Raw genomic sequence first — 70,902 nt, 5'->3', positions numbered from 1 at the left:
TTAACCAAACCATACCCTGATCCTAACCCTGACCCTGACCCTAACCCTAACCCTAACCCTAAACCCCCTTAACTAACCCTAACTCTAACCCAAACCCCTAAATTCCATTGTCTAAACTAATGGTAAAAAAAAAAACGCATGTGCAAAAAAACGCATACATAAGCATGCCAATGCGCACATATGCTCACCATAGACTTATAATGGGTGTCTTGCTGTAAAAAAATGCATTGCGCGTGCATGCATTGTTTTGAGGCAAGTCGGACGCTCAAAAAATGCAACAGGTTGCATTTTGCGCACCCGAGCGCATACCGCAAAAAACCGCATGCGCGGTAAAAAGCGTACACATAAGCGCATCCCATGCAAAGTATAGGAGAAAAAAAATGCATGCGCTATTTAGCGCGAAAAAAAATGTAAATGTGAAACCAGCCTATCAGCGTGTTTCTGCCCAGTTTCGAACTGGGGACCTTTCGCGTGTTAGGCAAACGTGATAACCACTACACTACAGAATCCAGAAGCAAGCGCTTACTGTGGTGACAACAAGCAATCGAGATCAAGAACTGAAAGTCAAAAGCTTGGATACCATAGGGTAACATCGTGTTTCTGCCCAGTTTCAAACTAGGGACCTTTCTCGTGTTAGGCAAACGTGATAATCACTACACTACAGAAACCGGCTGCGGCAGGTTACTGTGGTCATGACGAGCCATTGAGAACAAAGACTCAACGTCAAAAGCTTTAATATCAATGCATAATGTCATGCTTCTACCCAGTTTCGAACTGGGGACAGTTCGCGTGTGAGGTGAACGTGACAACCACTACACTTCAGAAACTCCATGCAAAGCTAAAGATGTTTAAACATGCTGAAATGAACTTGAAAAAGAAAAAAACATCCAGCCAAAGTCAAGAGGTCTTCCTCTATGTCTGAAGACAGGACAAAGTGCAGTTTGCAACACAGGAACCTTTCATTTGTCAGGCTATTGGAGAAAAAGAACAAACAGGGAAACAAAACCATGCTCCACAAAACATTCTCATGCCTTTGTCCAAAAGCCAAAAAGAAAAAGCACCTAGATGCCTGCTTTCGCACCTTGATCCTATCAGGTGTTACTTGAATTAGGAACACTTAGACACTGTCAAAAACACACATGCTTGCCAAAAGCAAAAACGGGTAGAAATAATCACATTGGTAAAAGTAATGCTCATTAAACCAGCAATAGAATATGCTAACTAATGCTAATTAAGCCAACAATATACATTTGTGATCAAAATAAAGAAAAGCCACATGTTTCTGCCCGGGATCAAAACAGGGAACTTTCAGGAGGATGGCAAACAGGACAATCACTACACTACAGTAACCAGACAAGAGCGTTTACTGTGGTCATGGCAAGCATTAAAGATCAAGCACTCATTGTCAAAAGCGCTAGTTTGCAAGAGAAACGCTGTGTTTCTGCCCAGTTTCGAACTGAGGACTAGAGTTGAGCGACTTTTGGTTTTTTAGGGTCGCGTTTCGTTTCGTGAAACCCGACTTTTCCAAAAGTCGGGTCGAGCAAGATCGTCCGATTATAGGGAAAAGTCGGGGTCGTCCCCAAACACGAAACCCAATGTAAGTCAATGGGGAATAAAAGTCGGCAGTGAGAGGAGGACAGGAAACACACCAACAGTGCCCATTTGAATGCCAAAAGCATCAATTCTTCTTACTTAAGCTTGTCAACCTTAATTAACTTCATAATATAAGTTACGCACTGAAAAATGGGTGTTATTTGGCTAAAGTTGTGGGGGGGAGGGCTGGTTGCAGGTTTTCATGTGCCCTGGGCGAAAGAGCGCCCCTTTAACACATACCACAACTCATCATGCGCCGATACGGCAGATAAATAGCGGTATAGTACAATGAAAAATACCTCACTTTTTACATCTCATGACGAGGCCCATCTATTTCTCCATACAGAATCATTGGTCCCATATAATGTTTGAAACAGTATATGATGAGCTCCACATAATGCTACAGTATATGTTGGTCCTCATGGATGAAGCTCCACTGTCTTATGGGCCCAAATAATGCTCCAAACATAATGGGCCCCATTTCTAATGCTCTAGTGTATAATGGGCCCTGTAAATGCTGCTCCAGTGTCTGATGTCCACCTTTGGAATGTTCCAGTGTATGGTGGGCCCCATCTATCATTCTCCAGAGTATAGTGCTCCCCAAAAATTGCTGTCCCAACATTGAAAACAATCAAATAAGTCTCCTCGCTAGGGAATCCCTGTACTTGTCTGGACAGGTGCTGTAGCTTGCTTAAAAGCTCGCCAGCCGTTCTCACGCCCAGTATGGATTGCACGTGATTGCACAAAGGTTAGAAAGGGTACCGTATCCCTGGATAACATGTATGGATAGCGTACACATTCAAAATATATGTCTATACAGCATGAGGCAGGCTCAGACGGTGTTAGGCCCAGTATGGATTGCACGTCATTGCACAAAGGTTAGAAAGGGTACCGTATCCTTGGATAACATGTATGGATAGCGTACACATTCAAAATATATGTCTATACAGCATGAGGCAGGCTCAGACGGTGTTAGGCCCAGTATGGATTGCACGTCATTGCACAAAGGTTAGAAAGGGTACCGTATCCCTGGATAACATGTATGGATAGCGTACACATTCAAAATATATGTCTATACAGCATGAGGCAGGCTCAGACGGTGTTAGGCCCAGTATGGATTGCACGTGATTGCACAAAGGTTAGAAAGGGTACCGTATCCCCGGATAACATGTATGGATAGCGTACACATTCAAAATATATGTCTATACAGCATGAGGCAGGCTCAGGCGGTGTTAGGCCCAGTATGGATTGCACGTCATTGCACAAAGGTTAGAAAGGGTACCGTATCCCCGGATAACATGTATGGATAGCGTACACATTCAAAATATATGTCTATACAGCATGAGGCAGGCTCAGACGGTGTTAGGCCCAGTATGGATTGCACGTCATTGCACAAAGGTTAGAAAGGGTACCGTATCCCCGGATAACATGTATGGATAGCGTACACATTCAAAATATATGTCTATACAGCATGAGGCAGGCTCAGACGGTGTTAGGCCCAGTATGGATTGCACATCATTGCACAAAGGTTAGAAAGGGTACCGTATCCCTGGATAACATGTATGGATAGCGTACACATTCAAAATATATGTCTCAGGAGGCAGGCTCAGATGGTGTCAGGCACAGTATGGATTTGACGGCCCATATTACACAGCGGAGGAGCAGGGAGAGGTAAAGATTGCAAATGCTGGGGCCCTGCCCAAGCAAGGGTGGCCCACTCTTGGGCGTCGGTACTGGCACTGGGCCCCTCATAGTACAGCCGTGTGTCTGACGGTGGGTGTGCACCACCACCGTCAGAGACACTTGATTGCACTATGAGGGACCCTGTGCCAGTGCCCGCGCCCAAGAGTCGGCCTACCCACCTGTCCAGGGCAACGGCACTCGCACGGTGTCATGCGCTAGGTGGTTACCCCGGCCATGGGGGGGAGGCAGCACAGTTAGGGAGTTTTAGAAAGTGGCATATGTTGATGTTGGACATTCAGCTGATGCAAAAGGCGAAATAGGTGAAGTAGCAGGAAGAGGTGGACCAAAGCAAGCCATTTTTCTGTCACCCTATGTGTCATCAGGGGAAGGTGGGACAAAATCCTTGGAAACCCATGCGTGGTTTATTTTAATGAAGGTTAGATCATCCACATTTTGGGTTGACAGACGGGTCCTTTTTTCTGTCAGGATTGATCCAGCTGCACTGAAGACTCTTTCCGATAGCACACTTGCAGCTGGGCAAGCGAGCTCCTGTAAGGCATATTGGGCCAATTCAGGCCAGGTGTCCAGTTTAGCGGCCCAATAGTCAAAGGGGAATGACCTGTGTGGGAGAACATCGATATGGGAGGAAAAGTAGTTTGTAACCATAGTTGACAACTGCTGTCTCCTGTCACTTTCCATCGATGCAGTATTACCAGTTGTGTGAACGGTATTTGAAAAATCAGTCCACAACATTGTCATGAAACCCCTGTCTCCAACGCCACTTTTGCTGTGTGCACCACGAACACCTCTGCCAAGCTGCCCCCGGCCCGTACGGCTCGTGTGAGAACCATCACCGCTGCTGTGTGCTGGGAATGCCTCAAGCAACCGATTTACCAGAGTTGCTTGTTTATTAGCCAATATTAGGTCAAGGTTCTCCTGTGGCATGATGTTTTGTAATTTGCCTTTATAGCGTGGATCCAGGATGCTGGCCAACCAGTAGTCGTCATCGTTCATCATTTTGGCAATGCGGGGGGTCCCTTTTTAGGATCCGCAAGGCATAATCTGACATGTGGGCCAATGTTCCCGGTGTCAATGATGCACTGCGAGTGCTGGGTGGAGGAGCACTTTCTGGCAAATCCACATCCCTCCAGTCACGCACAAACCCTGTACCAGACCTTGCCATGCCAACATTTTCACTTGCCCCACGAGATGCATCCTCCTCCCCTAAGTAATCATCCCCATCATCCTCCTCCTCCTCCTCCTCTTCTTCCTCCACCTCGTCCAGGAGATGTCCCTGAGCAGACAATGGCTGAATGTCATCAAGGATTCCCTCCTCCTCTTCCTCCTCATCAACATTGGCTGCAGACGCCTGCTCCTTAAGGTGCATCAAAGTTTGCATGAGCAGACGCATAAGTGGGATGCTCATGCTTAGGATGGCGTCGTCTGCGCTTACCAGCCATGTGCATTCCTCAAAACACTGAAGGACTTTACAAAGGTCTTTCAGCTTCGACCACTGCACGCCTGTCAACTCCATGTCTGCTCTCAAAGTGCCTGGCCGTGTATCCTCCCACAAATGCATTATGGCCTGCCTCTGCTCGCACAGCCGCTCCACCATGTGCAGGGTGGAGTTCCACCTTGTTGCAATGTCGATAATGAGGCGGTGGTTGGGAAGGTGGAGCAATCGCTGCAGCTTCTGCATACGAACGGAGTGTACAGGCGACCGGCGGATGTGCGCGCACAGTCTTCGCACCTTCTGGAGCAGGGCTGTTAACTCCGGATAATTTTTGAGGAAGCACTGCACCACCAGGTTCAAGGTGTGAGCCAAGCAAGGTATGTGGCTGAGTTTTGAAAGGGCTATGGCTGCCACAAAATTACGGCCGTTATCAATAACTACCTTGCCTGCCTCAAGATGTACACTGCCCAGCCATGACTCAGTTTGTCGCTTCAAGTACTCGGCCAGCACCTCGGCGGTGTGTCTGTCGCCCAAACACATCATCTGCAACACAGCCTGCTGACGCTTTCCACTAGCTGCTCGATAGGGGGACACATCGTGTGCAACAGTGGCAGCTGCAGATGGAGTGCTCGTACGACTGCGCTCTGTGGACGAGCTTTCGCTTCTGGAGGAGGAGGAGGAGGAGGGTCGAACGCCTACAGCCAACTGTTTCCTATACTGTGGGCTAGGCAGCACTGTCCCACCACCGCTGTCCCCTGTGGACCCTGCATCCACCACATTAACCCAGTGCACAGTGATGGACACGTAACGGCCCTGGCCATGCCGACTGGACCATGCATCAGTTGTGAGGTGCACCTTTCCGCTCACTGACTGCTTGAGTGCATGGACAATGCGGTCTTTCACATGATGGTGGAGGGCTGGGATGGCTTTGCGAGAGAAGAAGTGGCGACTGGGTAGGTCATAGCGTGGTACTGCATAGGCCATGAGTTCGCGGAAAGCTGTGCTTTCCACCAACCGAAAGGGCATCATCTCAAACGAGATTAGTTTGGCAATGTGGGCGTTCAAACCCAGTGTACGCGGATGAGAGACTGAGTACTTTCTTGACCTACTCATAGTGTCTGGGAGGGTGAGCTGGACTTGAGAGCTGCATATGGTGGAAGTAGCGGTGGACAGGGCGGACTGAGAGAGGGTTGATGATGGTGATGGAGTTGGTGTTCTTTCTGATGGCCTAGAATCAGTCTTTCGTTGATATAACAGTGGGATTCCCTGACTGCTGTGGCCTTGCAACGACACCTCAACATTTGCTGCTGTGCTAACCGGTGGGCTTACAGTGGGGGAAACAATGTAGCGTTGCTGACTACCTTCGTTGTGATCAGTTGCACATGTGGCACTTGAGGTTTGGTGTTGTGTCCACACTTGCAAGTGCATGCTGGTTAAATGTCTAAGCATGCAACTGGTATTCAAATTTTTCAGATTTTTCCCTCAGCTAAAGGTCTTTGTGCACTTCTTACAGATAACCTTGGCCTGATCATGAGGATTTTGTTCAAAAAAGTGCCACACTGCACTCTTCCTACTTTGGCAGACATTTTGCGGCCTAGCACGCTGTGATCTTTTGACCCTCTGGACAAGCTGTCCAGCAACTCTTTTGATGTTTGGAACCTGTCTTTGGAGTGCTCCGGGCATGCCAGATAACAGCTGTTGCGATGTCGATGTCTGCTGTGGATGCTCCTCATCTGAGCTATTGGAAGCAGCACCCTCTTCCCCCAATGGATGCCAATCTGGGTCAACAACTGGGTCATCCATCACCTCCTCTTCTATGTCATGTGCACCTTTCTCTGTGTCACCGTGTATGGTGGTATAGTGTGCGGGAAGGGGCACCTGAGTCTCATCAGCGTCAAAATCTGGCTCTGTACACTGCGAGGACAATGTAGTGCTCTGAGTGAATGTACCAGCAGAATTATCCATCAGCGGCTGTGCATCAGTGCACTCCATGTCAGATTCATCTTGGCCTGGGTAATTCACCATTTGACTTGATAATCCAGGCATGGTATGTGAAAACAGCTCCATGGAGTAATCAGTAGTATGGCCTGCGTCATCCTTCAATCTTGGTTGGGGTGAAGGACACAAGGAAAGGTGTGGTTCATGAACATGAGCCTCCAATGACGACTCAGTGCTTTTACTTTTTACAACTGAAGAAGAGGAGGCGATAGAGCTGGAGGCTGAGTCAGCAATGTAAGACAAAACTTTTTCCTGATGCTCTGCCTTTAAAAGCGGTATGCCAACTCCTAGAAAACTAAGCGTTCGAGGCCTTATGTAGCCAGACGATGACGCAGGGTCAGCACCTCCTGCATTTGGTCCTATTTTGCTCTTGCCACTACCATCAGATCCATCACCAACACCATCATTACCAGCTGCCAACCCCCGCCCAATTCCACGGCCTCTTCCACCAGCCTTCCTCATTTTTGGTAGAAATGTAGACAAAGTCCAACAAACTATATAGTAATGTAAAACAAGGTACAAGGTGTCTATAGGACAGGGGAGATTTAGAATTTCTGCACACACTTGTGGACAGTGGACACTTGTGGATTGTGTGCGGCCCACTGATATCTGAGCGCTATGTCACAGGCTCGATGGCACAGCTGTGACCAAAGTGACAAGAGGATAATGGAGATTTTGAATCTCTATGTACACTTTTGGACACTGGACACTTGTGGATTGTGTGCGGCCCACTGATATCTGAGCGCTATGTGACACGCTCGATGGCACAGCTGCCTGTGACCAAGGTGACGAGAGGATAATGGAGATTTTGAATCTCTGCGTACACTTTTGGACACTGGACACTTGTGGATTGTGTTAGGCCCACTGTTATCTGAGCGCTATGTGACATGCTCGATGGTACAGCTGCCTGTGACCAAAGTGACGAGAGGATAATGGAGATTTTGAATCTCTGCGTACACTTTTGGACACTGGATACTTGTTGATTGTGTGAGGCCCACTGATATCTGAGCGCTATGTGACACGCTCGATGGCACAGCTGCCTGTGACCAAAGTGACGAGAGGATAATGGAGATTTTGAATCTCTGCGTACACTTTTGGACACTGGACACTTGTGGATTGTGTGCGGCCCACTGATATCTGAGCGCTATGTGACACGCTCGATGGCACAGCTGCCTGTGACCAAAGTGACGAGAGGATAATGGAGATTTTGAATCTCTGCGTACACTTTTGGACACTGGACACTTGTGGATTGTGTGCGGCCCACTGATATCTGAGCGCTATGTGACACGCTCGATGGCACAGCTGCCTGTGACCAAAGTGACGAGAGGATAATGGAGATTTTGAATCTCTGCGTACACTTTTGGACACTGGACACTTGTGGATTGTGTGAGGCCCACTGATATCTGAGCGCTATGTGACACGCTCGATGGCACAGCTGCCTGTGACCAAAGTGACGAGAGGATAATGGAGATTTTGAATCTCTGCGTACACTTTTGGACACTGGACACTTGTGGATTGTGTGAGGCCCACTGATATCTGAGCGCTATGTGACACGCTCGATGGCACAGCTGCCTGTGACCAAAGTGACGAGAGGATAATGGAGATTTTGAATCTCTGCGTACACTTTTGGACACTGGACACTTGTGGATTGTGTGAGGCCCACTGATATCTGAGCGCTATGTGACACACTCGATGGCACAGCTGCCTGTGACCAAAGTGACGAGAGGATAATGGAGATTTTGAATCTCTGCGTACACTTTTGGACACTGGACACTTGTGGATTGTGTTAGGCCCACTGTTATCTGAGCGCTATGTGACACGCTCGATGGCACAGCTGCCTGTGACCAAAGTGACGAGAGGATAATGGAGATTTTGAATCTCTGCGTACACTTTTGGACACTGGACACTTGTGGATTGTGTGAGGCCCACTGATATCTGAGCGCTATGTGACACACTCGATGGCACAGCTGCCTGTGACCAAAGTGACGAGAGGATAATGGAGATTTTGAATCTCTGCGTACACTTTTGGACACTGGACACTTGTGGATTGTGTTAGGCCCACTGTTATCTGAGCGCTATGTGACACGCTCAATGGCACAGCTGCCTGTGACCAAAGTGACGAGAGGATAATGGAGATTTTGAATCTCTGCGTACACTTTTGGACACTGGACACTTGTGGATTGTGTGCGGCCCACTGATATCTGAGCGCTATGTGACACGCTCGATGGCACAGCTGCCTGTGACCAAAGTGACGAGAGGATAATGGAGATTTTGAATCTCTGCGTACACTTTTGGACACTGGACACTTGTGGATTGTGTGCGGCCCACTGATATCTGAGCGCTATGTGACACGCTCGATGGCACAGCTGCCTGTGACCAAAGTGACGAGAGGATAATGGAGATTTTGAATCTCTGCGTACACTTTTGGACACTGGACACTTGTGGATTGTGTGAGGCCCACTGATATCTGAGCGCTATGTGACACGCTCGATGGCACAGCTGCCTGTGACCAAAGTGACGAGAGGATAATGGAGATTTTGAATCTCTGCGTACACTTTTGGACACTGGACACTTGTGGATTGTGTGAGGCCCACTGATATCTGAGCGCTATGTGACACGCTCGATGGCACAGCTGCCTGTGACCAAAGTGACGAGAGGATAATGGAGATTTTGAATCTCTGCGTACACTTTTGGACACTGGACACTTGTGGATTGTGTGAGGCCCACTGATATCTGAGCGCTATGTGACACGCTCGATGGCACAGCTGCCTGTGACCAAAGTGACGAGAGGATAATGGAGATTTTGAATCTCTGCGTACACTTTTGGACACTGGACACTTGTGGATTGTGTGAGGACCACTGATATCTGAGCGCTATGTGACACACTCGATGGCACAGCTGCCTGTGACCAAAGTGACGAGAGGATAATGGAGATTTTGAATCTCTGCGTACACTTTTGGACACTGGACACTTGTGGATTGTGTTAGGCCCACTGTTATCTGAGCGCTATGTGACACGCTCGATGGCACAGCTGCCTGTGACCAAAGTGACGAGAGGATAATGGAGATTTTGAATCTCTGCGTACACTTTTGGACACTGGACACTTGTGGATTGTGTGAGGCCCACTGATATCTGAGCGCTATGTGACACACTCGATGGCACAGCTGCCTGTGACCAAAGTGACGAGAGGATAATGGAGATTTTGAATCTCTGCGTACACTTTTGGACACTGGACACTTGTGGATTGTGTTAGGCCCACTGTTATCTGAGCGCTATGTGACACGCTCGATGGCACAGCTGCCTGTGACCAAAGTGACGAGAGGATAATGGAGATTTTGAATCTCTGCGTACACTTTTGGACACTGGACACTTGTGGATTGTGTGAGGCCCACTGATATCTGAGCGCTATGTGACACGCTCGATGGCACAGCTGCCTGTGACCAAAGTGACGAGAGGATAATGGAGATTTTGAATCTCTGCGTACACTTTTGGACACTGGACACTTGTGGATTGTGTTAGGCCCACTGTTATCTGAGCGCTATGTGACATGCTCGATGGCACAGCTGCCTGTGACCAAAGTGACGAGAGGATAATGGAGATTTTGAATCTCTACGTACACTTTTGGACACTGGACACTTGTGGATTGTGTGAGGCCCACTGATATCTGAGCGCCATGTGACACGCTCGATGGCACAGCTGCCTGTGACCAAAGTGACGAGAGGATAATGGAGATTTTGAATCTCTGCGTACACTTTTGGACACTGGACACTTGTGGATTGTGTGAGGCCCACTGATATCTGAGCGCTATGTGACACGCTCGATGGCACAGCTGCCTGTGACCAAAGTGACGAGAGGATAATGGAGATTTTGAATCTCTGCGTACACTTTTGGACACTGGACACTTGTGGATTGTGTTAGGCCCACTGAAATCTGAGCGCTACGTGACATGCTCGATGGCACAGCTGCCTGTGACCAAAGTGACGAGAGGATAATGGAGATTTTGAATCTCTGCGTACACTTTTGGACACTGGACACTTGTGGATTGTGTGAGGCCCACTGATATCTGAGCGCTATGTGACACGCTCGATGGCACAGCTGCCTGTGACCAAAGTGACGAGAGGATAATGGAGATTTTGAATCTCTGCGTACACTTTTGGACACTGGACACTTGTGGATTGTGTGAGGCCCACTGATATCTGAGCGCTATGTGACACGCTCGATGGCACAGCTGCCTGTGACCAAAGTGACGAGAGGATAATGGAGATTTTGAATCTCTGCGTACACTTTTGGACACTGGACACTTGTGGATTGTGTGAGGCCCACTGATATCTGAGCGCTATGTGACACGCTCGATGGCACAGCTGCCTGTGACCAAAGTGACGAGAGGATAATGGAGATTTTGAATCTCTGCGTACACTTTTGGACACTGGACACTTGTGGATTGTGTGAGGCCCACTGATATCTGAGCGCTATGTGACACGCTCGATGGCACAGCTGCCTGTGACCAAAGTGACGAGAGGATAATGGAGATTTTGAATCTCTGCGTACACTTTTGGACACTGGACACTTGTGGATTGTGTGAGGCCCACTGATATCTGAGCGCTATGTGACACACTCGATGGCACAGCTGCCTGTGACCAAAGTGACGAGAGGATAATGGAGATTTTGAATCTCTGCGTACACTTTTGGACACTGGACACTTGTGGATTGTGTTAGGCCCACTGTTATCTGAGCGCTATGTGACACGCTCGATGGCACAGCTGCCTGTGACCAAAGTGACGAGAGGATAATGGAGATTTTGAATCTCTACGTACACTTTTGGACACTGGACACTTGTGGATTGTGTGAGGCCCACTGATATCTGAGCGCTATGTGACACGCTCGATGGCACAGCTGCCTGTGACCAAAGTGACGAGAGGATAATGGAGATTTTGAATCTCTGCGTACACTTTTGGACACTGGACACTTGTGGATTGTGTGAGGCCCACTGATATCTGAGCGCTATGTGACACGCTCGATGGCACAGCTGCATGTGACCAAAGTGACGAGAGGATAATGGAGATTTTTAATCTCTGCGTACACTTTTGGACACTGGACACTTGTGGATTGTGTTAGGCCCACTGATTTCTGAGCGCTACGTGACACGCTCGATGGCACAGCTGCCTGTGACCAAAGTGACGAGAGGATAATGGAGATTTTGAATCTCTGCGTACACTTTTGGACACTGGACACTTGTGGATTGTGTGCGGCCCACTGATATCTGAGCGCTATGTGACACGCTCGATGGCACAGCTGCCTGTGACCAAAGTGACGAGAGGATAATGGAGATTTTGAATCTCTGCGTACACTTTTGGACACTGGACACTTGTGGATTGTGTGAGGCCCACTGATATCTGAGCGCTATGTGACACGCTCGATGGCACAGCTGCCTGTGACCAAAGTGACGAGAGGATAATGGAGATTTTGAATCTCTGCGTACACTTTTGGACACTGGACACTTGTGGATTGTGTGAGGCCCACTGATATCTGAGCGCTATGTGACACGCTCGATGGCACAGCTGCCTGTGACCAAAGTGACGAGAGGATAATGGAGATTTTGAATCTCTGCGTACACTTTTGGACACTGGACACTTGTGGATTGTGTGAGTCCCACTGATATCTGAGCGCTATGTGACACGCTCGATGGCACAGCTGCCTGTGACCAAAGTGACGAGAGGATAATGGAGATTTTGAATCTCTGCGTGCACTTTTGGACACTGGACACTTGTGGATTGTGTTAGGCCCACTGATATCTGAGCGCTATGTGACACGCTCGATGGCACAGCTGCCTGTTACCAAAGTGACGAGAGGATAATGGAGATTTTGAATCTCTGCGTACACTTTTGGACACTGGACACTTGTGGATTGTGTGAGGCCCACTGATATCTGAGCGCTATGTGACACGCTCGATGGCACAGCTGCCTGTGACCAAAGTGACGAGAGGATAATGGAGATTTTGAATCTCTGAGTACACTTTTGGACACTGGACACTTGTGGATTGTGTGAGGCCCACTGATATCTGAGCGCTATGTGACACGCTCGATGGCACAGCTGTGACAAAAGTGACTAGAGGATAAGGGAGATTGGATTGCTTTTAAAAAAGCAGTTTGCGGAGCAGTGGGTAAACAGCAATGTCAGCGTGTCAGGAAGCCTTAAAAGGCAGCCCAACAACCAACACCACTGATGCACCACAATATAGCCTCCCCTTGCACTGCACACACAGTGACTTGTGTGTTGTGCAGGCCAAATCGCTAGCAGCAGAAGCAGTTTTTTTGTCTTCTTCCCTGCCTAACGCGCTCCCTACAGAATCAGCAGCAACCTCTCCATATACTAAGATCGGCAGAAGTAAGATGATGGTCGGCGTGCACGCCCTTTTATACCCCCTGTGACGCCCACCAAAGCAAGCCAATCACTTGCATGCCCTTCTGAAAGATGGTGGTGACCCGTGCCTAGGTCATCACGTTGCCCACAGTGTCCGTGGATCCTGATTGGCTGAAAAAGAGCGCAAAACAAACTTTTGAAACGCGACTTTGGCGCGTAAGTCGCCGACCTCGCGGCCGACCTCATCCTAGGGTCGGGTTTCGTTTCATGAAACCCGACTTTGCCAAAAGTCGGCGACTTTTGAATTTTTTCGACCCGTTTCGCTCAACTCTAGTGATAACGGCTACACTACAGAAACCGGATGCAAGGGCTTACTGTGGTGACAACAAGCAATCGAGATCAAGAACTGAAAGTCAAAAGCTTGGATACCAAAGAGTAACAGCGTGTTTCTGCCCAGTTTCAAACTGGGGACCTTTCGCGTGTTAGGCGAACGTGATAACCACTACACTACAGAAACCGGCTGCGGAAGGTTACTGTGGTCATGACGAGCCATCGAGAACAAAGACTCAACGTCAAAAGCTTTAATATCAACGCCTAATGTCATGCTTCTATCCAGTTTCGAACTGGGGACCGTTCGCGTGTGAGGTGAACGTGACAACAACTACACTTCAGAAACTCCATGCAAAGCTAAAGATGTTTAAACATGCTGAAATGAACTTGAAAAAGAAAAAAACAGCCAGCCAAAGTCAAGAGGTCTTCCTCTATGTCTGAAGACAGGACAAAGTGCATTTTGCAACACAGGAACCTTTCATTTGTCAGGCTATTGGAGAAAAAGAACAAACAGGGAAACAAAACCATGCTCCACAAAACATTCTCATGCCTTTGTCCAAAAGCCAAAAAGAAAAAGCACCTAGATGCCTGCTTTCGCACCTTGATCCTATCAGGTGTTACTTGAATTAGGAACACTTAGACACTGTCAAAAACACACATGCTTGCCAAAAGCAAAAACGGGTAGAAATAATCACATTGGTAAAAGTAATGCTCATTAAACCAGCAATAGAATATGCTAACTAAGGCTAATTAAGCCAACAATATACGTTTGTGATCAAAATAAAGAAAAGCCACATGTTTCTGCCCGGGATCAAAACAGGGAACTTTCAGGAGGATGGCAAACAGGACAATCACTACACTACAGTAACCAGACAAGAGCGTTTACTGTGGTCATGGCAAGCATTAAAGATCAAGCACTCATTGTCAAAAGCGCTAGTTTGCAAGAGGAACGCTGTTTTTCTGCCCAGTTTCGAACTGAGGACCTTTCGCTTGTAAAAAGAACGTGATAACCGCTACACTACAGAAACAAAACGATTCAAACAAACAAAAAATGCTGTGGTCATGGCAAGCAATAAAGAACAAGCACTGAAAGTCAAAAAGATAGTTTTCCAAGAGAAAAAGCTGTGTATCTGCCCAGTTTCGAACTGGGGACCTTTCGCGTGTGAGTCAAACGTGATAACCGCTACACTACAGAAACCAGCTGCAAGCGCTTACTGTGGTGACAGCAAGCAATCGAGATCAAGAACTGAAAGTCAAAAGCTTGGACACCAAAGGGTAAGAGCGTGTTTCTGCCCAGTTTCGAACTGGGGACCTTTCGCGTGTTAGGCGAACGTGATAACCACTACACTACAGAAACCTGCTGCAGAAGGTTACTGTGGTCATGACGAGCCATCGAGAACAAAGACTCAACGTCAAAAGCTTTAATATCAACGCCTAATGTCATGCTTCTATCCAGTTTGGAACTAGGGACCGTTCGCGTGTGAGGTGAACGTGACAACCACTACACTTCAGAGGATGGCAAACAGGACAATCACTACACTACAGTAATCAGACAAGAGCGTTTACTGTGGTCATGGCAAGCATTAAAGATCAAGCACTCATTGTCAAAAGCGCTAGTTTGCAAGAGGAACGCTGTGTTTCTGCCCAGTTTCGAACTGAGGACCTTTCGCGTGTAAAGCAAACGTGATAACCGCTACACTACAGAAACCAACCAATTCAAACAAACAAAAGATGCAGTGGTCATGGCAAGCAATAAAGAACAAGCACTGAAAGTCAAAAAGATCGTTTTCCAAGAGAAAAAGCTGTGTTTCTGCCCAGTTTCGAACTGGGGACCTTTCGCGTGTGAGACGAACGTGATAACGGCTACACTACAGAAAGCGGATGCAAGCGCTTACTGTGGTGACAACAAGCAATCGAGATCAAGAACTGAAAGACAAAAGCTTGGATACCAAAGGGTAAGGCTGGTTTCACATTTGCGTTTTTTTGCGCTGGAAAAAAACGCATACCTGCGCATGCGTTTTTTCCCCTATATTTAACATGGGTGCGCATACCTGCGCGCTGGTAAGCGCTCGTATGCGATTTTCATGCGCTGCGTTTTTTTGGGGTGTGCGTTTGTATTTTCCAGACGCAGCATGTTGCATTTTTTGGCCCTGCAAAAAAGCGCATGCGCACGTATGCGCACGTTTTGCGCTAAAAATGGCCATTATAGCCTATGGATGCGCATACGTGCGCACTGGCATGCGCATGTAAGCGTTTTTTTAGCGCTGCGTTTTTTTGGTAGTGTCCACTTGTTGTACTAGTTATAATCTTCTAAAGTCAAAAAAAAAAAGTCTATATAAAGGAGGTGCCTGCCAAAACTCTGCCACTACTACACTGACAGATTGGAGAGCAGACAGTCAACAAGGAACCCATCTGATCAGCGAAGAATGTGAGTATATTACATTATATGCCTGTCCTTTTAAATTATGTATGTACTAATGATTTTTATTATTTTTACATGCAGTATGTCTTCAGAATCCGAGTATTCCCCATCGCGGCAGGAATTGGCGCAAGCAGACCGTGAGGTGATTATTTTCGTGCATCTGGTAAGTATATCTGCTGCTTCTCCAAATCTCTTACGTTTTTTTCTACTTTTCTAAGACATCGTCATCATCATCATCTTCTGCGGAATGGACTAGTGAGGGCGAAGAGCAGGAGCAGCGAAGCCAAGTCCCGGTGGTGATACGGAATGTATGTATCAAATGATTTGTAATGTTCTTTATTTTTTATCTTCTATTTTTACTCTTTTTTATGTTTCTTTTTTTGTAACTTTTTATTCAATTTAAATTTGATTATTCTAATGAATGTGTTTTGTCTTGGTTCCACAACGGGATGAAGACATCTACCTGGATAATGAGCAGCTCATCAGCCTGGTCCAGGAGCGTTCGCCGTTGTGGGACAGCCGTGACCGGCTGCACAAGGACATTGTGGTGACCCGGCGGCTATGGAATGAGGTGGCCGCAGCGTTGATGGATGGCTGGGACAGCGCCACAGCATCCTCCAAAAAGGCGTTTAGTGAGTATTTCCCTGCTCTGTATTGTGCCGCAGTGACTGTTGTCCTTGACGGCACTGTTGGGTTTCGTGCTAGGTGTATTCTAGCAGGAAACCCAACAGTGTCATTGGGGTCTACAGTGACTGCTTTGAGTATTGTATTGCTACATTGTGCCGCAGTGACTGTTGTCCTTGACGGCACTGTTGGGTTTCGTGCTAGGTGTATTCTAGCAGGAAACCCAACAGTGTCATCGGGGTCTACAGTGACTGCTTTGAGTATTGTATTGCTACATTGTGCCGCAGTGACTGTTGTCCTTGACGGCACTGTTGGGTTTCGTGCTAGGTGTATTCTAGCAGGAAACCCAACAGTGTCATCGGGGTCTACAGTGACTGCTTTGAGTATTGTATTGCTACATTGTGCCGCAGTGACTGTTGTCCTTGACGGCACTGTTGGGTTTCGTGCTAGGTGTATTCTAGCAGGAAACCCAACAGTGTCATCGGGGTCTACAGTGACCGCTTTGAGTATTGTATTGCTACATTGTGCCGCAGTGACTGTTGTCCTTGACGGCACTGTTGGGTTTCGTGCTAGGTGTATTCTAGCAGGAAACCCAACAGTGTCATCGGGGTCTACAGTGACTGCTTTGAGTATTGTATTGCTATATTGTGCCGCAGTGACTGTTGTCCTTGACGGCACTGTTTTTTTTTTAACAACAGTGGACAAAGTACGAACACGTTGGCGTTCGATCAAGGACCGCTTCAACAGTGATGTTCGTGCTGAGGGCCAGGTTCGCAGTGGAGCTGCGTCAAGGACCAGAACTAGATACCGTCACTATCACGCGTTGCAGTTCCTAAGACCGGTCCTTGCCACGAGATCGTAAGTATTATAAATTTTGGGTTTTTATTTTTATTAATCTGTGTTTTTCTAATCCACAGCTGATGCTTCTTGTAAAGGCATGGTAGTAATGATTTTCCTTTATTCCACAGCACCTGGAGCAGCACCCTGCAACCTGGCCCTGGAGCGGTCCTTCCTCGGACGTCCTCTGACCCGTCCCAGCCATCCGACAGCCAGGAAGCACCTTGCAGGTCAGCCACACACACAGCTGGTGACCAGGAAGCTGGGCCATCAGGTGTTCCCCTGTCCCAGGTCTCTGCCACTGGTTATGCGGGCACTACCTGCCAGCAGCAGAGGGCCTTGGACAGGAATGTCTTGCCCGAGTTTATGCATTTGAGCGAGGCCTTTAATTCCAGCCTCAAGTCACTGTCCGACAGAGTTGAAAGCGGTTTTGCACTCATGGAACGTGGTTTTAACCACTTTGAACACCGCTTCAATTCTGTAGAACAGCGCCTTGACCGTCTGGAGGCCGACCTCAACAGACCAGCACACCATTTTTTTAGTAAGATTGAAAAGGGCATGGCGGAACACCTTAGTCCTGAGCAACAGCTGAATGTGCTGCAGGCCTGCAACAATGCTTTCTTGCAGGCTATGCAGCATAATCGGTACGGTCAGCAGTCAGTGGTGTCATTTCCACCTGTGCCACCATTGACTCGCTTCACCTCACTACCGACTTGTGCTGCATACCACTGCACGGACACCTCTATTCAAAGCCAGGACACCCACCGTTACACCACCACAAGTCTGAGTGCAGCTGGTCACTTCACCGACACCACCATGGCAAGCGCTGCTCCTGTCTGGAGCACCACCGCCACTCCCATGCATGCGTGGAGCTCAGCCACCACTAGGCAAACATGGAACAGCCCTGCCGCTACAACAACATGTACTAGCCCTGCCACCACCACTCTGCAAACCTGGACCATCACTGCCGCCACCAGTCCTCCTGCAAGGACGAGCACTGCCAACGAAGAGCAGCAGCAGCAGCCACCTCAGCAGCAGCAGCCACCTCAGCAGCAGCAGCAACCACCTCAGCAGCAGCCACCACAGCAGCAGCAGCAGCCACCACCGCAGCAGCCGCCACCTCAGCAGCAGCAGCCACCTCAGCAGCAGCAGCCACACCAGCAGCAGCAGCCACCTCAGCAGCAGCAGCCACACCAGCAGCAGCAGCCACCTCAGCAGCAGCCGCCACCTCAGCAGCAGCCGCCACCTCAGCAGCAGCAGCAGCCACACCAGCAGACGGGGGACCTACACTCAATATTTGCCCCTAGTTCAAGGCGAAATCTATCAAGGCGGGCATTGGGCCAAAGTCGGTCCAGGCACACAAGCCTACGGCGACATGCCATTACAACTAATGTACCTGAACAGATTTCCTCTCCTCCAAGTGTTCCTAGTTTAATTCCCTTAACTGGACTACCTTCCCCCACAAGTTTTGTTGCCCCTTCCCCTCAAACACCGTCTTCAACTTCAAGTGTTGCATATTCCCTGCACACCCCCAAATTGAAACCATCTGCCCCCAAACGCCGTAAAAAATAATTTTTTGGTTTACTTTTTTTGATTAAAAATAAATTTACATTTGTGGTTCACCATTAAAAAGTTTCATTAATGTTGTTTGCGCCGCTCACACACACTGATGGGTAAATACATGTTAAAAACCAACCCAAGGCCTAGTATAGTCATATGTGAAATACCACGGCCTAGTATAGTCATACCAAGGCCTAGTGTAATAACTCTAGTTTTACCAACTTGGATCTGGTTTCATGAAAAACAAACTGTTGAAACTTGTCTAAAAAATAAGTTTCTTTCTAGTTTCAACAGTTTGTTTTTTGTGAAACAAGATGCTAGTTGTTAAAAATGGAGTTATTACAGTAGGCCTTGGTATGACTATACTAGGCCGTGGTATTTCACATATTACTATACTACTAGCCCCAAGGCCTACTATACTCATATTTGAAATACCACGGCCTAGTGTAGTCATTCCAAGGCCTAGTGTAATAACTCTAGTTTTACCAACTAGAATCTGGTTTCATGAAAAACAAACTGTTGAAACTTGTCAAGTTTCACCAGTTTGTTTTTCGTGAAACAAGATCCTAGTTGGTAAAAATCGAGTAGGCCTTGGTATGACTATACTAGGCCGTGGTATTTCACATATGACTATACTAGTAGGCCCAAGGCCTACTATACTCATATTTGAAATACCACGGCCTAGTATAGTTATTCCAAGGCCTAGTGTAATAACTTGTAAGTTGGAATGGAGCAGATTACATTCATCCACTCAATGCTGACTTGTATTCACCATTGACTTTCATTGGGGTTGGGTTTTGAGGGTTGTGTTTTGAGAAAATCACATACTTTTTTTTCAACTAGTTGCACAATTTTCTCTTGAAAAAATTTGGTTTCCTGATTCATGGCCTGCAGCTTTGCTCGTTCCAATATATTTCACGCAGACTAGCAATGCTGCATTTTAACTCGTATGTGTATTTACCTGCCCAGGTGTGTGAACATCAAAAAATTCAGTTATACATGGGAAGTTTTTTATTTAATTGGAGTTTAAAAAATGTAGTGCACTCAGTAATGGTATCAAATAAGGTTTTTTATTACCATAAACAAACAAAAACATTACACCATTTCATCTTGCCAGTGCACCCGTCCTACATCAGAAATAAAGTAGGCCGCAAATTGGTCCCTCATTTGGCCAACTTCAACGGATGACCTGAGAGTGTGCTGAGTGAATTCAGGCAATGGGTTAGGAGCATCATCGTCCAGTTCAAAGGTCGGGTGCTCTTTAGCCATCACAAAGTTATGTAGAACCACACAGGCCTTCACCACCTCATCGACTGTTTCAAGTTTAAGATTAATGGCCGTGCCCAGAATTCGCCATCTGGAGACAAGAATCCCAAAAGCACACTCGACAGTTCTTCTGGCCCTGGTCAGCCTGTAATTAAATATTTTTTTGGTGTGGTCCAAGTCACGGCTGGAGTAGGGTTTCAGTAAGTTTCCGCACATTTGAAAAGCCTCATCGCCAACCATTACAAAGGGCAGTGGCGGAGCTTCGGTGTGAGGAAGAGGCCGTGGCATAGGGAAATTAAATTGGTTGCCATACAACCTCCGGCCCATGTCTGAGTTTTTAAAAGCCTGTGAGTCATTACCACGGCCAAATGCTCCAATGTCCACTGCTACAAACATACATCCGGCATCCGCAATCGCCATGAGTACTATTGAAAAGTACTTTTTGTAATTATAGTACTCAGATCCCGTTCTTTGGGGTTTGATGATCCGTATGTGTTTACCATCAACAGCTCCCAAACAGTTGGGAAAATTGCATACTGTCCAGAATTTGTCAGCAATTTCCATCCACTTTTCAGCGGTGGGCAGGGGCATAAATTCTGAACAAAGAACATTCCAGAGAGCCCGGCAGGTGTCAGCAACAATTCCAGACAAGGTAGAAATTCCAATACGGTACTGGAAGTGTAGTAAAGATAGGGTTTCTCCAGTCGCCAGGAATCTGTGAACAGACAAAGAAGTAAAATTAATATTTATGTATATTATTTTAAAAAACTATAAAATAAAATATTAGTACATTCACGAAAACTAATTACCCAAGGTTTTGAATACTAAATTTAAAAAAAACTTCAGACCGCACCACTTGGTTTTTAAAACATACCGTAATGTCACCAGTAGCCGTTCCTCAGGAGGAATCGCACGACGGAGCTGTGTGTCCTGTCTCCGGATGGATTGTTGGACACGAGCAAGCAAATCCATGAAACTTTCGTGGGACATCCGGATATAATCTGTAAATTTCTCCGGGTTTGACTGGAGCTCGCTGTAGAGGGTGTGGTATGCCCCACGGCTCTCCCGGAGTTCAACAATCGGATGTATCCACATACGCCGCCGTCTTCGCTGCCTCTCTCTCTTCCTTTGTTCATGGCAAGCAACTGCATACGCCTGAGCCATCGCGATGTCCAAATCCAAGTTGAAGTGAAAACTCTTCCAGCGCAGATCCATGGTCACGAGAAGAATCAAGCAAATGTGAAGAATACTGTAGACAGGGTCTATATATTAACATACCACACCCACAATGCAGTCCCATTGGTCTTGTGTGTTGTTGATTGGTTGTTTTTTCTTTTTTGTGGGGTTTTTCCAAAATCTGTAAAAAAACGCAAACGCACAAAAAACGCATACAAACGCGCAAAAACGCTGCGTTTTTTTCCTGCATGCGCATAAAAATGCTTGAAAAAAACGCAGCGTTTGTATGCATTTGTATGCGTTATTTTAATGCGTTTTTTTTGCAGGAAAAACGCGCTGCAAGAAGAAGCAAGTGTGAAACTAGCCTAACGGCGTGTTTCTGCCCAGTTTCGAACTGGGGATCTTTCGTGTGTTAGGCGAACGTGATAACCACTACACTACAGAAACCGGCTGCGGAAGGTTACTGTGGTCATGACGAGCCATCGAGAACAAAGACTCAACGTCAAAAGCTTTAATATCAACGCCTAATGTCATGCTTCTATCCAGTTTCGAACTGGTGACCGTTCGCGTGTGAGGTAAACGTGACAACCATAATACTTCAGAAACTCCATGCAAAGATAAAGATGTTTAAACATGCTGAAATGAACTTGAAAAAGAAAAAAACAGCCAGCCAAAGTCAAGAGGTCTTCCTCTATGTCTGAAGACAGGACAAAGTGCAGTTTGCTACACAGGAACCTTTCATTTGTCAGGCTATTGGAGAAAAAGAACAAACAGGGAAACAAAACCATGCTCCACAAAACATTCTCATGCCTTTGTCCAAAAGCCAAAAAGAAAAAGCACCTAGATGCCTGCTTTCGCACCTTGATCCTATCAGGTGTTACTTGAATTAGGAACACTTAGACACTGTCAAAAACACACATGCTTGCCAAAAGCAAAAACGGGTAGAAATAATCACATTGGTAAAAGTAATGCTCATTAAACCAGCAATAGAATATGCTAACTAAGGCTAATTAAGCCAACAATATACGTTTGTGATCAAAATAAAGAAAAGCCACATGTTTCTGCCCAGGATCAAAACAGGGAACTTTCAGGAGGATGGCAAACATGACAATCACTACACTACAGTAACCAGACAAGAGCGTTTACTGTGGTCATGGAAAGCATTAAAGATAAAGCACTCATTGTCAAAAGCATTAGTTTCCAAGAGGAACGCTGTGTTTCTGCCCAGTTTCGAACTGAGGACCTTTCGCGTGTAAAGCGAACGTGATAACCGCTACACTACAGAAACCAACCGATTCAAACAAACAAAAAATGCTGTGGTCATGGCAAGCAATAAAGAACAATCACTGAAAGTCAAAAAGATCGTTTTCCAAGAGAAAAAGTTGTGTTTCTGCCCAGTTTCGAACTGGGGACCTTTCGCGTGTGAGGCGAATGTGATAACCGCTACACTACAGAAACCGGCTGAGGAAGGTTACTGTGGTCATGACGAGCCATCGAGAACAAAGACTCAACGTCAAAAGCTTTAATATCAACGCCTAATGTCATGCTTCTATCCAGTTTCGAACTGGGGACCGTTCGCGTGTGAGGTGAACGTGACAACCACTACACTTCAGAAACTCCATGCAAAGCTAAAGATGTTTAAACATGCTGAAATGAACTTGAAAAAGAAAAAAACAGCCAGCCAAAGTCAAGAGGTCTTCCTCTATGTCTGAAGACAGGACAAAGTGCATTTTGCAATACAGGAACCTTTCATTTGTCAGGCTATTGGAGAAAAAGAACAAACAGGGAAACAAAACCATGTGTAAAGCAAACGTGATAACCGCTACACTACAGAAACCAACCGATTCAAACAAACAAAAAATGCTGTGGTCATGGCAAGCAATAAAGAACAAGCACTGAAAGTCAAAAAGATTGTTTTCCAAGAGAAAAAGCTGTGTTTCTGCCCAGTTTCGAACTGGGGACCTTTCGCGTGTGAGGCGAACGTGATTACCACTACACTACAGAAACCGGATGCAAGCGTTTACTGTGGTGACAACAAGCAATCGAGATCAAGAACTGAAAGTCAAAAGCTTGGATACCAAAGGGTAACAGCGTGTTTCTGCCCATAGAATCATAGAATCATAGAATCGTAGAGTTGGAAGGGACCTCCTGGGCCATCTGGTCCAACCCCCTGCTCAAAGCAGGATTCGCTAAATCATCCCAGTCAGATGTCTGTCCAGCCTCTGTTTGAAGACTTCCATTGAAGGAGAACTCACCACTTCTCGTGGCAGCCTGTTCCACTCATTGATCACTCTAACTGTCAAAAAGTTTTTTCTAATATCTAATCTGTGTCTCTTCCCATTCAGTTTCATCCCATTGCTTCTAGTCTTTCCTTGTGCAAATGAGAATAAAGTTGATCCTTCTACAATGTGACAGCCCTTTAGATATTTGTAGACAGCTATTAAGTCTCCTCTCAGTCTTCTCTTTTGCAAACTAAACATTCCCAAATCCTGCAACCTTTCCTCATAAGACAGGGTTTGCAGACCGGTCACCATTCTGGTCGCTCTATTCTGAACTTGCTCCAGTTTGTTGATGTCTTTTTTAAAATGTGGTGCCCAAAACTGGACACAATATTCCAGATGAGGTCTGACCAAAGAGGAGTAGAGGTAAATAATGACTTCACGTGATCTAGACTGTATGCTTCTGTTAATACATCCTAGAATTGCATTTGCCTTTTTTGCTGCTGCATCACACTGTTGACTCATATTCAGTCTGTGATCTATTAGTATACCCAAGTCTTTTTCACATGTGCTGTCACTTAGCCCTATTCCTCCCATTCTATATATGCTTTTTCCATTTTTATTGCCCAGATGTAGTACTTTGCATTTCTCCCTGTTAAAAACCATTCTGTTAGTTGCTGCCCACTTCTCCAGTTTATTTAAATCTTTTTGAATCCTCTCTCTCTCTTCTCTAGTATTAGCTATCCCTCCTAGCTTTGTGTCATCAGCAAATTTAATCAGTTTACCCTCAATTCCTTCATCTAAATCGTTGATAAAGATGTTGAACAATACAGGGCCCAGGACAGAGCCCTGTGGTACCCCACTTGAGACATTCTTCCAACTGGATGTGCAGCCATTTACGACCACTCTTTGGGTCCGATCACTAAGCCAGTTATGAATCCACCTAACAGTTGCCTTGTCCATTCCATACTTAGTCATTTTTTCAATAAGGATTGTATGAGAGACTTTGTCAAATGCTTTGCTGAAGTCAAGATATACTATATCTACAGCATTTCCTTGATCCACCCAATCAGTGATACCGTCATAGAAGGAAATTAAGTTAGTCTGACATGACTTATTAGTTAGAAACCCATGCTGACTCTGTTTAATCACTTCATTCTTATCCAGGTATTGACATACATGTTGTTTAATAATTTGTTCAAAGATCTTTCCTGGTATAGAAGTCAGACTCACCGGCCTATAGTTGCCTGGGTCCACCTTCTTCCCCTTTTTGAAGATAGGAACAACATTTGCTCTTCTCCAGTCTTCTGGCACTTCTCCTGTTCTCCAAGAATTTTCAAAGATTATGGAGAGGGGTTCAAAAATTTCTTCTGCTATCTCCTTCAGTACTCTGGGGTGTAATTCATCTGGACCTGGAGACTTGAATTCATTTAGGTTAGCTAAGTGTTTCCTCACTATCTTTCTGTTTATAGATATCCTGGATTCTTCTATTCCCTTAATAGGATAGTGAATAACAGTTGATGTTGCATTTCCTTTCTGAGAGAAAACAGATGCAAAATAGGAATTTAAAAGTTCAGCCTTCTCAACATCCTGTCTTACCATTTCATCATTTTCATCCTGTAAAAATCCTATAGCATCTTTGACTTTTGTTTTACTTTTGACATATCCCCAAAATCCTTTATTATTGCTTTTGACATCTCTTGCAAGCCTCAGTTCATTTTCAGCTTTAGCTAATCTGATTTGTGCCCTGCAGGTTCTGCAGACAGCATTATATTCTTCTTTAGATATGCCTCCCTCTTTCCATTTTATAAACATTTTTTTCTTCCTTTTTAGCATGTGCTTAAGTTCTGTGTTCATCCATCCTGGTTTCCTTAAATGCTTCCTATTCTTCCCTCTTTTCGGAATTGTTAACAACTGTGGTTTGAGAATTTCATTTTTCAAGATTTCCCATCCTTCCTGGACATTTTTGTCTTTAAGGATATCCAGCCATTGGATCCCTCCAATTCTCTTTCTGAATCCCTTAAAATCTGCCTTTCTGAAATCTAACCTTGACGTCTGAGTCTTCACAGGTCTTCCACCTCTAGTTATCCAAAATTCTAAAATAGCATGGTCGCTACCTCCTAGGGTCCCAGCCACTTTTACCTCCTCAACCATTTCCTCCCTGTTTATAAGGATTAGATCCAAGGTAGCAGTTCCCCTTGTTTTCTCCCCTACCTTTTGGAAGATAAAGTTGTCAGCAAGAGAGGATAAGAATTTCCTTGACCTGTTAGTTTTGCCTGAGAGAGATTCCCAACAAATGTCTGGATAGTTGAAATCTCCCATGACAACTATGTCATATTTTTTGGAGAACTTGGCCATCTGATGCATAAAGAGTTCATCTATATCTTTGGCTTGCACAGGCGGCCTGTAGTAAATGCCTACAATGGTGTCCTTTCCATTGTTCTGTCCTTGTATTCTTACCCAAACAGTTTCCACAGAACTCCCAGTCTCTGAAGCTTCAATCTCTGTGCAGATATACGCGTTTCGAACGCGTTTCAAACTGGGGACCATTTTCGAACTGGGGGCGGTTAGGCGAACGTGATAACCACTACACTAAAGAAACCGCCTGCGGAAGGTTACTGTGGTCATGACGAGCCATCGAGAACAAAGACTCAACGTCAAAAGCTTTAATATCAACGCCTAATGTCATGCTTCTATTCAGTTTCGAACTGGGGACCTTTCACGTGTGAGGCAAACGTGATAACCGCTACACTACAGAAACCGGATGCAAGCGGTTACTGTGGTGACAACACGCAATCGAGATCAAGAACTGAAAGTCAAAAGCTTGGTTACCAAAGGTTAACAGCGTGTTTCTGCCCAGCTTCGAACTGGGGACCTTTCGCGTGTTAGGCGAACGTGATAACCACTACACTACAGAAATGGGCTGTGGAAGGTTACTGTGGTCATGACGAGCCATCGAGAACAAAGACTCAACGTCAAAAGCTTTAATATCAACGCCTAATGTCATGCTTCTACCCAGTTTCGAACTGGGGACCGTTCGCGTGTGAGGTGAACGTGACAACCACTACACTTCAGAAACTCCATGCAAAGCTAAAGATGTTTAAACATGCTGAAATGAACTTGAAAAAGAAAAAAACAGCCAGCCAAAGTCAAGAGGTCTTCCTCTATGTCTGAAGACAGGACAAAGTGCATTTTGCAACACAGGAACCTTTCATTTGTCAGGCTATTGGAGAAAAAGAACAAACAGGGAAACAAAACCATGCTCCACAAAACATTCTCATGCCTTTGTCCAAAAGCCAAAAAGAAAAAGCACCTAGATGCCTGCTTTCGCACCTTGATCCTATCAGGTGTTACTTGAATTAGGAACACTTAGACACTGTCAAAAACACACATGCTTGCCAAAAGCAAAAACGGGTAGAAATAATCACATTGGTAAAAGAAATGCTCATTAAACCAGCAATAGAATATGCTAACTAAGGCTAATTAAGCCAACAATATACGTTTGTGATCAAATAAAGAAAAGCCACATGTTTCTGCCCGGGATCAAAACAGGGAACTTTCAGGAGGATGGCAAACAGGACAATCACTACACTACAGTAACCAGACAAGAGCGTTTACTGTGGTCATGGCAAGCATTAAAGATCAAGCACTCATTGTCAAAAGCACTAGTTTGCAAGAGGAACGCTTTGTTTCTGCCCAGTTTCGAACTGAGGACCTTTCGCGTGTAAAGCGAACTTGATAACCGCTACACTACAGAAAACAGCCGATTCAAGCAAGCAAAAAATGCTGTGGTCATGGCAAGCAAAAAAGAACAAGCACTGAAAGTCAAAAAGATCGTTTTCCAAGAGAAAAAGCTGTGTTTCTGCCCAGTTTCGAACTGGGGACCTTTCGCGTAAGAGGCGAACGTGATAACCGCTACACTACAGAAAGCGGATGCAAGTGCTTACTGTGGTGACAACAAGCAATCGAGATCAAGAACTGAAAGTCAAAAGCTTGGATACCAACGGGTAACAGCGTGTTTCTGCCCAGTTTCGAACTGGGGACCTTTCGCGTGTTAGGCGAACGTGATAACCACTACACTACAGAAACCGGCTGTGGAAGGTTACTGTGGTCATGACGAGCCATCGAGAACAAAGACTCAACGTCAAAAGCTTCAATATCAACGCCTAATGTCATGCTTCTATCTAGTTTCAAAATGGGGACCGTTCGCTTGTGAGGTGAACGTGACAACCACTACACTTCAGAAACTCCATGCAAAGCTAAAGATGTTTAAACATGCTGAAATGAACTTGAAAAAGAAAAAAACAGCCAGCCAAAGTCAAGAGGTCTTCCTCTATGTCTGAAGACAGGACAAAGTGCATTTTGCAACACAGGAACCTTTCATTTGTCAGGCTATTGGAGAAAAAGAACAAACAGGGAAACAAAACCATGATCCACAAAACATTCTCATGCCTTTGTCCAAAAGCCAAAAAGAAAAAGCACATAGATGCCTGCTTTCGCACCTTGATCCTATCAGGTGTTACTTGAATTAGGAACACTTGGACACTGTCAAAAACACACATGCTTGCCAAAAGCAAAAACGGGTAGAAATAATCACATTGGTAAAAGTAATGCTCATTAAACCAGCAATAGAATATGCTAACTAAGGCTAATTAAGCCAACAATATACGTTTGTGATCAAAATAAAGAAAAGCCACATGTTTCTGCCCGGGATCAAAACAGGGAACTTTCAGGAGGATGGCAAACAGGACAATCACTACACTACAGTAACCAGACAAGAGCATTTACTGTGGTCATGGCAAGCATTAAAGATCAAGCACTCATTGTCAGATGCGCTAGTTTGCAAGAGGAACACTGTGTTTCTGCCCAGTTTCGAACTGAGGCCCTTTCTCGTGTAATGCAAACGTGATAACCGCTACACTACAGAAACCAACAGATTCAAACAAACAAAAAATGCTGTGGTCATGGCAAGCAATAAAGAACAAGCACTGAAAGTCAAAAAGATCGTTTTCCAAGAGAAAAAGCTGTGTTTCTGCCCAGTTTCGAACTGGGGACCTTTCGCGTGTGAGGCGAACGTGATAACAGCTACACTACAGAAACCGGAAGCAAGCGCTTACTGTGGTGACAACAAGCAATCGAGATCAAGAACTGAAAGTCAAAAGCTTGGATACCAAAGGGTAACAGCGTGGTTCTGCCCAGTTTCGAACTGGGGACCTTTCGCGTGTTAGGCGAACGTGATAACCACTATACTACAGAAACAGGCTGCGGTAGGTTACTGTGGTCATGACGAGCCATCGAGAACAAAGACTCAACGTCAAAAGCTTTAATATCAACACATAATGTCATGCTTCTATCCAGTTTCGAACTGGGGACCGTTCGCGTGTGAGGTGAACGTGACAACCACTACACTGGAGAAACTCCATGCAAAGCTAAAGATGTTTAAACGTGCTGAAATGAACTTGAAAAAGAAAAAAACAGCCAGCCAAAGTCAAGAGGTCTTCCTCTATGTCTGAAGACAGGACAAAGTGCATTTTGTAACTCAGGAACCTTTCATTTGTCAGGCTATTGGAGAAAAAGAACAAACAGGGAAACAAAACCATGCTCCACAAAACATTCTCATGCCTTTGTCCAAAAGCCAAAAAGAAAAAGCACCTAGATGCCTGCTTTCGCACCTTGATCCTATCAGGTGTTACTTGAATTAGGAACACTTAGACACTGTCAAAAACACACATGCTTGCCAAAAGCAAAAACGGGTAGAAATAATCACATTGGTAAAAGTAATGCTCATTAAACCAGCAATAGAATATGCTAACTAAGGCTAATTAAGCCAACAATATACGTTTGTGATCAAAATAAAGAAAAGCCACATGTTTCTGCCCGGGATCAAAACAGGGAACTTTCAGGAGGATGGCAAACAGGACAATCACTACACTACAGTAACAAGACAAGAGCGTTTACTGTGGTCATGGCAAGCATTAAAGATCAAGCACTCATTGTCAAAAGCGCTAGTTTGCAAGAGAAACACTGTGTTTCTGCCCAGTTTCGAACTGAGGACCTTTCGCGTGTAAAGCGAACGTAATAACCGCTACACTACAGAAACCAACCGATTCAAACAAACAAAAAATGCTGTGGTCATGGCAAGCAATAAAGAACAAGCACTGAAAGTCAACAAGATCGTTTTCCAAGAGAAAAAGCTGTGTTTCTGCCCAGTTTCGAACTGGGGACCTTTCGCGTGTGAGGCGAACGTGATAACAGCTACACTACAGAAACCGGATGCAAGCGCTTACTGTGGTGACAACAAGCAATCGAGATCAAGAACTGAAAGTCAAAAGCTTGGATACCAAAGGGTAACAGCGTGTTTCTCCCCAGTTTCTAACTGGGGACCTTTCGCGTGTTAGGCGAATGTGATAACCACTACACTACAGAAACCATCTGCAGAAGGTTACTGTGGTCATGATGAGCCATCGAGAACAAAGACTCAACGTCAAAAGCTTTAATATCAACGCCTAATGTCATGCTTCTATCCAGTTTCGAACTGGGGACCGTTCGCGTGTGAGGTGAACATGACAACCACTACACTTCAGAAAATCCATGCAAAGCTAAAGATGTTTAAACATGCTGAAATGAACTTGAAAAAGAAAAAAACAGCCAGCCAAAGTCAAGAGGTCTTCCTCTATGTCTGAAGACAGGACAAAGTGCAGTTTGCAACACAGGAACCTTTCATTTGTCAGGCTATTGGAGAAAAAGAACAAACAGGGAAACAAAACCATGCTCCACAAAACATTCTCATGCCTTTGTCCAAAAGCCAAAAAGAAAAAGCACCTAGATGCCTGCTTTCGCAGCTTGATCCTATTAGGTGTTACTTGAATTAGGAACACTTAGACACTGTCAAAAACACACATGCTTGCCAAAAGCAAAAACGGGTAGAAATAATCACATTGGTAAAAGTAATGCTCTTTAAACCAGCAATAGAATATGCTAACTAAGGCTAATTAAGCCAACAATATACGTTTGTGATCAAAATAAAGAAAAGACACATGTTTCTGCCCGGGATCAAAACAGGGAACTTTCAGGAGGATGGCAAACAGGACAATCACTACACTACAGTAACCAGACAAGAGCGTTTACTGTGGTCATGGCAAGCATTAAAGATCAAGCACTCATTGTCAAAAGTGCTAGTTTGCAAGAGGACCGCTGTGTTTCTGCCCAGTTTCGAACTGAGGACCTTTCACGTGTTAAGCGAACATGATAACCGCTACACTACAGAAACCAACCGAGTGAAACAAACAAAAAATGCTGTGGTCATGGCAAGCAATAAAGAACAAGCACTGAAAGTCAAAAAGATCGTTTTCCAAGAGGAAAAGCTGTGTTTCTGCCCAGTTTCGAACTGGGGACCTTTCGCGTGTGAGGCGAACGTGATAACCGCTACACTACAGAAACCGGATGCAAGTGCTTACTGTGGTGACATCAAGCAATCGAGATCAAGAACTGAAAGTCAAAAGCTTGGATACCAAAGGGTAACAGCGAGTTTCTGCCCAGTTTCGAACTGGTGACCTTTCGCGTGTTAGGCGAACGTGATAACCACTACACTACAGAAACCTGCTGCGGAAGGTTACTGTGGTCATGATGAGCCATCGAGAACAAAGACTCAACGTCAAGAGCTTTAATATCAACACCTAACGTCATGCTTCTATCCAGTTTCGAACTGTGGACCTTTCGCGTGTGAGGTGAACGTGACAACCACTACACTTCAGAAACTCCATGCAAAGATAAAGATGTTTAAACATGCTGAAATGAACTTGAAAAAGAAAAAAACAGCCAGCCAAAGTCAAGAGGTCTTCCACTATGTCTGAAGACAGGACAAAGTGCATTTTGCAACACAGGAACCTTTCATTTGTCAGGCTATTGGAGAAAAAGAACAAACAGGGAAACAAAACCATGCGCCACTAAACATTCTCATGCCTTTGTCCAAAAGCCAAAAAGAAAAGCACCTAGATGCCTGCTTTCGCACCTTGATCCTATCAGGTGTTACTTGAATTAGGAACACTTAGACACTGTCAAAAACACACATGCTTGCCAAAAGCAAAAACGGGTAGAAATAATCACATTGGTAAAAGTAATGCTCATTAAACCAGCAATAGAATATGCTAACTAAGGCTAATTAAGCAAACAATATACGTTTGTGATCAAAATAAAGAACAGCCACATGTTTCTGCCAGGGATCAAAACAGGGAACTTTCAGGAGGATGGCAAACAGGACAATCACTACACTACAGTAACCAGACAAGAGCGTTTACTGTGGTCATGGCAAGCATTAAAGATCAAGCACTCATTGTCAAAAGCGCTAGTTTGCAAGTGGAACGCTGTGCTTCTGCCCAGTTTCGAACAGAGGACCTTTCGCGTGTAAAGCTAACGTGATAACGTCTACACTACAGAAACCAACTGATTTAAAAAAAACAAAAAATGCTGTGGTCATGGCAAGCAATAAAGAACAAGCACTGAAAGTCAAAAAGATTGTTTTCCAAGAGAAAAGCTGAGTTTCTGCCCAGTTTCGACCTGGGGACCTTTCGCGTGTGAGGCAAACGTAATAACCACTACACTACAGAAACCAGATGCAAGCGCTTAATGTGGTGACAACAAGCAAACGAGATCAAGAACTGAAAGTCAAAAGCTTGGATACCAAAGGGTAACAGCGTGTTTCTGCCCAGTTTCGAACTGGGGACTTTTCGCGTGTGAGGCGAATGTAATAACCGCTACACTACAGAAACCGGATGCAAGCGTTTACTGTGGTGACAACAAGCAATCGAGATCAAGAACTGAAAGTCAAAAGCTTGGATACCAAAGGGTAACAGCGTGTTTCTAACTGGGGACCTTTCGCGTGTTAGGCGAACGTGATAACCACTACACTACAGAAACCGGCTGAGGAAGGTTACTGTGGTCATGACGAGCCATCGAGAACAAAGACTCAACGTCAAAAGCTTTAATATCAACACCTAATGTCATGCTTCTATCCAGTTTCGAACTGGGGACCGTTTGCGCGTGAGGTGAACGTGACAACCACTACACTTCAGAAACTCCATGCAAAGCTAAAGATGTTTAAACATGCTGAAATGAACTTGAAAAAGAAAAAAAGAGCCAGCCAAAGTCAAGAGGTCTTCCTCTATGTCTGAAGACAGGACAAAGTGCATTTTGCAACACAGGAACCTTTCATTTGTCAGGCTATTGGAGAAAAAGAACAAACAGGGAAACAAAACCATGCTCCACAAAACATTCTCATGCCTTTGTGCAAAAGCCAAAAAGAAAAAGCACCTAGATGCCTGCTTTCACACCTTGATCCTATCAGGCGTTACTTGAATTAGGAACACTTAGACACTGTCAAAAACACACATGCTTGCCAAAAGCAAAAACGGGTAGAAATAATCACATTGGTAAAAGTAATGCTCATTAAACTAGCAATAGAATATGCTAACTAATGCTAATTAAGCCAACAATATACATTTGTGATCAAAATAAAGAAAAGCCACATGTTTCTGCCCGGGATCAAAACAGGGAACTTTCAGGAGGATGGTGATAGGAACTGAAGGAGTTAAATTGAGTTCTGTCTATGTTGCATTTTCTTGTTTAAAACTTATCTTTTCTGTTCCCTTGTGAACCAAGGTCAAATACTCCTGCTTTTTAGCCTACATGACTTTCTTTGTAGAAAACAAGTTGTGAAATCATTTTTTATACTGCGCATGTCTATAAATGTTTAAATTCTTTGCTATAAAAGATGGAAGCCTAACTGATAAGCCAGAGGCGTCTTGGCAGGCATCCCGAGTGGTATTATACAGCTTGTGTCTGTGTTATCCTTCTCGACGAAGCAATCAATTAGAGACATATGGTGCCTTACACCCAAGAACATCGGTCCTTCAGAAGAAAGAGATATCTGAGGGATCCCAACAGTTTCCTGGTGCCCGAAACAGGGACCTGATATAGGCACCTCTCCAAGACTACCTGATCTACAGACCACTCCAGTTACTGATGAAATTGTGAACAGCAGACCTAAACACCTGGCCAGGTAAGAGATCAATTCTTCTCTTCTCTGCTCTTCATAATCTATAATTATAACTAAGGTCCGTATCAAGGGGAATCTAGTAGAGGAGGGGGCTGTAAAATCAGGTCCATATAAGAACTCTGAGGAAATCGGGTGTGACACGCATATGTAATTCCTGTCCGAATGAGAGGCTATTGCAGATTCTGCCTGTGTACTGCTATTTTTAGGAGAAGAACTGATGCAAATCATAACGGGTATGGTGATTGGACATTTGCAGGGACAACCCCAGACACAAACATAAAAAGTTTCATCACTTCAAGAAGGGAGAACAGTGGTGGGTATTGTTAGCATTGAATACACATGTCCCATTGAGTGACATGTTGAGAGGTCTGACATTACGGAATATAAGGCTGGGTGAACAGTTCATACTGCGCAGCCCGGACGGACAAGTTTTTCACAATAGACGGTTCCGCACTAGGAATAGAGGAGGTTGTTGAGTGACTGCCTTGATTTGAAGGACTGTGGAAAGTAGACAAATAAGCTGCACAGTAGGTATTCGTTCAAAGAGTGGTGATATTGCCTAACTGGGTCATGTGACAGCGTCCTTTCAGGGAGGTCACCGCCTAAGCTTAAATCAACACCCTTTACGAATAAACCTTGTGACAGATAAGAGTGTGACCGAATGAGCACAGGACCACGAAATGAGCCTGTGACAGGATATGACTGAAGAACCCCGATAAATGGATACTTTGTTTACAATCCTGTGTGTTGTGGGAGTGTTACTGTTCGGATGCTACCTAGTATATAAGTACACGAGACACGTAGTACAAGGAGGAACAGACACCCCGTTTAACCTGTTGGCACCTTAGGAAGAAGGTAACGAGGTATAGTAGAGCCTAGTCTTGAGCTTACCCAATACACCACCTAAGGCAGGGGACTAACAGGAAGAAATAAGAGAAACAGGATAGAAAGATGGGGAACAGTCAGGGAAAGACACCTGAAGAAGGAGACCGGTTATGTGATATAATTGAGGATAGATATGGAAGTAGTGCAGCAAAGAACCTGGAAAAAGTATTAATCAAATCCAAAGTGCAAGATAGGCAGGCTGTGTGAATCCTTGTATATATGTCTATGAGAACCTCTGAATAAGATGAGAGATGAGTAATTGAGTAAAAAAAAAAAAAAATCAGTGAATGAGCACGTATGAATGAATCATCACACATCATTTTTGTGTCAAGAGATTTGTGACCTTTCTAGTTGTGGTGGAATCCCGGACAGATGCGTTATAGATATTTCAAATCTACATCTGAGACTGAATGAATTGAGTAATGATATAGTTCATGTTATATGTGGCATTACATTGTAAAGTTTACTGAATGCATTTGGCCAGAAAAAGGGCAAGACATGGTTAATCTCATTATACAGTTATCTGCCCTTACAGTGAAATCCCGTGATTTTGAGTTTCTTTGTAGAAATTGATTTTGATAAGTCTAAAGAACTACAGAATTCTGTGAAGGACGACGCTGCATTCTGACGGGAGGGAGGAAGGATGGCGCTGCGCAGTTTTTCTTCTCCCTTCGCTCTTATCTCTGCTGAGTGTGAGCTGTGCTCAAAATTCTCTGTAATTCTATCCGTAAGGTACGCGCTGAAAGATTTGTGCATTTTAAAGCAACAGTACTTAATTGAAGATTGGAAGTTAAAAGTAAGATATGGTGCCTAATTTAGAAGGGAATTGTAAGTGATTGTTTGGTCATTAATGTGTTTGAACCTGCTTCTAGTTGTGTGATTGATTTGTATAGAAAATTGTGTCAAATTACAAAAGACAGAGAAGGAAGGAAGCAGTAAAACAAGTGGGACAAATATTGAAAAAGGCAAAAATACCAGAGCGTGAATGTTTGGATGTACAAAAAGGCACAGACAAGGGAAGAAAATAGCAAGTGAATAAATGATGCTTGAGAATGTGCGGCAGTATGGAAGGTGTATTATGAATGTTTGATTGACAAAGTGTATCCAGAGACCCAGACAAAACAGATGGACTTGTAAACACTGTGGTCAGACTCAGACAAACCCAGACTGAATAGCTACTTGTGTGACCTGTGCTACTGACCTAAGCGAATTGCACTAAATCCTATCCAGACAAGATCATAAGAAGCTGACATAATAGTGTGGATAGTGGGTAGTGGGGACATTGGCCCTTGAGGAGTAAGCTGACAGTAGACATCAGACGACCAACCCCATCAGGACCTAGAAGTGTGACTAGAATAAGAAAGATGCAGGAGTATTGTCCCTGGAGCCCCTCTGACCAGCTAGCTTTGCTGAAGCAGCTGCCTGACCCTGAAGACCAACCATTCCTGTTTTACAGACACATAAAGGAAGTACAGCAGACATATAAGTGTACCTGGGCAGACCTAGAGAGGTTGGTGAGTTTAAAGGCAGGTGACGCACTAGGACATATAATTAAGACACACACAGATGTGACAAAGAATCAGGCTTGGGGCATGGATGATAAATCTGCACGATCTGGGGAGACGTACTGTGAGTCACTAAGACAATGGGCTGCAGTGGAACAATCAGAGCAGTCTGTACTCCTGACTAATGTGACACAGCAAAAAGGAGAGAGTGTAGAGATGTACTTTGGACGGTTACAGCTGAAATGGGCAGACATGGGGTACATTTGCATAAACCCACTTGATGTTAGAATACTGGTGAATGCATTCATTGACGGTATGAACAAAGACTTACGAGACGCAGTACAGACAGCCAGACCTGAATGGAGACATGTAGATCTGAAAGACCTCCTTAAGGTAGCTAAAGAAATTGAGCAAACAAGGACAATAAAACGACCTGTCATGTATGCTGGAGCACAAGGAAAAAAGTGGAGACGTAATAGGGAAGGCATGTGAGATGACACTGACGTTTCTTTTGACAATCTATTCCCCACATGACATCCATGCCATACTCCTACAAGTTCAACCAAAACATCTGTCTATGGCCAGATAGCTCCAACTTGAGTGTGCTCTACTAATTCCTGAGTATGTCACTCCTCACAAGATGTAACGTTCTGAATCCAGCCACCCTCCTGCCTGTGCATTCAGAAAAGGGGGAATTGGTGACCGTATTAGCAAGTGAGGAAGGATACTTTGACATGACGCATGAACATGTCTGCATAGAACTGATGAGTCAGGAGACAGTTGGGTTTGCACACATTCATGAAAAACCTGTTCCTAATGCAGACTTTGAGTTTCTTTTTTGTAGATGGCCCCAGATACCACCAGGATGGACGATTCTACACTGGATATGCAGTAGTATCCTCACATGAGGTAATCCGAGCGGAACCACTCTCTCCTCACATGTCTGCGCAGGAGGCAGAGTTGAAGGCACTCACTGAGGCGTGTAGAGCCGCTGCAGGTAAAGTCGCTAATATTTTCACAGATTCGAAGCCCATTAAAAATGCAGAGCTGGTGAAACAATTGATGGAGGCATTGATGTTACCAGTCCAGGTTGGCATTGTCAAGGTAAAAGCACACACAAAGGTGACTCCGTGGAGGTAGAGGGCAATAGAAGGGCGAACGAGGCTGCTAAAATAGCACAAGGCGGCCTAGAGAGAGCAGTGGACGGTGGCGGGGAGTCAGCGTATTCCAGCCACATTGGGTCTAGATGTCCTGAAATCCCTCCAGCAAAAGGCTGCCCAAACAGAGAAGGTACACCAGGGGAGACTGGGAGCTGAGCTGAACTCAAATGGAGTATGGGAGAATAAGGATAAAATGTGCCCACCAAAGTCCCTGTTCCCAATCATGGCGCAAGCAGCACATGGCCCCAATCACACCTCAAAAAGTCACATGTGTGCCATGGTAGATGCCTTCTGGATCGCTCCTGGTTTCAGTTACGCAGCCGCGAAACTTGTACAATCATGCCTCATCTGTGCACAGCACAACCCAGGTAAAACAGTAAAAGTCCCTAAGAAAGCGACACCTAGGCCTCTCTACCCGTTTCAGAGACGGCAGATTGACGACATACAGCTACCAAGGTAGGAGTGTATGCAAATATCCTAGTATGTGTAGATCTCTTCTCTGGATGGCCAGAGGCCTACCCGGTGAAAACGGCTACAGCTCGAGCCACTGCAAAGAAACTGGTGATGGAACTAGTACCACGATTCGGTGTCCCTGAAACAATTGAATCAGACAGAGGTACACACTTTACTGCTGAGGTAATGCAAAATGTAATGCAAATGATAGGTGTAGAACAAGCATTTCATACACCCTACCACCCACAGAGTTCAGGGAAGGTAGAAAGAATGAACGGGACACTAAAATTGAAAATACAGAAAACCATGGAGCAGACCCATAGACCATGGCCAGAGTGTCTCCCATTAGCATTATTCTCAGTAAGGCACACACCCACGGGGAAAGCTAAACTGTCACCCTTCGAGATACTGTTTGGAAGACCACCAAACACAGGGTTGTACTACCCACAGGTCTTAACACTCAATGTGGATAATTTGACAAGTTATGTAATCCAGTTGCAAAAGCATTTAACTCAAATGCATTCTCTAGTTTTCTCTTCCATTCCAGATCCAGATAGTGTGGAAGGAACTCACTGTCTGCAACCTGGTGATTACGTATATGTCAAGAAACACTCCAGAAAGACCCTTGAACCCCGATATCAGGGACCTTACCAAGTACTCCTGACAACGCCTACTTCTGTTAAGTTGGAAGGACGACCAACCTGGATCCACGCATCACATTGCAAACTAGCCACAGGAATTAACAAAGCATAAGAGTGCATAATGTTTTGGTTTAGTTTTGTTGCATTATCTGTAATAATGGTAGCTGCGTGGGACAATCTAAATTCTCCAATGTCCTTGAATAATAAGTTTATACAACATCATGAAAAATTACTGAATGATTGGTTAAATGACACTCAGCCTCCAGCAGATTGCTGGATCTGCACACATTCACCAGTATCAGCCACTAGTATTCCGTTCCTTGTTATTCCTGTGCCACCCGAAGAATTATTTGCCTGGACCAGTTGTTCTGATACACTTGCTAATAATGCCACAAATAATGTGAAGTTATGGAACACAACTGTTGGAATACCTATTGTGGGATGGGTAGGATACCCTTGGTGGCAGGGTAACCTTTCAGGAAGTAATGCACACCTTCAATATCTGGCATATAAAGGGGGGGCTTGGGTACCCAGGAATAGAACTCGATTAACCTACCTGGGGCAAATTCCAATGTATGGCCTACAAGTTAGTTTTAATGTAACTTCCCACTCTACTGATGCCTTCAAACCAATACTGCTAGAAAGAAGGTTGCATAACACGTCCTGGGAGTATTCCAATTTATTTCCCCAGGGCAATAATGAAACTTGTTTTAATATTTCAGGTAATATACCTTGCAACGAGTCATCTGGATGTGAGAAAGGAATTCCCACCTGTGGAAATCCCGATGTAGGCTATTGTAGCCCTTTAGGACAACTTCCAAATTGGTGTATGCTTCAGAATGTATCTGCGTTCATAGATTTGGTTCATAGACTGGTATTACAACATTCAGCCCTATGGGACCTACCTAGTGACATGTACTGGGTATGTGGAGACAATGCATATAAATGGTTGCCAGTAGGGGTTTTAGGTTGACATCTCATTTCTGGCATGAAGGAGCGTACTCTTGTGATGACAGACGTGGCCTTAGTAACTGGGGGATGGAGAGGGTAAAAGAAGATACCTGTCTCCCTCGGGCAACCCGTCGGCCTGGGATAGTACCTGGTGAATAGGGCACTATCAGCTGTCGTTGCAGGATCCAGTGTTCCAGATTGTGAAGAATAAAGATGTCAAAGGGGGGAATGATAGGAACTGAAGTAGTTAAATTGAGTTCTGTCTATGTTGCATTTTCTTGTTTAAAACTTATCTTTTCTGTTCCCTTGTGAACCAAGGTCAAATACTCCTGCTTTTTAGCCTACATGACTTTCTTTGTAGAAAACAAGTTGTGAAATCATTTTTTATACTGCGCATGTCTGTAAATGTTTAAATTCTTTGCTATAAAAGATGGAAGCCTAACTGATAAGCCAGAGGCGTCTTGGCAGGCATCCAGAGTGGTATTATACAGCTTGTGTCTGTGTTATCCTTCTCGACGGAGCAATCAATTAGAGACATATGGTGCCTTACACCCAAGAACATCGGTCCTTCAGAAGAAAGAGATATCTGAGGGATCCCGACAATGGCAAACAGGACAATCACTACACTACAGTAACCAGACAAGAGCGTTTACTGTGGCCATGGCAAGCATTAAAGATCAAGCACTCATTGTCAAAAGCGCTAGTTTGCAAGAGAAACGCTGTGTTTCTGCCCATTTTCGAACTGGGGACCTGTCACGTGTGAGGCGAACGTGATAACAGCTACACTACAGAAACCAGAAGCAAGCGCTTACTGTGGTGACAACAAGCAATCGAGATCAAGAACTGAAAGTCAAAAGCTTGGATACCAAAGGGTAACACCGTGTTTCTGCCCAGTTTCTAGCTGGGGACCTTTCGCGTGTAAGGCGAACGTGATAACCACTACACCCCAGAAACCGGATGCAAGCGCTTACTGTGGTGACAACAAGCAATCGAGATCAAGAACTGAAAGTCAAAAGCTTGGAAACCAAAGGGTAACAGCGTGTTTCTGCCCAGTTTCTAACAGGGGACCTTTCACGTGTTAGGCGAACGTGATAACCACTACACTACAGAAACCGGCTGCGGAAGGTTACTGTGGTCATGACGAGCCATCGAGAACAAAGACTCAACGTCAAAAGCTTTAATAACAACGCATAAAGTCATGCTTCTATCCAGTTTCGAACTGTGGACCTTTCGCGTGTGAGGTGAACGTGACAACCACTACACTTCAGAAACTCCATGCAAAGATAAAGATGTTTAAACATGCTGAAATGAACTTGAAAAAGAAAAAAACAGCCAGCCAAAGTCAAGAGGTCTTCCTCTATGTCTGAAGACAGGACAAAGTGCATTTTGCAACACAGGAACCTTTCATTTGTCAGGCTATTGGAGAAAAAGAACAAACAGGGAAACAAAACCATGCTCCACAAAACATTCTCATGCCTTTGTCCAAAAGCCAAAAAGAAAAAGCACCTAGATGCCTGCTTTCGCACCTTGATCCTATCAGGTGTTACTTGAATTAGGAACACTTAGACACTGTCAAAAACACACATGCTTGCCAAAAGCAAAAACGGGTAGAAATAATCACATTGGTAAAAGTAATGCTCATTAAACCAGCAATAGAATATGCTAACTAAGGCTAATTAAGCCAACAATATACGTTTGTGATCAAAATAAAGAAAAGCCACATAGAATCATAGAATCATAGAATCGTAGAGTTGGAAGGGACCTCCTGGGCCATCTGGTCCAACCCCCTGCTCAAAGCAGGATTCGCTAAATCATCCCAGTCAGATGTCTGTCCAGCCTCTGTTTGAAGACTTCCATTGAAGGAGAACTCACCACTTCTCGTGGCAGCCTGTTCCACTCATTGATCACTCTAACTGTCAAAAAGTTTTTTCTAATATCTAATCTGTGTCTCCTCCCATTCAGTTTCATCCCATTGCTTCTAGTCTTTCCTTGTGCAAATGAGAATAAAGTTGATCCTTCTACAATGTGACAGCCCTTTAGATATTTGTAGACAGCTATTAAGTCTCCTCTCAGTCTTCTCTTTTGCAAACTAAACATTCCCAAATCCTGCAACCTTTCCTCATAAGACAGGGTTTGCAGACCGGTCACCATTCTGCTCGCTCTTTTCTGAACTTGCTCCAGTTTGTTGATGTCTTTTTTAAAATGTGGTGCCCAAAACTGGACACAATATTCCAGATGAGGTCTGACCAAAGAGGAGTAGAGGGAGATAATGACTTCACGTGATCTAGACTGTATGCTTCTGTTAATACATCCTAGAATTGCATTTGCCTTTTTTGCTGCTGCATCACACTGTTGACTCATATTCAGTCTGTGATCTATTAGTATACCCAAGTCTTTTTCACATGTGCTGTCACTTAGCCCTTTTCCTCCCATTCTATATATGCTTTTTCCATTTTTATTGCCCAGATGTAGTACTTTGCATTTCTCCCTGTTAAAAACCATTCTGTTAGTTGCTGCCCACTTCTCCAGTTTATTTAAATCTTTTTGAATCCTCTCTCTCTCTTCTCTAGTATTAGCTATCCCTCCTAGCTTTGTGTCATCAGCAAATTTAATCAGTTTACCCTCAATACCTTCATCTAAATCGTTGATAAAGATGTTGAACAATACAGGGCCCAGGACAGAGCCCTGTGGTACCCCACTTGAGACATTCTTCCAACTGGATGTGCAGCCATTTATGACCACTCTTTGGGTCCGATCACTAAGCCAGTTATGAATCCACCTAACAGTTGCCTTGTCCATTCCATACTTAATCATTTTTTCAATAAGGATTGTATGAGAGACTTTGTCAAATGCTTTGCTGAAGTCAAGATATACTATATCTACAGCATTTCCTTGATCCACCCAATCAGTGATACCGTCATAGAAGGAAATTAAGTTAGTCTGACATGACTTATTAGTTACAAACCCATGCTGACTCTGTTTAATCACTTCATTCTTATCCAGGTATTGACATACATGTTGTTTAATAATTTGTTCAAAGATCTTTCCTGGTATAGAAGTCAGACTCACAGGCCTATAGTTACCTGGGTCCACCTTCTTCCCCTTTTTGAAGATAGGAACAACATTTGCTCTTCTCCAGTCTTCTGGCACTTCTCCTGTTCTCCAAGAATTTTCAAAGATTATAGAGAGGGGTTCAAAAATTTCTTCTGCTATCTCCTTCAGTACTCTGGGGTGTAATTCATCTGGACCTGGAGACTTGAATTCATTTAGGCTAGCTAAGTGTTTCCTCACTATCTTTCTGTTTATAGATATCCTGGATTCTTCTATTCCCTTAATAGGACAGTGAATAACAGTTGATGTTACATTTCCTTTCTGAGAGAAAACAGATGCAAAATAGGAATTTAAAAGTTCAGCCTTCTCAACATCCTGTCTTACCATTTCATCATTTTCATCCTGTAAAAATCCTATGGCATCTTTGACTTTTCTTTTACTTTTGACATATCCCCAAAATCCTTTATTATTGCTTTTGACATCTCTTGCAAGCCTCAATTCATTTTCAGCTTTAGCTAATCTGATTTGTGCCCTGCAGGTTCTGCAGACAGCATTATATTCTTCTTTAGATATGCCTCCCTCTTTCCATTTTATAAACATTTTTTTCTTCCTTTTTAGCATGTGCTTAAGTTCTGTGTTCATCCATCCTGGTTTCCTTAACTGCTTCCTATTCTTCCCTCTTTTCGGAATTGTTAACAACTGTGCTTTGAGAATTTCATTTTTCAAGATTTCCCATCCTTCCTGGACATTTTTGTCTTTAAGGATATCCAGCCATTGGATCCCTCCAATTCTCTTTCTGAATCCCTTAAAATCTGCCTTTCTGAAATCTAACCTTGAAGTCTGAGTCTTCACAGGTCTTCCGCCTCTAGTTATCCAAAATTCTAAAATAGCATGGTCGCTACCTCCTAGGGTCCCAGCCACTTTTGCCTCCTCAACCATTTCCTCCCAGTTTATAAGGATTAGATCCAAAGTAGCAGTTCCCCTTGTTTTCTCCCTTACCTTTTGGAAGATAAAGTTGTCAGCAAGAGAGGATAAGAATTTCCTTGACCTGTTAGTTTTGCCTGAGAGAGGTTCCCAACAAATGTCTGGATAGTTGAAATCTCCCATGACAACTATGTCATATTTTTTGGAGAACTTGGCCATTTGATGCATAAAGAGTTCATCCATAGCTTCAGCTTGCACAGGCGGCCTGTAGTAAATGCCTACAATGGTGTCCTTTCCATTGTTCTGTCCTTGTATTCTTACCCAAACAGTTTCCACAGAACTCCCAGTCTCTGAAGCTTCAATCTCTGTGCAGATATACGCGTTTCTAACATACAATGCGACACCCCCTCCTCGTTTATCAAGTCTGTTTCTTGCAAATAAGTTGTATCCTTCTAGTCTTGTATTCCAATCATGTGTATTGTCCCACCAAGTTTCAGTGATTCCAATGACATCATATTTCTTTTCCTGTGTTAGTAGTTCCAATTCTCCTTGTTTGTTGCCCATGCTTTGTGCATTAGTATAGAAACATTTTAGTTTGTGATTGGTTTCTCTTTCTCCAATATTTTTATTAATTAGATTCTTTCGTCTTTGTTCTTCCTTTCCACTTCTAATAGCAGAGTTCTCAATAGCATTTGTCAGGTGTATGGCTTTTTCTGGTCTTTTGCTTCCCTTCCCATGTTGTTCTAGTTTAAAGCTCTCCTTACAAGTGTAGCAAGGCGACTTCCAAATACATGCTTTCCAGTCTTCGTAAGGTGCACCCCATCTCTAGCAAGTAGTCCATCGTATAAGTAGTTCACTCCGTGATCCAGAAATCCAAATCGTTGCTGACGGCACCATCGACGTAGCCAGTTGTTCACCTGCAGAATCTTATTCCACCTCCTTGTTCCATGGCCATCCACTGGGAGGATGGAAGAGAAGACCACCTGCGCTCCCAGTTCTTTCACTTTCTTGCCTAAGTCTTCAAAGTCTCTGCAGATGGTTTCCAGGTCGTTTCTTGAGGTGTCATTTGTCCCCACATGTAGTAGCAGGAATGGGTAGTCATCTGTAGGTCTGAAGAGTCCTGATATCCTGTCAGACACATCTTTAATTTTTGCACCTGGAAGACAACACATTTCTCTTGTAGTTATATCCGGTCTGCAGATAGCGGCCTCAGTTCCTCTCAACAGGGAATCCCCCATGACCACCACTCTCCGTTTCTTCTTCACAACATTTTTCTTTCTCCATCCAGGAGGACTCTGAAGGCGTACAAGGTTGCTGCTTGTTGGCAAAGTCTTATCCTGATGTATTTCTTCATTGTTTTCCTGCGTGAGAGCCTGGTACTGGTTTCTGAGCAGTATGGGTGCTGACTGCCTCCTGATCCTCCTGCTTCTCTGGGTCACATGTCTCCATTCCTCTGTTTCTTCAGGTGCACTTCGAATTTCTTCTCTTTCTGTAACATGAAGAGATAATTCTGCTCTGTCCAAGAACTCTTCACCTTCCTTAATGATCTTCAACGTAGCTAAACCTCTCTTCGAGATTTTGCAACTTTTCCTCCAACAGGGACACAAGCTTGCATTTGTGACATGTGAAGTTTGGCTTTTCCACTGGTAAGTCTGTGAACATGTAGCAAGAAATGCAGCTCACCAAATGGCTCCTGGCCTCTTCCATCTTGAGATTTCTTAAAAACGATGAAAGATGAGCCCAAATTCGGCGCGCGGTTTTTCCGATTTCCTCTTTTCAGCTGCAACGGCCAAAACCCAGTGATCGTTGAGCTCGCGGAGACTCTTCACTTATCCCAGAAGGCACTGGGAATATGCAAATGATCTCCTCAAGACTCTACCCCTGGTTTTCCGATTTCCTCTTTTCAGCTGCAACGGCCAAAACCCAGTGATCGTTGAGCTCGCGGAGACTCTTCACTTATCCCAGAAGGCACTGGGAATATGCAAATGATCTCCTCAAGACTCTTCCCCTGGTTTTCCGATTTCCTCTTTTCAGCTGCAACGGCCAAAACCCAGTGATCGTTGAGCTCGCGGAGACTCTTCACTTATCCCAGAAGGCACTGGGAATATGCAAATGATCTCCTCAAGACTCTTCCCCTGGTTTTCCGATTTCCTCTTTTCAGCTGCAACGGCCAAAACCCAGTGATCGTTGAGCTCGCGGAGACTCTTCACTTATCCCAGAAGGCACTGGGAATATGCAAATGATCTCCTCAAGACTCTTCCCCTGGTTTTCCGATTTCCTCTTTTCAGCTGCAACGGCCAAAACCCAGTGATCGTTGAGCTCGCGGAGACTCTTCACTTATCCCAGAAGGCACTGGGAATATGCAAATGATCTCCTCAAGACTCTTCCCCTGGTTTTCCGATTTCCTCTTTTCAGCTGCAACGGCCAAAACCCAGTGATCGTTGAGCTCGCGGAGACTCTTCACTTATCCCAGAAGGCACTGGGAATATGCAAATGATCTCCTCAAGACTCTTCCCCTGGTTTTCCGATTTCCTCTTTTCAGCTGCAACGGCCAAAACCCAGTGATCGTTGAGCTCGCGGAGACTCTTCACTTATCCCAGAAGGCACTGGGAATATGCAAATGATCTCCTCAAGACTCTTCCCCTGGTTTTCCGATTTCCTCTTTTCAGCTGCAACGGCCAAAACCCAGTGATCGTTGAGCTCGCGGAGACTCTTCACTTATCCCAGAAGGCACTGGGAATATGCAAATGATCTCCTCAAGACTCTTCCCCTGGTTTTCCGATTTCCTCTTTTCAGCTGCAACGGCCAAAACCCAGTGATCGTTGAGCTCGCGGAGACTCTTCACTTATCCCAGAAGGCACTGGGAATATGCAAATGATCTCCTCAAGACTCTTCCCCTGGTTTTCCGATTTCCTCTTTTCAGCTGCAACGGCCAAAACCCAGTGATCGTTGAGCTCGCGGAGACTCTTCACTTATCCCAGAAGGCACTGGGAATATGCAAATGATCTCCTCAAGACTCTTCCCCTGGTTTTCCGATTTCCTCTTTTCAGCTGCAACGGCCAAAACCCAGTGATCGTTGAGCTCGCGGAGACTCTTCACTTATCCCAGAAGGCACTGGGAATATGCAAATGATCTCCTCAAGACTCTTCCCCTCTTCCCCTGCCCGGGATCAAAACAGGGAACTTTCAGGAGGATGGCAAACAGGACAATCACTACACTACAGTAACCAGACAAGAGCGTTTACTGTGGTCATGGAAAGCATTAAAGTTCAAGCACTCATTGTCAAAAGCGCTAGTTTGCAAGAGGAAAGCTGTGTTTCTGCCCAGTATCGAACTGAGTACCTTTCACATGTAAAGCGAACGTGATAACCGCTACACTACAGAAACCAACCGATTCAAACAAACAAAAAATGCTGTGGTCATGGCAAGCAATAAAGAACAAGCACTAAATGTCAAAAAGATCGTTTTCCAAGAGAATAAGCTGTGTTTCTGCCCAGTTTCAACCTGGGGACCTTTCGCGTGTGAGGTGAACGTGATAACCGCTACACTACAGAAACCGGATGCAAGCGCTTACTGTGGTGACAACAAGTAATCGAGATCAAGAACTGAAAGTCAAAAGCTTGGATACCAAAGGGTAACTGCGTGTTTCTGCCCAGTTTCGAACTGGGGACCTTTCGCGTGTTAGGCGAACGTGATAACCACTACACTACAGAAACCGGCTGCGGAAGGTTACTGTGGTCATGACGAGCCATCGAGAACAAAGACTCAACGTCAAAAGCTTTAATATCAACGCCTAATGTCATGCTTCTATCCAGTTTCGAACTGGGGACCGTTCGCGTGTGAGGTGAACGTGACAACCACTACACTTCAGAAACTCCATGCAAAGCTAAAGATGTTTAAACATGCTGAAATGAACTTGAAATAGAAAAAAACAGCCAGCCAAAGTCAAGAGGTCTTCCTCTATGTCTGAAGACAGGACAAAGTGCATTTTGCAACACAGGAACCTTTCATTTGTCAGGCTATTGGAAAAAAGAACAAACAGGGAAACAAAACCATGCTCCACAAAACATTCTCATGCCTTTGTCCAAAAGCCAAAAAGAAAAAGCACCTAGATGCCTGCTTTCGCACCTTGATCCTATCAGGTGTTACTTGAATTAGGAACACTTAGACACTGTAAAAAACACACATGCTTGCCAAAAGCAAAAACGGGTAGAAATAATCACATTGGTAAAAGTAATGCTCATTAAACCAGCAATAGAATATGCTAACTAAGGCTAATTAAGCCAACAATATACGTTTGTGATCAAAATAAAGAAAAGCCACATGTTTCTGCACGGGATCAAAACAGGGAACTTTCAGGAGGATGGCAAACAGGACACTCACTACACTACAGTAACCAGACAAGAGCGTTTACTGTGGTCATGGCAAGCACTAAAGATCAAGCACTCATTGTCAAAAGCGCTAGTTTGCAAGAGGAACGCTGTGTTTCTGCCCAGTTTCGAACTGAGGACTTTTCACGTGTAAAGCAAACGTGATAACCGCTACACTACAGAAAACAACCAATTCAAACTAACAAAAAATGCTGTGGTCATGGCAAGCAATAAAGAACAAGCACTGAAAGTCAAAAAGATCGTTTTCCAAGAGGAAAAGCTGTGTTTCTGCCCAGTTTCGAACTGGGGACCTTTCGCGTGTGAGGCGAACGTGATAACCGCTACACTACAGAAACCAGATGCAAGCGCTTACTGTGGTCACAACAAGCAATCAAGATCAAGAACTGAAAGTCAAAAGCTTGGATACCAAAGGGTAACAGCGTGTTTCTGCCCAGTATCGAACTGGGGACCTTTCGCGTGTTAAGCGAACGTGATAACCACTACACTACAGAAACCAGCTGCGGAAGGTTACTGTGGTCATGACGAGCCATCGAGAACAAAGACTCAACGTCAAAAGCTTTAATATCAACGCCTAATGTCATGCTTCTGTAGGGCAGGTGACCTGACGGATGGACGGACTAGTCAGAGTGAAGAAAGATAGGTTTGCACAGTGTAGGTAGGAGTCAGTGATTACAGTGGGGAAACAACTAGGAAAGTGTAGTGGACGTGCAGTACCTTGGGATGACCATTAGATGGCAGGGTGGAGTGTGAGCAAAGGACTTTACAGCAGCTTAGGGCTTTAGAAACCGTTGGTCATGGGGGGCGTGGTGACAGTTAGAGTGACAGTTTCAAGGAACCGGGGGAGTTATAAATACTGAGGGAGGGTTCCAGAAAGATCCAGTCCCCAGGGGGAGCCCAGGTGACAGGAGGACTACGCCAGTCTGTGTGCCCTGAGGAGAATCCAGACCAGGGGGACTGAGGAGAGAGGACGTCAGGGGGGTGGTCCTGACAGGAAAGGACCGCAGTTGAGACGAGGTACTGGGTGTAAGACACCGTATGTGACACGACGACTGAGCAGTAGAAGCGCTGTTGGTTAATGGGCCTAAGGTGGCCACAGTGACGGAACTGTCAGGAGCGTCGACAGTAAAGGAGGGGATGGTGTGTGCAGACACGTCTCCAGTGTACGGTGTGAGAAGCGGCTCTGGAAACGGAGGGCCGCGAGGTGTGCCGTTAGTCGGACGGCAAGTGAAGAAATAAACTTGGACCTGTTGCACCCAGAATCTGCCTCCATCGTGTCTCTGTTGTCATCTCTGCGCGGTATAAAAGTAGGACCACCCCCCCAGCTCGGCACCCCACCACCGACCCTACATTTGGCGTAGTCAGCAGGATCGCCGCCGCTAATACCTCATCTTCTGCGGCAGACCTGCCTCAAAGAATGGAAAAGGACTTGGACTACTCTGTTTGGATTACAATTACCTGTGGATTACAAATGACCTACCTGTGGAATACAAATGGGAAGCGCTGTGGCGGATCTGTGTGGCCAGCAGAGGATCCGGGGCGGTACCAGGTACTGTGCAGTATGGCGGTGTTGCTTCAGCGCAGAGGAGAGGTCCGGGTGTTTGCAGTCGTGTTGAATGGACTGGGACCCCCTCCAACGTACCCCAAAAGGAAGCAGTATGTGCCTGGAAATCGACGCTTCCATATATTGGACCCTGACAGGATGGTGGAGAGGCCTGCCGACACCTCACCTCACAGAGGGAGTGGCACAGAAGAAAAACTTGGCTGCGGCTGTCTGATGCCATTCGAGTGCTGCCCAACGGACGGTATGAGACTCTGCAGGTGTCGGGGCATCGGCCGCCTAGAGTGGCAGTGGCGGCAGGGGATGGAGCTGTGCCAGAAGTCGCCCTCAGAGCCACGGGAGAGCAGCGGGATGCTGAGCTGGGGAGCGGAGCCTGAGCGGAGTCAGCGAAAACGGCCGCCACCAATACCAGCAGAGGACTTCTCAGCGGAGCCCCCGAGTTTAGGGGAAAAACCCGCGGGACAGTGGAGCAAGGGACGGAGGCTGCGGGTGAAGCCACGTATTGATGTGATGGAGGCCGCAGCGCCGGGGAAGGTGAGAGTACCCCCGGCACCACTAGTGCCTCCGCCAGCGGCCCTCATCATTCCGCCGCAGCACGCTGCCCCCTGCGCACCGGAAGGCCTGGGTACATCGGGCCCAGTGGTGTATGCAGAGTTGTGCGAGGCCCCTGCTCAAGTCCCTGAGGTACCCCGCCTGGAGCCGCCAGTGCGGAAGTCATCCAAAGAAGATGCTGCTGCGTTCCCCCTGCTGATAGCAGCTGCGTCGTTGGAACCGGCCGTTACTCCGGCTCCATTGGAAGTAGTGGATGCGGCCTGTCCTGAGGCCGCGGTTATGCCGCTGCTGAAGTCGACTGCGGCCGACTTAGTGGGCCTTGTGATTCCAGCCTCCAAGGACCCGGTTGTCCCCATTTGCCACCTGGCCCCAGCGGCTGTTGAGCTGCAGGAATCATCGGCCGCCTCTGATCCACGTCCTTCCTCGGTTAAGTCCCGCCCACCGGACTCCAGGGCTCATGCCGGACCCTCTGTTTGGGTCGCAGGAGTTATAGAGAAGAAGAGGGCCAGGGGGCAGGAAGTCTGGAACCTGCTCCATGAGAGGGGAGAGGCTGGCATGGCGGCTGCACGACCCCCGGGACGGCTCGTTTATACTATCTTGCAGAAAGGGACACTTCTTGCATCCTGGGAGCTCCACGGTTGTGGGGTTCCATACTACTGACCACCGAAAGGAGGATTGAACTGTCAGGAGTTCGTTGCACCGTTGTGCAGGTCAAAAGGACAGTTCGCGGTCAGCTTTTAAAAAAAAAAAGAAATGTTTATCTGTGATTTTTATGTCTGTTTTTCTATGTTCCTCTTACAGGATAGATTGTGTTTACTTTTTAGACTGACAGAGCGCGGGATACTTAGAAGAGAGAGAGTGTCCATGTCCAAGGAAGGGAGGAGGAAAGGAGACTTGCAATGTTATGTTATATTTTGGTTTTAAAAGCAAGAAAAAAAAAATTATAAAAATGGGTACTTGTGCTATTATAAAGTTGTTTAATGTATAATATGCCAAAGTAAATGCAACAGGTCCGGGTAAGGGAAGGTCTGCGGGACCAAAGGAAAGTGTGAGATCCGGTAGGGATCTAAGAGTTGAGGAGGTCTGGGAGACCGGGACGCCGACCATGACATGTAATTGAAAGAAGGAAAATGAGTTGGAAGACGTGAGAAAGACAGCCGTCCTAGGTCAGGTCCCCAACACCACGGACACCCCTGAAGAAGGAAAGGCGGGCGCCGGCAATGATCTGGTAGGTGAGTGGCCTCGATCATGGCGTACCGGATAGTGAAAGGTAACAGTAGGGGAGAGTAGGGGAAAGATACACGCCGTAGAGAGAATACGGGTGTACCTTGCCCAATTTGAAAGACATTGTCATGTGGCATGCGCGCTGGTGAGTAGCAGTAGGCTGCTCAGAGCATAGTGCTCCCAGTATGGTTCGGCCCCCGCAGATAGTGGGTTTGGCTCAACTTCTGGTCCGACAACAGAATGTAGGTGTAGATTCAGAACGACGAAGGCAGGGATGACGATTGTCGAGGACGACAATGGACAAAGGAAGGGGGAGTGTAGGGAAGGTGACCTGACGGATGGACGGACTAGTCAGAGTGAAGAAAGATAGGTTTGCACAGTGTAGGTAGGAGTCAGTGATTACAGTGGGGAAACAACTAGGAAAGTGTAGTGGACGTGCAGTACCTTGGGATGACCATTAGATGGCAGGGTGGAGTGTGAGCAAAGGACTTTACAGCAGCTTAGGGCTTTAGAAACCGTTGGTCATGGGGGGCGTGGTGACAGTTAGAGTGACAGTTTCAAGGAACCGGGGGAGTTATAAATACTGAGGGAGGGTTCCAGAAAGATCCAGTCCCCAGGGGAAGCCCAGGTGACAGGAGGACTACGCCAGTCTGTGTGCCCTGAGGAGAATCCAGACCAGGGGGACTGAGGAGAGAGGACATCAGGGGGGTGGTCCTGACAGGAAAGGACCGCAGTTGAGACGAGGTACTGGGTGTAAGACACCGTATGTGACACGACGACTGAGCAGTAGAAGCGCTGTTGGTTAATGGGCCAAAGGTGGCCACAGTGACGGAACTGTCAGGAGCGTCGACAGTAAAGGAGGGGACGGTGTGTGCAGACACGTCTCCAGTGTACGGTGTGAGAAGCGGCTCTGGAAACGGAGGGCCGCGAGGTGTGACGTCAGTCGGACGGCAAGTGAAGAAATAAACTTGGACCTGTTGCACCCAGAATCTGCCTCCATCGTGTCTCTGTTGTCATCTCTGCGCGGTATAAAAGTAGGACCACCCCACCAGCTCGGCACCCCACCACCGACACTACACTTCTATCGAGTTTCGAACTGGGGACCGTTCGCGTGTGAGGTGAACGTGACAACCACTACACTTCAGAAACTCCATGCAAAGATAAAGATGTTTAAACATGCTGAAATGAACTTGAAAAAGAAAAAAACAGCCAGCCAAAGTCAAGAGGTCTTCGTCTATGTCTGAAGACAGGACAAAGTGCATTTTGCAACACAGGAACCTTTCATTTGTCAGGCTATTGGAGAAAAAGAACAAACAGGGAAACAAAACCATGCTCCACAAAACATTCTCATGCCTTTGTCCAAAAGCCAAAAAGAAAAAGCACCTAGATGCCTGCTTTCGCACCTTGATCCTATCAGGAGTTACTTGAATTAGGAACACTTAGACACTGTCAAAAACACACATGCTTGCCAAAAGCAAAAACGGGTAGAAATAATCACATTGGTAAAAGTAATGCTCATTAAACCAGCAATAGAATATGCTAACTATGGCTAATTAAGTCAACAATATACTTTGTGATCAAAATAAAGAAAAGCCACATGTTTCTGCCCGGGGTCAAAACAGGGAACTTTCAGGAGGATGGCAAACAGGACAATCACTACACTACAGTAACAAGACAAGAGCGTTTACTGTGGTCATGGCAAGCATTAAAGATCAAGCACTAATTGTCAAAAGCGCTAGTTTGCAAGAGGAACGCTGTGTTTCTGCCCAGTTTCGAACTGAGGACCTTTCGCGTGTAAAGCGACCGCGATAACCTCTACACTACAGAAACCAACCGATTCAAACAAACAAAAAATGCTGTGGTCATGGCAAGCAATAAAGAACAAGCACTGAAAGTCACAAAGATCGTTTTCCAAGAGAAAAAGCAGTGTTTCTGACCAGTTTCAAACTGGGGACCTTTCTCATGTGAGGCAAACTTATAACAGGTACACTACAGAAACCAGATGCAAGCGCTTACTGTGGTGACAACAAGCAATTGAGATCAAGAACTGAAAGTCAAAAGCTTGGATACCAAAGGGTAACAGCGTGTTTCTGCCCAATTTCGAACTGGGGACCTTTCGCGTGTTAGGCGAACGTGATAACTACTACACTACAGAAACCAGCTGCGGAAGGTTACTGTGGTCATGACGAGCCATCAAGAACAAAGACTCAACGTCAAAAGCTTTAATATCAACGCCTAACATCATGCTTCTATCCAGTTTACAACTGGGGACCGTTCGCGTGTGAGGTGAACGTGACAACCACTACACTTCAGAAACTCCATGCAAAGATAAAGATGTTTAAACATGCTGAAATGAACTTGAAAAAGAAAAAAACAGCCAGCCAAAGTCAAGAGGTCTTCCTCTATGTCTGAAGACAGGACAAAGTGCATTTTGCAACACAGGAACCTTTCATTTGTCAGGCTATTGGAAAAAAGAACAAACAGGGAAACAAAACCATGCTCCACAAAACATTCACATGCCTTTGTCCAAAAGCCAAAAAGAAAAAGCACCTAGATGCCTGCTTTCGCACCTTGATCCTATCAGGTGTTACTTGAATTAGGAACACTTAGACACTGTCAAAAACACACATGCTTGCCAAAAGCAAAAACGGGTAGAAATAATCACATTGGTAAAAGTAATGCTCATTAAACCAGCAATAGAATATGCTAACTAAGGCTAATTAAGCCAACAATATACGTTTGTGATCAAAATAAAGAAAAGCCACATGTTTCTGCCCGGGATCAAAACAGGGAACTTTCAGGAGGATGGCAAACAGGACAATCACTACACTACAGTAACCAGACAAGAGCGTTTACTGTGGTCATGGCAAGCATTAAAGATCAAGCACTCATTTTCAAAAGCGCTAGTTTGCAAGAGGACCGCTGTGTTTCTGCCCAGTTTCGAACTGAGGACTTTTCGCGTGTAAAGCAAACGTGATAACCGCTACACTATAGAAAACAACCAATTCAAACAAACAAAAAATGCTGTGGTCATGGCAAGCAATAAAGAACAAGCACTGAAAGTCAAAAAGATCGTTTTCCAAGAGGAAAAGCTGTGTTTCTGCCCAGTTTCGAACTGGGGACCTATCGCGTGTGAGGCGAACGTGATAACCGCTACACTACAGAATCCAGATGCAAGAGCTTACTGTGGTGACAACAAGCAATCAAGATCAAGAACTGAAAGCCAAAAGCTTGGATACCAAAGGGTAACAGCGTGTTTCTGCCCAGTTTCGAACTGGGGACCTTTCGCGTGTTAGGCGAACGTGATAACCACTACACTACAGAAACCGTCTGCGGAAGATTACTGTGGTCATGACGAGCCATCGAGAACAAAGACTCAACATCAAAAGCTTTAATATCAACGCCTAATGTCATGCTTCTATCCAGTTTCGAACTGGGGACCGTTCGCGTGTGAGGTGAACGTGACAACCACTACACTACAGAAACCGGATGCAAGCGCTTACTGTGGTGACAACAAGCAATCGAGATCAAGAACTGAAAGTCAAAAGCTTGGATTCCATAGGGTAACAGCGTGTTTCTGCACAGTTTCGAACTGGGGACCGTTTTCGAACTGGGGACGGTTAGGCGAACGTGATAACCACTACACTAAAGAAACCGGCTGCGGAAGGTTACTGTGATCATGACGAGCCATCGAGAACAAAGACTCAACATCAAAAGCTTTAATATCAACACCTAATGTCATGCTTCTATCCAGTTTCGAACTGGGGACAGTTCGCGTGTGAGGTGAACGTGACAACCACTACACTTCAGAAACTCCATGCAAAGCTAAACATGTTTAAACATGCTGAAATGAACTTGAAAAAGAAAAAAACAGCCAGCCAAAGTCAAGAGGTCTTCCTCTATGTCTGAAGACAGGACAAAGTGCATTTTGCAACACAGGAACCTTTCATTTGTCAGGCTATTGGAGAAAAAGAACAAACAGGGAAACAAAACCATGCTCCACAAAACATTCTCATGCCTTTGTCCAAAAGCCAAAAAGAAAAAGCACCTAGATGCCTGCTTTCGCACCTTGATCCTATCAGGTGTTACTTGAATTAGGAACACTTAGACACTGTCAAAAACACACATGCTTGCCAAAAGCAAAAACGGGTAGAAATAATCACATTGGTAAAAGTAATGCTCATTAAACCAGCAATAGAATATGCTAACTAAGGCTAATTAAGCCAACAATATAAGTTTGTGATCAAAATAAAGAAAAGCCACATGTTTCTGCCCAGGAGCAAAACAGGGAACTTTCAGGAGGATGGCAAAGAGGACAATCACTACACTACAGTAACCAGACAAGAGCGTTTTCTGTGGTCATGGCAAGCATTAAAGATCAAGCACTCATTGTCAAAAGCACTAGTTTGCAAGAGGAACGCTGTGTTTCTGCCCAGTTTCAAACTGAGGACCTTTCACGTGTAAAGCGAATGTGATAACCGCTACACTACAGAAACCAACCGATTCAAACAAACAAAAAATGCTGTGGTCATGGCAAGCAATAAAGAACAAGCACTGAAAGTCAAAAAGATCGTTTTCCAAGACAAAAAGCTGTGTTTCTGCCCAGTTTCGAACTGGGGACCTTTTGCGTGTGAGTCAAACGTGATAACCGCTACACTACAGAAACCGGATGCAAGAGCTTACTGTGGTGACAACAAGCAATCGAGATCAAGAACTGAAAGTCAAAAGCTTGGATACCAAAGGGTAACAGCGTGGTTCTTCCCAGTTTCGAACTGGAGACCTTTCGCGTGTTAGGCGAACATGATAACCACTACACTACAGAAACCGGCTGCGGAAGGTTACTGTAGTCATGACGAGCCATCGAGAACAAAGACTCAACGTCAAAAGCTTTAATATCAACGCCTAATGTCATGCTTATATCAAGTTTCGAACTGGGGACCGTTCGCGTGTGAGGTGAACGTGACAACCACTACACTTCAGAAACTCCATGCAAATCAAAAGATGTTTAAACATGCTGAAATGAACTTGAAAAAGAAAAAAACAGCCAGCCAAAGTCAAGAGGTCTTCCTCTATGTCTGAAGACAGGACAAAGTGCATTTTGCAACACAGGAACCTTTCATTTGTCAGGCTATTGGAGAAAAAGAACAAACAGGGAAACAAAACCATGCTCCACAAAACATTCTCATGCCTTTGTCCAAAAGCCAAAAAGAAAAAGCACCTAGATGCCTGCTTTCGCACCTTGATCCTATCAGGTGTTACTTGAATTAGGAACACTTAGACACTGTCAAAAACACACATGCTTGCCAAAAGCAAAAACGGGTAGAAATAATCACATTGGTAAAAGTAATGCTCATTAAACCAGCAATAGAATATGCTAACTAAGGCTAATTAAGCCAACAATATACGTTTGTGATCAAAATAAAGAAAAGCCACATGTTTCTGCCCGGGATCAAAAAAGGGAACTTTCAGGAGGATGGCAAACAGGACAATCACTACACTACAGTAACCAGACAAGAGCGTTTACTGTGGTCATGGCAAGCATTAAAGATCAAGCACTCATTGTCAAAAGCGCTAGTTTGCAAGAGGAACGCTGTGTTTCTGCCCAGTTTCGAACTGAGGACCTTTCGCGTGTAAAGCGAACGTGATAACCACTACACTACAGAAACCAACAGATTCAAACAAACAAAAAATGCTGTGGTCATGGCAAGCAATAAAGAACAAGCACTGAAAGTCAAAAAGATCGTTTTCCAAGAGAAAAAAGCTGTGTTTCTGCCCAGTTTCGAACTGGGGACCTTTCGCGTGTGAGGCGAACGTGATAACCGCTACACTACAGAAACTGGATGCAAGCGTTTACTGTGGTGACAACAAGCAATCGAGATCAAGAACTGAAAGTCAAAAGCTTGGATACCAAAGGGTAACAGCGTGTTTCTGCCCAGTTTCGAACTGGGGACCTTTCGCGTGTTAGGCGAACGTGATAACCACTACACTACAGAAACCGGCTGCAGAAGGTTACTGTGGTCATGATGAGCCAACAAGAACAAAGACTCAATGTCAAAAGCTTCAATATCAACGCCTAATGTCATGCTTCTATCCAGTTTCGAACTAGGGACCGTTCGCGTGTGAGGTGAACGTGACAACCACTACACTTCAGAAACTCCCTGCAAAGCTAAAGATGTTTAAACGTGCTGAAATGAACTTGAAAAAGAAAAAAACATCCAGCCAAAGTCAAGAGGTCTTCCTCTATGTCTGAAGACAGGACAAAGTGCAGTTTGCAACACAGGAACCTTTCATTTGTCAGGCTATTGGAGAAAAAGAACAAACAGGGAAACAAAACCATGCTCCACAAAACATTCTCATGCCTTTGTCCAAAAGCCAAAAAGAAAAAGCACCTAGATGCCTGCTTTCGCACCTTGATCCTATCAGGTGTTACTTGAATTAGGAACACTTAGACACTGTCAAAAACACACATGCTTGCAAAAAGCAAAAACGGGTAGAAATAATCACATTGGTAAAAGTAAAGCTCATTAAACCAGCAATAGAATATGCTAACTAAGGCTAATTAACCCCTTCACCCCCAAGGGTGGTTTGCACGTTCATGACCGGGCCAATTTTTACAATTCTGACCACTGTACTTTAACTCTCGAACGCTTCCATGGATCCCGGTGATTCTGACATTGTTTTCTCGTGACATATTGTACTTCATGTTAGTGGTAAAATTTCATTCAAATAACTTGCGTTTATTTGTGAGAAAAACGGAAATTTGGCGAAAATTTTGAAAATTTCGCAATTTTCCAACTTTGAATTTTTATGCCCTTAAATCACAGAGATACGGCACACAAAAAACTTGATAACTAACATTTCCCACATGATTACTTTACATCAGCACAATTTTGGAACCAAAATTTTTTTTTGTTAGGAAGTTATAAGGGTTAAAAGTTGACCAGCGATTTCTCATTTTTACAACACCATTTTATTTTTAGGACCACATCACATTTGAAGCCACTTTGAGGGGTCTATATGATAGAAAATACCCAAAAGTGACACCATTCTAAAAACTGCACCCCTTAAGGTGCTCAAAACCACATTCAAGAAGTTTATTAACCCTTTAGGCTCGTCACATGAAATTTTTTGAATATTTAAAAAAAAATGAACATCTAACTTTTTTTCATAAAAAAAATACTTCAGGTTCAATTTTTTTTATTTTACCAAGGGTAACAGGAGAAATTGAACTGCAAAAGTTATTGTGCAATTTGTCCTGAGTACGCAGATACCTGATATGTGGGGGGGAACGACTGTTTCGGCGCATGGCAGAGCTCAGAATGGAAGGAGCGCAGTTTGACTTTTTCAATGCAAAATTGGCTGGAATTCAGATTGGACGCCATGTCACGTTTGGAGAGTCCCTGATGTACCTAAACAGTGGAAACCCCCTACAAGTGACCCCATTTTGGAAACTAGATCCCCCAAGGTACTTATCTAGATATGTGGTGAGAACTTTGAACCCACAAGGGCTTTACAGAAGCTTATAACGTACAGCGGTACAATTAAAAAATCATATTTTTTCCACAAAAATGATCTTTTCACCCCAATTTTTATTTTCCCAAGGGTAACAGGACCCTAAAAGTTATTGTGCAATTTGTCCTGAGTACGCTGATACCCAACATGTGGGGGTAAACCACTATTTGGGCGCATGGCAGAGCTCGGAAGGGAAGCAGCGCCATTTGACGTTTTTGGCTGGAATTGAGATTGGACACCATGTCGCGTTTGGAAAACCCCTGATGTACCAAAACAGTGGAAACCCCCCACAAATGACACCATTTTGGAAAATAGACCCCCTAAGGAACTTATCTAGATGTGTGGTGAGAACTTTGAACCCCCATGGGCTTCACAGAAGTTTATAACATAAAGCCATACAATTAAAAAATCATATTTTTTTCCACAAAAATGATCTTTTCACCCTCAATTCTTATTTTCCCAAGGGTAACAGGACCCTAAAAGTTATTGTGCAATTTATCCTGAGTATGCTGATACCCCACATGTGGGGGTAAACCACTATTTGGGCGCATGGCAGAGCTCGGAAGGGAAGCAGCGCCACTTGACGTTTTTGGCTGGAATTGAGATCGGACACCATGTCGCGTTTGGAAAACCCCTGATGTACCAAAACAGTGGAAACCCCCCACAAATGACACCATTTTGGAAACTAGACCCCCTAAGGAACTTATCTAGATGTGTGGTGAGCACTTTGACCCCCCCAGTGCTTCACAGAAGTTTACAACGCCCGGGCGTGAAAATAAAAAATTCGTATTTTTTCCACAAACATGATTTTTTAGTCACCATTTTTTTATTTTCCCAAGGGTACCAGGAGAAATTGGACCCCAAAAGTTGTTGTCCAATTTGTCCTGAGTATGCTGATACCCCATATGTGGGAGAAAACTACTGTATGGGCACACGTCGGGGCTCGGAAGGGAAGTAGTGACGTTTTGGAATGCAGACTTTGATGGAATGGTCTGCGGGTGTCATGTTGCCTTTGGAGAGCCCCTAATGTACCTAAACAGTGGAAACCCCCCACAATTGACACCATTTTGTAAACTAGACCCCCCAAGGAACTTATCTAGATGTGTGGTGAGCACTTTGACCCCCCCAGTGCTTCACAGAAGTTTACAACGCCCGGGCGTGAAAATAAAAAATTTGTATTTTTTCCACAAACATGATCTTTTAGTCACCATTTTTTTATTTTCCCAAGGGTACCAGGAGAAATTGGACCCCAAAAGTTGTTGTCCAATTTGTCCTGAGTATGCTGATACCCCATATGTGGGAGAAAACTACTGTATGGGCACACGTCGGGGCTCGGAAGGGAAGTAGTGACGTTTTGGAATGCAGACTTTGATGGAATGGTCTGTGGGTGTCATGTTGCCTTTGGAGAGCCCCTAATGTACCTAAACAGTGGAAACCCCCCACAAATGACACCATTTTGTAAACTAGACCCCCCAAGGAACTTATCTAGATGTGTGGTGAGCACTTTGACCCCCCCAGTGCTTCACAGAAGTTTACAACGCCCGGGCGTGAAAATAAAAAATTCGTATTTTTTCCACAAACATGATCTTTTAGTCACCATTTTTTTATTTTCCCAAGGGTACCAGGAGAAATTGGACCCCAAAAGTTGTTGTCCAATTTGTCCTGAGTACGCTGATTTCCCATATGTGGGAGAAAACTACTGTATGGACACACGTCGGGGCTCGGAAGGGAAGCAGTGATGTTTTGGAATGCAGACTTTGATGGAATGGTCTGCGGGTGTCATGTGCGTTTGGAGAGCCCCTGATGTACCTAAACTATTGAAACTCCCCACAAGTGACCCCATTTTGGACACTAGACCCCCACGGAACTTTTCTAGATGTGTGGTGAGCACTTTGAACCCCCAAGTGCTTCACAGAAGTTTATAACGCTCGGACGTGAAAATAAAAAAATCATTTTTTTCCACAAAAATGATATTTTTGCCCCCAATTTTTTATTTTCCTAAGGGTAACAGGAGAAATTGGACCCCAAAAATTGTTTTGCAATTTGTCCTGAGTAGGCTGATACCCTACATGTGGGGGTAAAACACTGTTTGGGCGCATAGCAGAGCTTGGAAGGGAAGGAGCACCATTTGACTTTTTCAACTCAGAATTGGCTGGAATTGAGATTAGACGCCATGTTGCATTTGGAGAGCCCCTGATGTGCCCAAACAGTGGAAACCCCCAATTCTAACTCCAACCCGAACCCCAACACGCCCCTAACCCTAATCTGAGCCCTAACCCTAGCCCTAGCCCTAACCCTAGCCCTAGCCCTAACCCTAGCCCTAACCCTAGCCCTAACCCTAGCCCTAGCCCTAGCCCTAACCCTAACCCTACCCTAACCCTACCCCAACACACCCCTAGCCCTAACCCTAATGGAAAAATGGAAATAAATACATTTTTTTATATTATTATTTTTCCCTAACTAAGGGGGTGATAACGGGGGGTTTGATTTACTATTTATGGCGGTTTTTATGTTTGGCGGCTGTCGCACGCTAAAAGACGCTTTTTATTGTAAAAATAGTTTTTGCATCACCACATATTGAGAGCTATAATTTTTCCGTATTTTGACCCACCGAGTCATGTGAGGTCTTATTTTTTGCGGGACGAGTTGACGTTTTTATTGGTACCATTATCGGGCACGTGAAATTTTTTGATCGCTTTTTATTCCGATTTTTGTGACGAAGAATGAACAAAAACCAGCGTTTCATGAATTTCTTTTGGGGGGGTGCGTTTACACCGTTCTGCGTGCGGTAAAATTGATAAAGCGGTTTTATTCTTCGGGTCAGTACGGTTACAGCGATACCTCATTTAGGTCGTTTTTTTATGTTTTTGTCGGTTTTATGCAATGAAAACTATTTTATATAAAAAATAATTATTTTTGCATCACTTTATTCTGCGAGTTATAACTTTTTTATTTTTTCACTGATGATGCTGTATTGCGGCTTGTTTTTTGCGGGACAAGATGACGTTTTCAGCGGTACCATGGATATTTATATGCGTCTTTTTGATCGCGCGTTATTGCACTTTTTGTTGGCGGTATGATAATAAATCATTATTTTTTGCTTCGTTTTTTATTTTTGTTTTTTAAGGGGTTCGCTAAAGGGGTTAACTATTCCGACAGTTTTATAGGGCAGGTCGTTACGGATGCGGCGATACCTAATATGTGTACTTTTATTGTTTTTTTTTTTATTATTTTCAAAAAATGAATTTATTGGGGAATATTTTTTTTTTTTTTTTACTAATTTATTTGGCGATTTTTTTTAATTTATTTTTACACTTTTTTTTAATTTTTTTTTTACTTTATTACATAGTCCCAGGTGGGACATCACTGTCCTGTGACAGATCGCTGATCTGTCACATCACAGATCACTGTGACAGATCAGCAATCTGTCACAGGCAGTGCACAAGGCTTCCTCATGCCTGCGCTTTGCAGGCACTGAGGAAGCCAGCTTCCCCAGGCCCCCGAAGGCCCCCGTCGCCATCTTGGATTCGGGGGCCTGGAGGAAAGGAGCCCCCCGCAGCAGCGCTGCACATTGCGCTGCCGTGGGGGGCTCAGGGAAGCACGGAGGGAGCCCCCTCCCTGCCGATGCTTCCCTTTAACCCCCGGTACACCGCGATCATGTTTGATCGCAGTGTGCAAGGGGTTAACGTGTCGGGGGCGGTCCGTGACCGCCCCTGACACATTGTGCCGGGTGTCAGCTGTGATAATCAGCTGACACCCGGCCGCGATCAGCGGCGCTCACCACGTGGGCGCCGCTGATCGCGGTAGACGTACTATCCCGTCCCCGGTCATACGGGCCCGGGTACTGTGGACGGGATAGTACGTCTCATGTCAGGAAGGGGTTAAGCCAACAATATACGTTTGTGATCAAAATAAAGAAATGCCACGTGTTTCTGCCCGGGATCAAAGCAGGGAACTTTCAGGAGGATGGCAAACAGGACAATCACTACACTACAGTAACCAGACAAGAGCGTTTACTGTGGTCATGGCAAGCATTAAAGATCAAGCACTCATTGTCAAAAGCGCTAGTTTACAAGAGAAACGCTGTGTTTCTGCCCAGTTTCAACTAAGGACCTTTCGCGAGTAAAGCGAATGTGATAACCGCTACACTACAGAAACCAACCGTTTAAAAAAAAACAAAAAATGCTGTGGTCATGGCAAGCAATAAAGAACAAGCACTGAAAGTCAAAAAAATCGTTTTCCAAGAGAAAAGCTGTGTTTCTGCAAAGTTTCGAACTGGAGACCTTTCGCGTGTGAGGCGAACGTGATAACCGCTACTCTACAGAAACCAGATGCAGGCGCTTACTGTGGTGACAACAAGCAATCGAGATCAAGAACTGAAAGTCAAAAGCTTGGATACCAAAGGGTAACAGCGTGTTTCTGCCCAGTTTCAAACTGGGGACCTTTCGCGTGTGAAGCGAACGTGATAACGGCTACACTACAGAAACCGGATGCAAGCTTTTACTGTGGTGACAACAAGCAATCGAAATCAAGAACTGAAAGTCAAATGCTTGGATACCAAAGGGTAACAGCGTGATTCTGCCCAGTTTCGAACTGGGGACCTTTCGCGTGTTAGGCGAACGTGATATCCACTACACTACAGAAATCGGCTGTGGAAGGTTACTGTGGTCATGACGAGCCATCGAGAACAAAGACTCAACGTCAAAAGCTTTAATATCAACACCTAATGTCATGCTTCTAGCCAGTTTCGAACTGGGGATTCTTCGCATGTAAGGTGAACGTGACATCCACTACACTTCAGAAACTCCATGCAAAGCTAAAGATGTTTAAACATGCTGAAATGAACTTGAAAAAGAAAAAAACAGCCAGCCAAAGTCAAGAGGTCTTCCTCTATGTCTGAAGACAGGACAAAGTGCATTTTGCAACACAGGAACCTTTCATTTGTCAGGCTATTGGAGAAAAAGAACAAACAGGGAAACAAAACCATGCTCCACAAAACATTCTCATGCCTTTGTCCAAAAGCCAAAAAGAAAAAGCACCTAGATGCCTGCTTTCGCACCTTGATCCTATCAGGTGTTACTTGAATTAGGAACACTTAGACACTGTCAAAAACACACATGCTTGCCAAAAGCAAAAACGGGTAGAAATAATCACATTGGTAAAAGTAATGCTCATTAAACCAGCAATAGAATATGCTAACTAAGGCTAATTAAGCCAGCAATATACGTTTGTGATCAAAATAAAGAAAAGCCACATGTTTCTGCCCGGGATCAAAACAGGGAACTTTCAGGAGGATGGCAAACAGGACAATCACTACACTACAGTAACCAGACAAGAGCGTTTACTGTGGTCATGGCAAGCATTAAAGATCAAGCACTCATTGTCAAAAGCGCTAGTTTGCAAGAGGAACGCTGTGTTTCTGCCCAGTTTCGAACTGTGGACCTTTCGCGTGTAAAGCAAACGTGATAAACGCTACACTACAGAAACCAACCGATTCAAATAAAGAAAAGATGCTGTGGCCATGGCAAGCAATAAAGAACAAGCACTGAAAGTCAAAAAGATCGTTTTCCAAGAGAAAAAGCTGTGTTTCTGCCCAGTTTCGAAGTGGGGACCTTTTGCGTGTGAGGTGAACGTGATAACCGCTACACTACAGAAACCAGATGCAAGCGCTTACTGTGGTGACAACAAGCAATCGAGATCAAGAACTGAAAGTCAAAAGCTTGGATACCAAAGGGAGGAAATGGTTGAGGAGGTAAAAGTGGCTGGGACCCTAGGAGGTAGCGACCATGCTATTTTAGAATTTTGGATAACTAGAGGTGGAAGACCTGTGAAGACTCAGACGTCAAGGTTAGATTTCAGAAAGGCAGATTTTAAGGGATTCAGAAAGAGAATTCGAGGGATCCAATGGCTGGATATCCTTAAAGACAAAAATGTCCAGGAAGGATGGGAATTCTTGAAAAATGAAATTCTCAATGCACAGTTGTTAACAATTCCGAAAAGAGGGAAGAATAGGAAGCATTTAAGGAAACCAGGATGGATGAACACAGAACTTAAGCACATGCTAAAAAGGAAGAAAAAAATTTTTATAAAATGGAAAGAGGGAGGCATATCTAAAGAAGAATATAATGCTGTCTGCAGAACCTGCAGGGCACAAATCAGATTAGCTAAAGCTGAAAATGAACTGAGGCTTGCAAGAGATGTCAAAAGCAATAATAAAGGATTTTGGGGATATATCAAAAGTAAAAGAAAAGTCAAAGATGCTATAGTATTTTTACAGGATGAAAATGATGAAATGGTAAGACAGGATGTTGAGAAGGCTGAACTTTTAAATTCCTATTTTGCATCTGTTTTCTCTCAGAAAGGAAATGCAACATCAACTGTTATTCACTGTCCTATTAAGGGAATAGAAGAATCCAGGATATCTATAAACAGAAAGATAGTGAGGAAACACTTAGCTAACCTAAATGAATTCAAGTCTCCAGGTCCAGATGAATTACACCCCAGAGTACTGAAGGAGATAGCAGAAGAAATTTTTGAACCCCTCTCCATAATCTTTGAAAATTCTTGGAGAACAGGAGAAGTGCCAGAAGACTGGAGAAGAGCAAATGTTGTTCCTATCTTCAAAAAGGGGAAGAAGGTGGACCCAGGCAACTATAGGCCGGTGAGTCTGACTTCTATACCAGGAAAGATCTTTGAACAAATTATTAAACTACATGTATGTCAATACCTGGATAAGAATGAAGTGATTAAACAGAGTCAGCATGGGTTTGTAACTGATAAGTCATGTCAGACTAACTTAATTTCCTTCTATGACGGTATCACTGATTGGGTGGATCAAGGAAATGCTGTAGATATAGTATATCTTGACTTCAGCAAAGCATTTGACAAAGTCTCTCATACAATCCTTACTGAAAAAATGACTAAGTATGGAATGGACTAGGCAACTGTTAGGTGGATTCATAACTGGCTTAGTGATCGGACCCAAAGAGTGGTCGTAAATGGCTGCACATCCAGTTGGAAGAATGTCTCAAGTGGGGTACCACAGGGCTCTGTCCTGGGCCCTGTATTGTTCAACATCTTTATCAACGATTTTGATGAAGGAATTGAGGGTAAACTGATTAAATTTGCTGATGACACAAAGCTAGGAGGGATAGCTAATACTAGAGAGGAGAGAGAGATGATTCAAAAAGATTTAAATAAACTGGAGAATTGGGCAGCAACTAACAGAATGGTTTTTAACAGGGAGAAATGCAAAGTACTACATCTGGGCAATAAAAATGAAAAAAGCATATATAGAATGGGAGGAATAGGGCTAAGTGACAGCACATGTGAAAAAGACTTGGGTATACTAATAGATCACAGACTGAATATGAGTCAACAGTGTGATGCAGCAGCAAAAAAGGCAAATGCAATTCTAGGATGTATTAACAGAAGCATACAGTCTAGATCACGTGAAGTCATTATTTCCCTCTACTCCTCTTTGGTCAGACCTCATCTGGAATATTGTGTCCAGTTTTGGGCACCACATTTTAAAAAAGACATCAACAAACTGGAGCAAGTTCAGAAAAGAGCGAGCAGAATGGTGACCGGTCTGCAAACCCTGTCTTATGAGGAAAGGTTGCAGGATTTGGGAATGTTTAGTTTGCAAAAGAGAAGACTGAGAGGAGACTTAATAGCTGTCTACAAATATCTAAAGGGCTGTCACATTGTAGAAGGATCAACTTTATTCTCATTTGCACAAGGAAAGACTAGAAGCAATGGGATGAAACTGAATGGGAAGAGACACAGATTAGATATTAGAAAAAACTTTTTGACAGTTAGAGTGATCAATGAGTGGAACAGGCTGCCACGAGAAGTGGTGAGTTCTCCTTCAATGGAAGTCTTCAAACAGAGGCTGGACAGACATCTGACTGGGATGATTTAGCGAATCCTGCTTTGAGCAGGGGGTTGGACCAGATGGCCCAGGAGGTCCCTTCCAACTCTAAGATTCTATGATTCTATGATTCTATGATTCTATGGGTAACAGCGTGTTTCTGCCCAGTTTCGAACTGGGGACCTTTCGCGTGTTAGGCGAACGTGATAACTAGAGTTGAGCGAAACGGGTCGAAAAAATTCAAAAGTCGCCGACTTTTGGCAAAGTCGGGTTTCATGAAACGAAACCCGACCCTAGGATGAGGTCGGCCACGAGGTCGGCGACTTACACGCCAAAGTCGCGTTTCAAAAGTTTGTTTTGCGCTCTTTTTCAGCCAATCAGGATCCACGGACACTGTGGGCAACGTGATGACCTAGGCACTGGTCACCACCATCTTTCAGAAGGGCATGCAAGTGATTGGCTTGCTTTGGTGGGCGTCACAGGGGGTATAAAAGGGCGTGCACGCCGACCGCCATCTTACTTCTGCCGATCTTAGTATAGGGAGAGGTTGCTGCTGATTCTGTAGGGAGAGCGTTAGGCAGGGAAGAAGACAAAAAAACTGCTTCTGCTGCTAGCGATTTGGCCTGCACAACACACAAGTCACTGTGTGTGCAGTGCAAGGGGAGGCTATATTGTGGTGTATCAGTGGTGTTGGTTGTTGGGCTGCCTTTTAAGGCTTCCTGACACGCTGGCATTGCTGTTTACCCACTGCTCCGCAAACTGCTTTTTTAAAAGCAATCCAATCTCCCTTATCCTCTCATCACTTTGGTCACAGGCAGCTGTGCCATCGAGCGTGTCACATAGCGCTCAGATATCAGTGGGCCTCACACAATCCACAAGTGTCCAGTGTCCAAAAGTGTACGCAGAGATTCAAAATCTCCATTATCCTCTCGTCACTTTGGTCACAGGCAGCTGTGCCATCGAGCGTGTCACATAGCGCTCAGATATCAGTGGGCCTCACACAATCCACAAGTGTCCAGTGTCCAAAAGTGTACGCAGAGATTCAAAATCTCCATTATCCTCTCGTCACTTTGGTCACAGGCAGCTGTGCCATTGAGCGTGTCACATAGCGCTCAGATATCAGTGGGCCTCACACAATCTATAAGTGTCCAGTGTCCAAAAGTGTACACAGAGATTCAAAATCTCCATTATCCTCTTGTCACTTTGGTCACAGGCAGCTGTGCCATCGAGCGTGTTACATAGCGCTCAGATATCAGTGGGCCTCACACAATCTATAAGTGTCCAGTGTCCAAAAGTGTACGCAGAGATTCAAAATCTCCATTATCCTCTCGTCACTTTGGTCACAGGCAGCTGTGCCATCGAGCCTGTCACATAGCGCTCAGATATCAGTGGTCCTCACACAATCCACAAGTGTCCAGTGTCCAAAAGTGTACGCAGAGATTCAAAATCTCCATTATCCTCTCGTCACTTTGGTCACAGGCATCTGTGCCATCGAGCGTGTCACATAGCGCTCAGATATCAGTGGGCCTCACACAATCCACAAGTGTCCAGTGTCCAAAAGTGTACGCAGAGATTCAAAATCTCCATTATCCTCTCGTCACTTTGGTCACAGGCAGCTGTGCCATCGAGCGTGTCACATAGCGCTCAGATATCAGTGGGCCTCACACAATCCACAAGTGTCCAGTGTCCAAAAGTGTACGCAGAGATTCAAAATCTCCATTATCCTCTCGTCACTTTGGTCACAGGCAGCTGTGCCATCGAGCGTGTCACATAGCGCTCAGATATCAGTGGGCCGCACACAATCCACAAGTGTCCAGTGTCCAAAAGTGTACGCAGAGATTCAAAATCTCCATTATCCTCTCGTCACTTTGGTCACAGGCAGCTGTGCCATCGAGCGTGTCACATAGCGCTCAGATATCAATGGGCCTCACACAATCCACAAGTGTCCAGTGTCCGAAAGTGTACGCAGAGATTCAAAATCTCCATTATCCTCACTTCACTTTGGTCACAGGCAGCTGTGCCATCGAGCGTGTCACATAGCGCTCAGATATCAGTGGGCCTCACACAATCCACAAGTGTCCAGTGTCCAAAAGTGTACGCAGAGATTCAAAATCTCCATTATCCTCTCGTCACTTTGGTCACAGGCAGCTGTGCCATCGAGCGTGTCACATAGCTCTCAGATATCAGTGGGCCTCACACAATCTACAAGTGTCCAGTGTCCAAAAATGTACGCAGAGATTCAAAATCTCCATTATCCTCTCGTCACTTTGGTCACAGGCAGCTGTGCCATCGAGCGTGTCACATAGCGCTCAGATATCAGTGGGCCTCACACAATCCACAAGTGTCCAGTGTCCAAAAGTGTACGCAGAGATTCAAAATCTCCCTTATCCTCTCGTCACTTTGGTCACAGGCAGCTGTGCCATCGAGCGTGTCACATAGTGCTCAGATATCAGTGGGCCTCACACAATCCACAAGTGTCCAGTGTCCAAAAGTGTACGCAGAGATTCAAAATCTCCATTATCCTCTCGTCACTTTGGTCACAGGCAGCTGTGCCATCGAGCGTGTCACATAGTGCTCAGATATCAGTGGGCCTCACACAATCCACAAGTGTCCAGTGTCCAAAAGTGTACGCAGAGATTCAAAATCTCAATTATCCTCTCGTCAGTTTGGTCACAGGTAGCTGTGCCATCGAGCGTGTCACATAGCGCTCAGATATCAGTGGGCCTCACATAATCCACAAGTGTCCAGTGTCCAAAAGTGTACGCAGAGATTCAAAATCTCCATTATCCTCTCGTCACTTTGGTCACAGGCAGCTGTGCCATCGAGCGTGTCACATAGCGCTCAGATATCAGTGGGCCTCACACAATCCACAAGTGTCCAGTGTCCAAAAGTGTACGCAGAGATTCAAAATCTCCATTATCCTCGCGTCACTTTGGTCACAGGCAGCTGTGCCATCGAGCGTGTCACATAGCGCTCAGATATCAGTGGGCCTCACACAATCCACAAGTGTCCAGTGTCCAAAAGTGTACGCAGAGATTCAAAATCTCCATTATCCTCTCGTCACTTTGGTCACAGGCAGCTGTGCCATCGAGCGTGTCACATAGCGCTCAGATATCAGTGGGCCTCACACAATCTACAAGTGTCCAGTGTCCAAAAGTGTACGCAGAGATTCAAAATCTCCATTATCCTCTCGTCACTTTGGTCACAGGCAGCTGTGCCATCGAGCGTGTCACATAGCGCTCAGATATCAGTGGGCCTCACACAATCCACAAGTGTCCAGTGTCCAAAAGTGTACGCAGAGATTCAAAATCTCCATTATCCTATCGTCACTTTGGTCACAGGCAGCTGTGCCATCGAGCGTGTCACATAGCGCTCAGATATCAGTGGGCCTCACACAATCTACAAGTGTCCAGTGTCCAAAAGTGTACGCAGAGATTCAAAATCTCCATTATCCTCTCGTCACTTTGGTCACAGGCAGCTGTGCCATCGAGCGTGTCACATAGCGCTCAGATATCAGTGGGCCTCACACAATCCACAAGTGTCCAGTGTCCAAAAGTGTACGCAGAGATTCAAAATCTCCATTATCCTCTCGTCACTTTGGTCACAGGCAGCTGTGCCATCGAGCGTGTCACATAGCGCTCAGATATCAGTGGGCCTCACACAATCCAAAAGTGTCCACTGTCCACAAGTGTGTGCAGAAATTCTAAATCTCCCCTGTCCTATAGACACCTTGTACCTTGTTTTACATTACTATATAGTTTGTTGGACTTTGTCTACATTTCTACCAAAAATGAGAAAGGCTGGTGGAAGAGGCCGTGGAATTGGGCGGGGGTTGGCAGCTGGTAATGATGGTGTTGGTGGTGGATCTGATGGTAGTGGCAAGAGCAAAATAGGACCGAATGCAGGAGGTGCTGACCCTGCATCATCGTCTGGCTACATAAGGCCTCGAACGCTTAGTTTTCTAGGAGTTGGCAAACCGCTTTTAAAGGCAGAGCATCAGGAAAAAGTTTTGTCTTACATTGCTGACTCAGCCTCCAGCTCTATCGCCTCCTCTTCTTCAGTTGTAAAAAGTAAAAGCACTGAGTCGTCATTGGAGGCTGATGTTCATGAACCACACCTTTCCTTGTGTCCTTCACCCCAACCAAGATTGAAGGATGACGCAGGCCATACTACTGATTACTCCATGGAGCTGTTTTCACATACCATGCCTGGATTATCAAGTCAAATGGTGAATTACCCAGGCCAAGATGAATCTGACATGGAGTGCACTGATGCACAGCCGCTGATGGATGATTCTGCTGGTACATTCACTCAGAGCACTACATTGTCCTCGCAGTGTACAGAGCCAGATTTTGACCCTGATGAGACTCAGGTGCCCCTTCCCGCACACTATACCACCATACACGGTGACACAGAGAAAGGTGCCCATGACATAGAAGAGGAGGTGATGGATGACCCAGTTGTTGACCCAGATTGGCATCCATTGGGGGAAGAGGGTGCTGCTTCCAATAGCTCAGATGAGGAGCATCCACAGCAGACATCGACATCGCAACAGCTGTTATCTGGCAGGCCCGGAGCACTCCAAAGACAGGTTCCAAACATCAAAAGAGTTGCTGGACAGCTTGTCCAGAGGGTCAAAAGATCACAG

General features: G+C 45.0%; 20 non-coding genes across 20 annotated transcripts; all 20 read right to left on the bottom strand.

Moving 5' to 3' along the window:
• Positions 1-13,531: 13,531 nt before the first annotated feature.
• TRNAV-AAC (transfer RNA valine (anticodon AAC)) lies at positions 13,532-13,604 on the bottom strand. Its single transcript has one exon. It is a non-coding gene; the product is annotated as a tRNA-Val (tRNA).
• Positions 13,605-14,701: 1,097 nt separating this feature from the next.
• On the bottom strand, positions 14,702-14,774 carry TRNAV-AAC (transfer RNA valine (anticodon AAC)). Its single transcript has one exon. It is a non-coding gene; the product is annotated as a tRNA-Val (tRNA).
• A 278-nt stretch (positions 14,775-15,052) lies between these two features.
• TRNAV-UAC (transfer RNA valine (anticodon UAC)) lies at positions 15,053-15,125 on the bottom strand. The gene has a single exon. It is a non-coding gene; the product is annotated as a tRNA-Val (tRNA).
• A 7,392-nt stretch (positions 15,126-22,517) lies between these two features.
• On the bottom strand, positions 22,518-22,590 carry TRNAV-UAC (transfer RNA valine (anticodon UAC)). The gene has a single exon. It is a non-coding gene; the product is annotated as a tRNA-Val (tRNA).
• Positions 22,591-22,687: 97 nt separating this feature from the next.
• On the bottom strand, positions 22,688-22,760 carry TRNAV-CAC (transfer RNA valine (anticodon CAC)). Its single transcript has one exon. It is a non-coding gene; the product is annotated as a tRNA-Val (tRNA).
• A 476-nt stretch (positions 22,761-23,236) lies between these two features.
• Positions 23,237-23,309, bottom strand: TRNAV-CAC (transfer RNA valine (anticodon CAC)). Its single transcript has one exon. It is a non-coding gene; the product is annotated as a tRNA-Val (tRNA).
• Positions 23,310-26,368: 3,059 nt separating this feature from the next.
• Positions 26,369-26,441, bottom strand: TRNAV-AAC (transfer RNA valine (anticodon AAC)). Its single transcript has one exon. It is a non-coding gene; the product is annotated as a tRNA-Val (tRNA).
• Positions 26,442-27,537: 1,096 nt separating this feature from the next.
• Positions 27,538-27,610, bottom strand: TRNAV-AAC (transfer RNA valine (anticodon AAC)). Its single transcript has one exon. It is a non-coding gene; the product is annotated as a tRNA-Val (tRNA).
• A 938-nt stretch (positions 27,611-28,548) lies between these two features.
• On the bottom strand, positions 28,549-28,621 carry TRNAV-CAC (transfer RNA valine (anticodon CAC)). Its single transcript has one exon. It is a non-coding gene; the product is annotated as a tRNA-Val (tRNA).
• Positions 28,622-29,548: 927 nt separating this feature from the next.
• Positions 29,549-29,621, bottom strand: TRNAV-UAC (transfer RNA valine (anticodon UAC)). The gene has a single exon. It is a non-coding gene; the product is annotated as a tRNA-Val (tRNA).
• A 97-nt stretch (positions 29,622-29,718) lies between these two features.
• Positions 29,719-29,791, bottom strand: TRNAV-CAC (transfer RNA valine (anticodon CAC)). The gene has a single exon. It is a non-coding gene; the product is annotated as a tRNA-Val (tRNA).
• Positions 29,792-30,888: 1,097 nt separating this feature from the next.
• Positions 30,889-30,961, bottom strand: TRNAV-CAC (transfer RNA valine (anticodon CAC)). The gene has a single exon. It is a non-coding gene; the product is annotated as a tRNA-Val (tRNA).
• Positions 30,962-46,787: 15,826 nt separating this feature from the next.
• Positions 46,788-46,860, bottom strand: TRNAV-AAC (transfer RNA valine (anticodon AAC)). The gene has a single exon. It is a non-coding gene; the product is annotated as a tRNA-Val (tRNA).
• Positions 46,861-47,797: 937 nt separating this feature from the next.
• On the bottom strand, positions 47,798-47,870 carry TRNAV-CAC (transfer RNA valine (anticodon CAC)). Its single transcript has one exon. It is a non-coding gene; the product is annotated as a tRNA-Val (tRNA).
• An 86-nt stretch (positions 47,871-47,956) lies between these two features.
• On the bottom strand, positions 47,957-48,029 carry TRNAV-AAC (transfer RNA valine (anticodon AAC)). Its single transcript has one exon. It is a non-coding gene; the product is annotated as a tRNA-Val (tRNA).
• A 6,094-nt stretch (positions 48,030-54,123) lies between these two features.
• Positions 54,124-54,196, bottom strand: TRNAV-AAC (transfer RNA valine (anticodon AAC)). The gene has a single exon. It is a non-coding gene; the product is annotated as a tRNA-Val (tRNA).
• A 1,266-nt stretch (positions 54,197-55,462) lies between these two features.
• TRNAV-CAC (transfer RNA valine (anticodon CAC)) lies at positions 55,463-55,535 on the bottom strand. Its single transcript has one exon. It is a non-coding gene; the product is annotated as a tRNA-Val (tRNA).
• A 927-nt stretch (positions 55,536-56,462) lies between these two features.
• Positions 56,463-56,535, bottom strand: TRNAV-UAC (transfer RNA valine (anticodon UAC)). The gene has a single exon. It is a non-coding gene; the product is annotated as a tRNA-Val (tRNA).
• A 98-nt stretch (positions 56,536-56,633) lies between these two features.
• TRNAV-CAC (transfer RNA valine (anticodon CAC)) lies at positions 56,634-56,706 on the bottom strand. Its single transcript has one exon. It is a non-coding gene; the product is annotated as a tRNA-Val (tRNA).
• An 86-nt stretch (positions 56,707-56,792) lies between these two features.
• TRNAV-AAC (transfer RNA valine (anticodon AAC)) lies at positions 56,793-56,865 on the bottom strand. Its single transcript has one exon. It is a non-coding gene; the product is annotated as a tRNA-Val (tRNA).
• Positions 56,866-70,902: the final 14,037 nt, after the last annotated feature.

The sequence above is a fragment of the Dendrobates tinctorius genome, unplaced genomic scaffold (genome assembly GCF_039654945.1).
Source record: "Dendrobates tinctorius isolate UK_male_01 unplaced genomic scaffold, ASM3965494v1 ptg000332l, whole genome shotgun sequence".
Classification (NCBI taxonomy): Eukaryota; Metazoa; Chordata; class Amphibia; order Anura; family Dendrobatidae; genus Dendrobates; species Dendrobates tinctorius.
The sequence above is the reverse complement of the archived record's forward strand: the minus strand, read 5'-3'. Positions and strand labels throughout refer to the sequence as shown.